The 51,122-nt window shown below is 43.0% G+C and overlaps 1 protein-coding gene across 1 annotated transcript; it reads right to left on the reverse strand.

Annotated features, from left to right (window-relative positions):
• Positions 1–6,668: 6,668 nt before the first annotated feature.
• Positions 6,669–46,275, reverse strand: ELOVL5 (ELOVL fatty acid elongase 5). Its single transcript, XM_034061063.1, has 8 exons — positions 46,202–46,275; positions 23,396–23,461; positions 21,336–21,523; positions 14,404–14,481; positions 13,626–13,797; positions 12,032–12,156; positions 10,044–10,178; positions 6,669–8,595 (listed from the first exon to the last, which is right to left on the reverse strand). Exons 2-8 carry the CDS (start codon positions 23,451–23,453, stop codon positions 8,464–8,466), a joined length of 888 nt encoding a protein of 295 aa, XP_033916954.1. The 5' UTR covers positions 23,454–23,461; positions 46,202–46,275; the 3' UTR covers positions 6,669–8,463.
• Between the last annotated feature and the right edge of the window lie 4,847 nt (positions 46,276–51,122).

Raw genomic sequence — 51,122 nt, forward strand, 5'->3', positions numbered from 1 at the left:
GCCCCCAGACTCCATTGTATTTCAATTTTGCCCCAGGATGGGTCTCAGCTGGTGCTGAGCTCCCATTGCCCAGGACAGAGGCCGGGTGCCAGGAGAGAGATGATCCCCACAGCCCACAGCTAGCCAACTGCTCTGTTTGAAAGGTTTCAGGGGTTACCACTACCACCAAGAGGTGTGGCACTTGTTTCAGCATCAGTATTGGGATGCTGTTCTCTCTCTATGGATGTTTTAAATTATTCTACACAGCATGAGACATCAAGAATAGAGACAAGAATTGTAAGATGAGTTTTCAGTAAGCAAAACATTACCAGGTAATCTACTCCAGAAGGTGCTACCAGCAAACAGCACCATCAGTATACGAGATTGAAGTCTTCCATGAGGTTAGACTTCTACAGACAAAAGGAAGAGAGGCAGCATGATTGCCAGCTGATTGCCAGCATAATTTCCAGCATGATGCAGCATGATTGCCAGCTGAACTGGTAATCATTTGAGCCAGATGAACATCCCAGGAAGCAAAATTGTGCCTAGATGGTGAATGCAGCCATTTGACATAAGGCCAAAGGAAGAAAGGAGTAAAGACAGAGAACATGTGTCTTAGTGCTACTTGAAGGAAACTTGCCCTTGCATGAACCCTGAGCTGCAGCTGCTCTGCAGAGAGCAGGGATGGTTTTGGATGTTCATTAAGCACCTAAAGCTGAGACAGCCAGTAAACGCAGTCAATCAGAATACTGATCTGGTGTTATATCCATATCTATGCAGAGTCTCCTTTGCCTTGCTGAAAATGAGAGCAACTCAGTTCATATTCTCCACTTTCTCTTCCTGTTCCTCTTCTCAAAACTGACACCAGGACATCCTTCTTTCTTGCCTGCAGTGTAGTTGTCTTCTGCATCCTCCGAATGTTTTCCACTAACCACGTTCCCTCATTTTTCTCCTAAATAGCCTCCTGCTTTGATCAACAGAAGGGGCCAGCAGTGGTCTTTCCAGTGCTCCAGCTGTAATCTTGAGACATGTGCAGGACCTTGATTACCATTAACATCGATTGTCTAATTAGCATAACCAGATCCCTCTGTCCCTGACTCACCACTTGGATTTAGAAGCTCACTCTTTCTGTATTGCCATAATTCTGTGCATTATCGTGTCTTCTCACAGGTGAGTCTGTCTGATCCACACAACTCCGAGATACCAGAGCAGGGAGGATGCTTTATTCTGTAATACAGAGGAGCTGCTGTCCTAGCACCATGCTTCCTGATGCTCTTCCAAGGCCAGATATTTGGGGGCTTGCTCACCCACCTTAATCTAGTATAAAGCATGATAAATAACCAGCCGTTTGTATGTGCTGGGCAGCTGGTGATATATTATGTTAATAGCCATTACAGGTTAAGCGTTAATGAAAAAACACATTTGATTAGAGATTTGGGATGAGTTTAATGGGTTTGTTCATTTTCTCTTCTTCGCTTAAATGCATTCATTCATATCTCTCTATACAATGCTCTGACACAGGCCTGGGCAGCAGGATACAGAGATCTGCATTCTGATCGTTTTAATCAAAACAGCTCCTACTTTTCCCTGAAAGGCAGACCTCCCAAGGTTATTTGTATAGACAAGGTCAGAGGCATGGTAAAAGCCGTTGTGCAGGATACACTTGCTTTTAATCTCCTCTTCCTTTATGACTCCTGTTTCCACGCTAGGAAAAGCTCTTGATTACAAAGCCTTTGCAGTGGTGAAATAAAGGACAACATGCTATTTTATTCTCCTCTCCGTTATGCAAAATTAATTACTCTCTGATCATCTGTACTACTAGGAACTACTGTTCAGATGTTTCCAACACAGGACAGGAGCTCTGTTTGCCCAGTACTCACCTTTTTGTCCTCCCCTGAAAAGGGCCTAAGCATGGTCTTTGAAGAACAGACTACAGTGCAGTTGCAAGGGAAAAGCCTCTGGTTGTGAAAGCTGCGTCACAGTGTAAATATTTATATGCCATTCTCTCTTGTACTAAATGCTGCGGTATTTGTCACTGGTGTCAGCCCTCCTGGTCCCGCCGTGCAGGCAGTCACCAGCCTGTCCCCAGCTGTCACCTCGCGGGTGCCACCAGGAGAGGGCACCGGTTTATAGCGGGTGCGCGGCCCCAGCTGTCCCCCGCATCCGCTATTGAATACCCGCGGTGCTCCCGCTGTTACCGGGGCTCACAGCCGCCGCCTCTGCTTCTCCTCAGCCAGCACAGCCGGGCTGACACCAGACCTGCACTTAACCAGGCCTGACCCTTGGAGGACCTGGGTTAAAACCCCACTGCTTGATTACGTCGTTCTTAAACCTCCTTAAAACCATCTGCGTTAGACACAAACCACCCCTACAGCTGCTGCTTAGGGCTGCTCTCTCCACTTCTGAGGCCAGAAGGCAAAATTTATCACAGTTGTGGTTTGGGGTTGTGTTTGTTTTAGCATTGTTTTGACAGGGTGGGATGAATGCGTTTTGATTCAGAGATGTTTGTGTGTTATTTATTTGATTGCTTTGGAGGCTTTTAAAAATATATTTCATACAGTAAAATCTCACCCTGACTCTCAGTTTTTGAAGTGCTCTGGGCAGCTGGCCCCACACTTTTGGAGATTGCTGAGAACATTGTATCTAGCTCCTTTCTGACCAAAGGTTAGTTATTTAACTATTAATTATCCTGATTTCCCTCTGTTGCAAAGGAACTTTTGTTGTATACTGCATACTGAAAACACGCTAACAAACCATACGGAGCATCCATCACCAAATCAGCTTGTCTGGTTTCAGGAGTTCCCTCTCATTTCAAAATCTGCTTGTACAGCTTTGTAATAGTGGGAATATGCAGCAATTCTTCCCACTTACTTAGTGCAGAAACCAGGGTCAGATGTAAAGACAACTTCTTAGCTCTTTATTTAAACTTCTGAGGACAGAAGGGTCTTTTTCATGATGATTTGCAAAAATCTATACAAACAGCTTTAAAAGGAAACAAAGCTGGTGATAGTTAGCCGATAAGTTACACCATCTGTATGCATGGGAGGTATTTCCTGGTCTTTTTGGCAAACTCATCACTATTCTACTGAGCAGAAGTGCATTTGCATCAGAGATGTCTCATGTCCATAATAGCTCAGCACACCAAGAGCCCCCCTTGCTCTCTTTCCCAACCACAGGTGCTGTGGGAAGCAAAGCAAATCTATAGATTAACAGAAGATCTATGAGAGAGGTAATCTTTACTGAAGGTATAGAAATATGTTAGGAACTTCGACCTAGAAAGGTTCTGAAGCACAGAGCTCCTATTGATTCTAAAGGAAGCAAGGTACTTAGGTAGCTGCATAGGCGACAGATCTTTTGTCTTCCTTTTCAAAAGCTCCTATTTCTGCTATGTGAGCTGAGAGTCTGATTTCCTACAACAGCTGGTAACATTGAATTAGTAGCAGTTAGTAAATTTCTGGCTTCTAGCGGCAGACAGAACCATTCATGTAGTCGTGCTTCCCGCTTGCTAAATGGGATGAGACACCATATGTCTGATCAACTACACAAACAGCACGGTGCCTTGCTTTCCTATGCGTGGAAGAAATTTCACTGGGTTTCACTTTAAATACTTTTACCAGGTAATTTACCACCACACAGCATTACTGCTGGTGCTAATCCCAGAGGAAATGCTGTGAGTATCCAATTAGACAAGTCTAAGGCTGTAATAGAGCAATTGTGCCGTACGCAATTGTGCACTCCCCATTATATAGCTGAGGAGCAGCAAATGCGCAGGTGGAGACAGCTCGTACAGGATTGTTGGCAGTTCCTTTGGCATTTTACCTGTTCCCAAATGAAATGCGACCAGAATGATTTCGCATTGCTTGCTGTCACACACATGGGCACCGTCCCTGTTCAGCTGTCCCTGAAGGGTGTGAGCCAGTTCCCCTGACCAGGAAATTCAGGACCTTTCTGCTGACCACAGGCTTTTTCTACACTCGGTGCCACTGCATTACCTTCCCTCAGCGAACAGAGGGTTTCTCCTCTGTCTTTAAAAGCTTTCCAAGGATTACAGGCCAGATTCCTGGGAAAGGTGTTGCTTTAACACGAATTAGACTTGCAAGAAACAAGGTGAAAAAATCCCCAACCAGAACAATTGCTTCAGCCCAGGGAGCATGTTTGCCCAGGTTATGGAGCTCCCGCTGCACCAGGATGGCTGATTTCCTCTAGGCTATGCTTTCTGGTGCCGTGGCACCTCGCGGATGCTGATGGATCTTCCTTACATCGAGGAAGCTGCTTCCTGCCAAAACTGCTGAGTTTGTCATGAGAAAGACTGCTGAAGTGGGTTGGAGTGACCTCAGATACCTGCTGGCTGCCCACCAAGCTGCTCACACCCTCTCCTCAACAGGAGTGGCAGGGAAGTAAGATAAAAGAGCTTGTGGGTTGAGATAACAACAGGGAGGGCACTCACCAATAGTCTGCATGGGTGAAATAGACTTGGGGAAAAAGAAGTTAATTTATTAACAATTGAGTTAAATGGTGAGAAACAAAGACAAAAACTAAAACACCTTTCCCTGCCACCCCTTTCTTCTAAAGCTTAGCTTCACTCCCTCATTCCTGATCCCTATACAACTTCCCTTCTCCAAGTGGTGATGGAGGGTTGTGGTCAGTCCATAGCATCTCCTCTGCTGCTCCTTCCTCCTTATGCTCCAGTGTATGTTCTTCCCATGGGCTGCAGTCCCTCAGGATAAACTTGCTCCAGCACAGGCTTTCCACAAGCTGCAGTTTCTTCAGGGCATGTCCACTTGCTCCACCATGGCTGCAGTGGGGATATCTGCTCTGCTGTGGTCACAGCCAAGGCTGAGCCTATCAGGAGGGATAGTGGTAGCATCTCTGGGATAATGTGTTTAAGAAGGGGGAAAAGTTACTGCAAAGGAGAAACTGCAGCTGGAGAGAGGCGCAAGAGTATGTGTCAGAAACAGCTCTGCAGACACCAAGGTCAGTGCAGAAGAAGTGAAGGACGTGCTCCAGGTGCCAGAGCAGAGGTTCCCCCTGCAGCCCATGGTGCAGACCATGCTGTGGCAGACTGTGCCCTGCAGCCCACAGAGGTCCATGATGGACCAGATACCCACCTGTAACCCAGGGAGGGCCCCACATCAGAGCAGAAGGATGCCTGAAGGATGCTGTGATCCCTTGGGAAACCAGCGGTGGAACAGGCTCCTGGTGGGAGCTGATTACCTGATTGATAATAAATTAAATTACTTATACCCAAGTGGAGTCTGTTTTGGCCATGATGGTCACTGATGAGGGATCTCGCCCTGCCCCAGTCTTGACCCACAAATCTTCTGATGTATTTTTTCTCCCCTGCCCAGCTGAGGAGGGCAACTTTGGTGGGCGCCTGGCATCCAGTCAGGGTCAACCCACCACGGTCCTATAGTATGTACATTATATATTCTTGAAACACAAACCCTACAGTTCTTTTTCCTCCTTCTCCACATCCCAGCCTCACTTAAACAAAACACAGTTTATTTTTTTTTATACCGGACCTTTGTTACTCATTTCCTCCTTTTCTGTTTGAGATTATTTTTGCATCTGACTTAAAATATGTTTCTGCTACTGTCATGTCATGGAAGCCCCATGGGACTATAGCTTCCTGTGCTCGTCCAGATATGCTCTACCAAAATTGAGAAACATATAGATCTTGTCTTGCATATCCATCTATTTAAGTAGATTGAAAGCTGAAAATTGAATTAAAGTTTGCTTTTTAAACCAGTCTTGCAACAGCCTGATGATTATAGCTAACCACCTTTGTTGGCTCAGTAATTCTTGGCAAGAAGGTGACAGTGACAATATAAATTAATCTTCTGTACCAATATGCAAGATCTCTAGCCCTATTTTAACCATCCCTGCACTGTTTTGAGTGCTTTTCTGAATGCATATATTTAACAACATATATTCCAGTCTCACACAAAACACACACACACATTTCTATCGACTTACACCTCAAGACAGAAACCACACATATCAAGCGTAGAGGCAATCTCCAGAACAGATTTGGAACTTTGTGGGGTTCGTTGCCCCAGTTTTGGTGGCAGAAGTCCTATCTGAAGCTCCAGCACTTACTTAATACCTGCCTTGCAATAAGTAAAACACAATCACAGAGACCTTCTGGATTTCTGGAATTGTTCTCTGCTTTTCCACTGCCCTCTGCCAACTCAGGAATCTCAGTGCCCAAGTGACCCGGCCCCATGGGTAGCTGGTATGTCCATGACACAGCACTTGGGATCTTCACAGTTTTATACAGTGCAACACACTGATTTAACACTCAAATTGGAGAGGGCTCAGAAACAATCACTTAAGGTCAACGGGAGATACCAGGAAATAGCAAAAATGCTCCCATTCTGGAAGGAGGTATTATTGCCATTTTACAGACAGGACATCTGAGGCAGAAAGCTCTTGTATGCCACATTAAGCTTTGCTCCTGGCACTCACAGTCTCGGAGCTATTTGTGCTGCTCTGCATTCAGCAAGTCAGTAATCACAGTGAGAGGTTTAATCCATCACACGGAGAAGTACTTCTGCAGCCAGGCAAAGGAACAGCATTTAGCAACAGCAAAAGCTTCCTGTAAGGAATTTATTACCAAGTCTCTGGTACACTGAATTTCTCTGACACAGGATGGGGTGATGCATTAAATCTGTACAAACCCACCAGAATTCAGGCAGAGATCATCAAAAGTGTTTTAATGATTAAACCATGTCAAACATTAACAATGTAGGTATATTCAGATGAGCCAAAGGTTTATTTCTAGCACATTTAGACAGCCTATTTTGAACATTATAGCTGCTGTACTGAGCTATGTAAAGACTCTGCAAACCAGTACCTAGAAATGAAGACACACGCACAGGCTTTGATAATGTAAACATAACAGACACTGTGTCCTTCAAAACAAGGAATGAAACCCCACAAGGCTAGTAGGAGAACTTAGTAATTCCCTAAGAGATGTGCAAAATTTTTAAAAAAGATTTAAAAAAAATTAAACATGTTAGAACTGGCATTTATATAAATATCAAAGCCCAAGTAGTTAAACTTGAGCAATGACCAGCAGTACGTCTTGCACAATTCAATGTTTCAGAGCTTAATGAATAAAATATTCATAAGCAGAACTCCACCACGGCAGATACCAGAATACCAGCAACAGATATCGGCTTTGCAACTGACTCCTCATATGTGCAAGGCAAGATTTTACAAGGAGTAACTTTAATAAGCACTCAAACCAAATCCTCAGATAACAAGCCAAAACATTACCAGTGATATACACAACTCACATTACAGAAACAGACATTCCAGCACATTTCAGTAACATTTAAAAAACATCAGACTGTTTAATTTTGCTTGTTTGGGAAAAAAACCCCACCATATTTGTGTTAGGCACATTTTATAAATGAACATATGCTACATGAAGAACAGTACAAACACCAACTTAAATACAAACGATTCCATCAGAAAAGCATCTTTCTGTCTTCGTTTTTAAATACACTTCCAGATATGTCACAGTCTCAAACAGTAGCTCCTAAAATGTGGATATGGCTATGGTAGTAACACTTGAAACTCTGCCAGCTTCCATATTAAAAACCAGTCTTCATTTAGCATTTAAGAATTCTCAGAAATAAGGAAAAAAAGGAAGAAAAAAGTGAAAAGAGAAGATGGGTCCACCCTGTGTACACTCTAAACCTTAGAGACCAATATTGAAGTCTTACTGGACTGTGTGAGCGCCAATTAATTTTACATTAGTGACATTACTTGAAATAAAAAAATAAGATCTTTTAAAAAGGTAAAATAACTTTTCCATCTGGTTGGTGACTGTTTAGTCAGTTAAAGCCAAATATACAAAGCTAAATGAGCCATTTCCAATTTCACTGTATCGTTCAGGAGATACTTAATGTCGTGTATCACACAGAGAACAGTAAAATGATCAATGGATTCTTCTAAATGACTTTTTACTAAAAAGTCAGTCAACTGAAAAGTTGAAACATACCCTAATTTTTAAATCAGTAATAAGCTTTGGGCCCTGCTTTTTAATTTAAGGCATGTGTGTTTATCTACTGAAACCAGCATCGTACAAATTACCTCTACAATCACATGCATGATCTACAGTAAAAAAAAAATGGAGGTTTAGGTTACAGTGTTTTCAAATTGTGAATTATAATTCAGCACCTATCATATTGACTAGTAAGGCAACAGCAGTGTTGGATACTATGATAATACTCCCTTCCACAGTCTATAGCGGGGTCAGTGACAGCCCAGAATTACTTTTAAACTTGAACCTACTTTTATGTTCTGTATACAGTTTCTAGGGTGTTTGCACTGGTTAAGTCCTACATAAATCAACACTATTCTAGGCAGGAATAGTTACAGTAGCTGTTAGAGTATTAGTGCACAACTCTTATTGTGCTTACAATCAGATGATTTTGTTGTTGGGGTTATCAAAATGGTTTTTCAGTTTGGTCTTCAATCCTTCCTTTGTTTCCTTTGTTTCACATTGTTCTCAAGGGAAGAAAAGCTGTTTGTGTACCCGTTCACAGTGGCTGTAGAGCCGTTCTGATACTCTTTCCTCCTCGAGGATGCCTTCTTGTTGTAAGTCTAGAATATATGGAAAGACACATAGTTTTGCTTAAATAAATAACTTCTTTCTCACAGTCACTCTAGAAACACAAAAGTAAACTTGCATCCATCATTATTAAAGACCTTGTGCTGGAGGTAGAGTCTAACAAGCTCTACCATTTTTTTGTGTATGAGGCTATACTACTCCTTTCATTCATCACAGCAAGAGAACTGGTTCACTTGAAAAGGCTTGGCAGGAAGATGGCAGCATTGGTAGTGTTAAGAGTAAATCAGAAGCAAGGGAAATGATTTTATGAGCAGACTATGGCATAAGAATACTCAAAATGACAAGTGAGGAAGAAGATTTGATGTGCTGCAGGTGCCTACCTTGAACAAAGCCAGAACAAGAAGTGGATAAACAAGAACAGTGAGGGAAATTCAGAGACAGAAATGTGAAAGAAATTTGCACTGCCAAAATGAGAAGCAAAAGCAAACAGGATCAGGGGGCTCAGAACACCAACAAAAAATACAGTGGCAAGAACATGCATTAATTAATCTCAGTCAAAGGGCTCAGCTGCCTGACAAGAGCATGTTTCCCAAAATGTGTGTGGGAAAGAAAGTTAAATGGTCAGATGTTAAAGTATGAGTAAAACAGATGAAGAAAGCTGAATAATATTTGGAATATGCTATTACGTTTAATTAGCAAGTTCATATGCAGCAAGTGATATGAACCACAAGACTGACTGAAGAAGTACAAGATCAGACAGGGAAGCCTGCTATCTTTTCCCCCCATGAGTCATTTTTACCAGATCCAAAATGCTCAAATCTTTCAAGAGACATTTAAAACATGTAACAGGGTTTGCCTCTTTAGGGGCAGGAGGTTGTGTTGGCTTGGCTTTCTGAAGATAGGTACATCTTTGCACAGAGCATGAATATGAACTGCTCAGAACCACAAATCCAAGTCTAGATCTGTTCGGACATGAAATCAATCCTGTACAAACAACTCAACCCCCTGATCTCCCATAAAGAAATACAAACGAATATCTGTAAGGGCGATCCAAGACCAGAATTATGCATGTTGGGAGTTTGGGAAGTTTCTCTGGATATAAAACAAGCATTTTCCCTTGTAAGAGCAGTAATGAACAATTCCTTTGGGTCTCTGACAGGTTCACAGGCTGCTGTTTTATTTCAGACTGGAAAGCTGCTTCTTACATAAAGATCTTCCCTCTCCCTTATCTGCAGTTAAAACTGCATTAGTAAAATATTTTTGTGTGCCACTTTGCTTACAGAAATTACTGATTGTTCTGAACTACACATACAAAACATCAGAAGATTTGAAACTGGAGGGCAGACCGAGTACCTTAAGAATGTATGCCTGTTACTGGAAGACAGCAAAAGGCTATTTCAAGCACATTTTCCTGTAAGCAGCTTTCCAATGAGATAGAGCCAGCAGAATACTACAAACAGCCAATGAATATTACTTTTACCTGGATGTAGAAATTTGTGAAGAGGATAATCAAAGAAATCATATAAAAAATCTGGAAATACAGCCACCCCTGAGGAAATGCACATGGCCAAACAACACCACAGCTGGTCTGGAAGATTGTCAGGACAAACTGAGTCTGGGGAGAGAAAACAAAAAAAGAGAAATGGAGCACATTAATACAAGGAGGAAAAATGCCATGAGTGACCCAAATCTTGTTAGTTATTTCTAAAACTACTCTAAAATATGTATGACTGTGTGTTTGACAAGTTTATCTTCTCTGTCTTACTAACAGTATAAACCTCAGTTAGCAGACATGCTGGTTGTGGTATTTTGCTGTTTAAGTGTTTTTATTTGATTATTATTGTTCCATTTTAGATCATTAGATTAACTCATGTAGAATTGATTTATAAATATATTAGGTAACAAAGATCATCTTCTTCCTAGTGAGACCTCACTGGTGTTTGACTCTCCCATCCTAACAGAGTAGATCTGCATCTCACTACTTCAGTTGCAAAAGATTTGGGGTCACTGGGTCTACACACAGATCCTCTTCCATGGACCAGAACTGCCTGGTATATGGCTCCAGTGGAAGGATCTTTGGAGTGAAGGCTGCATGGAAGCTGGGGAGGCAGGAGGAGAGGGGTGGTTTGACTATCTTCAATTTTCTTTTCTGGAAAAACAGAGTCTGGTCTTAAGTGCTGTTGAGAGCATTAGGTAAAAATCATCCCTATGTGAAGGCTACCAGATTAGGAAATGTTTATTTAAAAAGGGAAAGTCTGTTGTGTTCTGCTCTGCTATATTGCTGCCTTAACAGCTATGCATACAGAGCAGGCAGGGAAGTGACAGCAACTGTGACAACAGCCAGGGAGAGAAACTGAAGTACCCAGACACTTGCACTCTGTAACACCCAAATAACCAGATGAAGAACAGCACCTAAATCTGGAAGGAAAAAGACACAACAAAAACCCCAAACGAAAAACCATACCACAAAGTAAGCTCCCCCCCAACCAATGATCCCCACTCTTGCAATACTCTGCCATCCTTTGGGAGTGCTAAAAAAGTATAAATAAGTAAAACTTGAGAATCAACACTCTGAACTGCTGGCAGCAAATGTTGTTAAATCCATTCACAGCTCTGACAGGGTGCTAAGGGGTGGGTGAGGGTGTTGTGTTTAACAAAAATGTCTATCTTTAGGCTTCAGTCTCCCCACCCTACAAAATGGGGAAGACAGAACACCCATGCATGTTTTCTTGTGGTGTGCTGACATGTTACACACATTGAAACCTGTGTCTCATGCAGGATCACTACCACATGTGCCATATTGCTTAAGTTCCCTGCTCTTTTCACCTCTAGTACACAGCATTTGGGCTTCATCACTGTACATACAGGAAACAACACAAACGGATACAAGGAGCCCAACACAGAATTACAAGAGAAAAAAAATCTGCCCATTTAAAGTGCACAGACCAGAAATATTGAACAGTTTTTAATAAATCATTTGCAACTGCATGCAAAAGTGAGATAGAAAAGCCATTGTCCTGCAGGACTAGAATGAAGGGTCTTGTTAGCTGGGGACTGTGCTGCACTCAGCTTCTGGTCTGTCATCTCAACATCAGCCTGAGTAACCAAGCAGAGAAGAGCACGCCAAGCTCAAGCAGGCTTGGAAGAAAAGCTTCTCCCACCTCATTTCCTAGCAAGTCCCGTAGACCTAGCACTGTGACTCCCAAATACATCTAGCCATACAACACGGTGAGCTGGAGAAAGGTCCCACTGATCTCAGCACTGATTAGTGTACACCCTCAGTCCCAGCTCCCCACTGTCCTGAAAACAGAGCAAACAGATGTGCAGAAAGCTTGAGTTCAAAGGCACTTAAAGATGTAGAAGCCTTCGTTCTTTCTTCTTCTACAGCCTGCCAAAATTTTCTAACTCAGTAAAGACAAGAGGATTTCACCATGAGTACAAGAGCCTGCTGAAGAGCAAATCACTCACCAGCTGCCCCTGAGTGATGTACTTCTTCCACCACAGATAAGGACGCATTGCTGGAACAGCAGACAATCCATAGTAGGAGTACATGAGAACATGGATAAAGCTATTCAGTGTGGCACCAAAGTAAGCTAAAGAAGGGAAAAGGAAAAAGAAAGTGCATGACTTTATGAGGAATAGACTGTTTTACAGAAGCTACAAAAATAACCAGTTCAAAATGTTACTATTTAAAACACTATTTATTTAAAAAGGAACACCACAGATTTATTCCCCCTGATTTTTCTTCTGCTCATTCAAGACAGTGGCTGAGCTGCTTTGCAGCTGTGTGCTTTATACCAGCCTTCTGGTTTTGTTTCCTCAAATTATTCTTTTTCACATTTACATGATGGCTTCTCAAGGGAAAGGAACAGGCCCAACAGTCAATACCTTCACTCATCGACTTTTAGGCTCATTTCACTTCATTCCAGGCAGGAGCCCATTTTGTCATTTATAACCAAAGCAACAGATACATTCAGAAACTGCAAGTTAGTCATTTTATTTGTCCTTTTTATAGTAACTTTACCCATTAAAGGAACTCCTAGCTTAACACTATACTGCATAGAACTGTGATGACGAAGCAAATCATAAAGCTTGGAAAGGAAGGATTAAAACACATCACTAGAAATAGCACAAAAGTATTTTCAAGACCACACAAGCACAAGATGGACTTTAAGTATCTGCACTTCTGACTGTTGTATAAACAGGGTTTGACTTCCCTGGAGGAGAATGTGGTTCCAGAAACACACTTTCTGTAAGTTCAGCATTACTCACTTACACGAAACAAATACGAGTTTCTATGTTGTTTGGCTCAGAAAGCAGACTCCTGAGCAATCCAGCCTCTTGGTCTGCACTGCCCATAGTTCACATCCACTGGACTTGAAAAGGTTTCCCTTGGATTAGGGTTCAACAAAGCCAGTATCTATAACCTGCACACATGAACCACAACTAAGCTACACTAATGCAGTTAGGAAACTAAATGCTGGCTAAAAGCAACAAAATCAAAGCAAGATTGTCAGAGGGTAGCAGGATTTGGACAAGAAAGACAGAGATCTTCCACTTAAGATGCATTTGGTCATATTCATTAGTGCTCAGGAGACAAGATTTTATTGAAATCATTTGTTATGGCTAGTGGTATAATGAGATTAAATCAAGAAAGCAGTATCTCAAGTGAACTTGACAGATACAAGGGCAAGAGTCACCATTAGCCGTCTTGCAGCTGAAACAGGTTTCTGGTTCTGACTTGGAAAAGAGTATTGTTTCATTAGAGAATCTGTGACTACCACAAAAAAGTAAGGGTGACAGGTGTCAGACCTGGTCTGCTGCAGCTGATCAATGTCACACTGCCATACAAATTCTGCAGACTACACAGGCATGCCTTTTCTAGAGGCTCTGCAGGCAACTTAATTCTTGCAACTGCCTTCAATAGCTGCAATTCAGCAAAGCAGCTTAATATGGGACAGAACAAATCCTGCAGTTGAAGGTACCAGAGGTGTTTGGTTTGAACAAAAGAAATCCACAAGGCCCTTGTTGCAGATGTTCCCCACTATAAGCCAGTACTTACAGTGACCACAAGGCACCCAGTTCATAACAAACCACCAAATGTTCAGCATTGTTGCATGGTGGTAGACGTGCAGAACAGTTATCTGATGATTATTTTTCCGCAAAATGAAAAAGAAGGTATCCATGAACTCAATGAGTTTGGAGAAATAGTACCACCAGAGGACACGTATGATCTAGAAAGGAGGAAAGAAGTTTTAGAAGCACTGCACACTGTGGGGGCTTTCAACCCTTTTGTTATCCAAGTTGTCAAAATTCAGATTCTGTCCGGCACTATTTGGACTGAAGACACTGCTGAGATCTTCTGTAATGCTTCTGCCTCAGCTCTCTCTGTAGGAGATCTGGGTACAAGGCCATAGCCACAGCTGAAAACAAGGTGACAGACTTTTATGAGGCTGTTGCTGTGCACCTGGGGTGTCCTGGAAAAAAAAAGTCAATATTTAACCAGAGTGGGTCTCACACTGTTCTCTAAAGGGCAGGTCTGAACAGTGACCGGGCAGAAATCATCGCATTGCAGAAAGAAAAGGGGAATCACAACACACAGTGGTTGAACACAAGTCCTTGTTTTTTGACCTGGGAACACTTGAAAATTACTCACCAAAATACTAACCATTAATATATTGTAGATGAACTATTGACAATGCACTGTCCCTTATATTGTAAAAGGAGGAAAAAAATACACAGTTTGAACAAAATCCACATAATCAATACTGTTCTGCTCTCCACTTATGCACAAGCGGACAACTTGAAATGTTACTAACTGTAAGTCTCAATTACATTACCTTCATATCAGCTTCTCCTCCACTGTGAGTATCCTGACAGAAGAAATTGTATCCTCCTTCCCATACTCCTGTCACCAGCTGAGAAGATCAAAGAACAAAGTGTTATTTGGGGAGAAGGCTGCACCCCACAGCACATGTAATTCTCCACAGCATCTCTGTCAAGACATCTGATGTCAAGGGACTCATGGGCACTTGAGTGTGGCATTATGTTGAATTCAAGCTCCAAGCAGTGACTGAATCATAGTGGAGGGTGAATTAACAAGTTCTTCCATTTGGGGTATACCAGAATAAAACCAGGAGGTAGCATCTTATTTCTACTTATCTCCCATAGTGTGTGTTTTGCACAGTCACATTCCAGACAGATTCTCAAGAAATGTATTTTCTTCTTGGCCGATCTCATTGTTGGAGGAAGTGAATGGCCAGGGTAAAGCAAATATGTTTTTATTCTGATTATTCAATTTTTGGAAATAAAAATACATTTTTAAGGAAGTTTTATACACAGAGATCTGACTACATCTTTTTCAGCCATGTAACAGGGCAGATCTTCAGCTTTTCTACCCTTAACAGCTAACAAGAGATGTTTCACCATATGTGATTCTTCCAGATCTTAAATAATTCACTCTTCCCGAGTACATTACATCTGTCCCAGTACAAGTGACTTCCTTTGCAGGATATGCCATTGCCTGCCTGACTTCCTGGCATAACAAATAACACCTCAGACATGATGGAGTTACTTTTAAGGGTAATGACCAGCTATTAGTCACTAGAGGATGATGGGGAGCCAAGTGGCTGGCTGAAACCTCCCCAGAAGCAGGAGGGAAGCTGGATGTCTGCATCCCACACTTTCACAGGTGGGAGACATATGGACATGTTGAGGTGGGTTGGGAGATGCCAGGACTCCCAACCTCAGTATCACAACAGAAGGCTCACTGGATGTTGCATATAAAGATGTTTTCCCTTGTGGGAATAGGATGAGGAGAGCAGTAACAAATTTAGATGATTCCCAAGTGAAAAGTATTCTAAAGGCAGAGACAGATATCCTGCACAAGCAAGTTGTCCATTTTTGGCCTTATCTAAGCTTGTGCAGAATAAAAATAAAAGCTTTGCAAGGCTACAGTGGAAAACTCTTTGTACCATAAGTCATTTAAATGATTGCTTGATTAAAGGACTACAATAACTGTCATGATTAAATGCTGCTAAAAACTGAATGAGAAGCTAATTCTAAAAGGTACAATAAAGATTATCACTTCAATGATCTACCTTTTCCTGATGTTATTTCTTTCACGCCTCATTTTCTCCCTAAATTAGCTTTTAAAATACCCAGTCAGCTTAGGTCACTATTTTTTGACCTTCTAAGATAGAATTATTGCCACTATTTAGGAAGGGGAAAAAAAACCTCTCAAACCATCTAGTTATAACATACAGACCTGGAATTACCTCATGCATTAGAGATAAGTCAATACCACCCTGCCACAGTGAGGGCATGGCAGCCGCATACATCAGTGGCTGACCCAAGCAATTTCTCTATCGAAGTAGAAAGGTCATGCAGCCATGGGAGCATTTATCTCCCGGCTGTAGAGCAGGCAGGGCTGTGCAAAGCACACTGGTTTAAAAGCAGTACCCTTCTAGCGGACCAGCTACATCCTGGAGCAAGCCCTGCACCAAGCTTCTCTCAGGGCACTGAGAGATAGCCTGCACGGCTCTGCGGGTGCCTGCCAGTCCCGCAGACAGAAGACCACATTGTGCTGTGATCGTGTTGTTAAGAGCTTACAGATGTTTTCATACAGTTCTCTTAGCTCAAGGAAGCGTTAGAAGGATAATCACAACATTTATATTGCAATTAATCCAGATAGCATCCATCACTAATACTGCAGTCCATAAACCTCTCCCCAGTAATGGCTAGCGTAGTGAAACACGAAGAGCTTTCCCTGAAAGCAGTGTAGGTTCATTACATAAAGCATAACACAACCGAAGGTCGACAGCAAAGGTCTGGATGGATCCTACCTCTCTGAGGGCAAAGATATCAGTGCAGCAATAAGTAGCTTCAGCTAAACCTGAATACTTCTTTTGTTCCCAGAAGCACATATAATAATATGCTACAAGCTGTGATATTCTCACAGCCACAGGGGTTTAAATGATAGAAGCAAAGCAACATTTGTAGGAAATGGTAACATCTTTTAACATCATATAAATAGTATAGTTACAAAAATAACTTAATCCCTCCCTTTCTAGAAGGAACTAAATGGCGAAAAGCTGCTACTGCTATCCATGAACTGCTGCTGCTGCCCACAACCTTGCTTGGTGCAACATGCAACACATCAATAACTTTTCCAGAGTTACCCAGCTGCTCCTTTGCCTGACACCACTATTTCTTGCACCCACAATACTTTCAGCACATGCCAGAAGGCTCCCAAAAACAAAGCAGTTGGCCGCAAACAGTTCCCAAATGGCTCTGTTATGCACAAGGCTGGTCATACAGCACCAGGAAGCTGCTTATGTGCACCCAGAAAGCAATAGATGGAGGTGTCATAAACTGCAAGTTAGTGCATTTAAGTCATTGGTCATGCTTAATGTGGTCTGCCCCAGGACAATCAGAGTTATTTACTTCTCCTTACAGCTTCTGTATAGCAGGTCTCAACTTGCCCAGCAACAGGCTGAGCAACTCCTCGGCCACTCCAAGCTTGAGACAACCTTTCCCTGCCCACTGTCCCTAGGAAGCCTTCATCTCCAGGTTGGCAGGAGCCCAGGATTGCTTAACAGCATTGCTGATGCACAACCATAGGCATATCTTCTCTCGAGAAGTTAACCTGTCCAGAAAAGGCTGACTGTAATCACTTTCACCAGAGTACGTGATTTTCAAACTACACAAAAAGAGACAGCTCCTTCATAAGTCAATTAAAATGGTGCTCAGTCATTTTTAAGTTTCTCGGCTCAGGGGAAAGCCCTGCGGCTCAAAGTCGCTTTTGTGATCAAACACCTTGTAGTTCCTTCCCCTGCATTTAGTTTTTTTGTCTTCTATATTGCTCTCATTTTGTAATTCTGTTGTCAAATTCTTTAAAATGCTGTGGTATGTGCAGCTCTTATCAACTCTGGTACCAAAATAAACCAGCACACTAACACTAGTCCACTGGGCTGTGGGAGAGGTGTTACTGGGGAGAATTTTGTTTTCTTGTGATAAAACCAAAGCCTGAAACACACTGGAGAGGGCAGATAAGGGACACAGCACTGCATCACACTGTGATGAGTTTACAAGCTTCAAAACAGGGCTAGATTAGAGTGAAAAGAAACAGAACTTCACATCTCTGATCAAAGAAGGCAAATGCCTGCAGAGATAAGAAACTTTATCTTTACATGAACACAGTCACCTCAGGAGAGAGATAAAGGCTTTGGGACCTGAAGAGAAAGAAAGGGGAGAGGAAAGAACAGCCTTGGCAGTGAGCTGTCACCTGGGGCTCACATGCCAGGCAGCTCTTCACTGAGTCTCTTCCTTCCTAAGCAGAGTGCACATCATTTTTCAGATGAAGGAAAAGGACAGTAAAGAGATCACACAAAGTGAGCATCACTGAGCAGTTCTCTCAAATGTAAGTGCACATGGTCCACATCAACTGCCTACACTATAAATAAAAAATATCCTCAAAATAAAATAGTTCTGCATCCCATAAAACTGGGTACCTGGCATCTCCCTGCTTTGCCAAATTACCCAGCTGAGACTCAGGTAGAGAGGCATGCACCCTACTCACTACAAGACAACTTGACTCATGATGCTGGTGCAGAGCAGTGACATAGGGGGAAGCACTGCTACCTCTGCTGCTGCAACTGCTCCTGCAGCTCCTTCCGATACAGCTGTGCCAGCCAGCGGGAGATTAACCCACATCCTATAACCCCTTTACCAGCACCACCCCTATGCACCTTCTCACCGTGCAGGAGGCAACCCCTTGCTGTCCGTGCCCCAGACTGGAGTGTTATTTCCCCTCAAAGTCCTAGCACTGTAGATTTATACAGAACAAAATGTTACTTGACACATGATGATGAGCACCCTCTCTTCCTGAAGCACGGAAGTGGCAGATCTGCCTGGAGAAATCTCTCCTGCTCTCCTAGGCCTGCCTTGCCTTTTATATTGTCTGGAACAAGCACAGTCCACTACTCTGTCCTGCTGGTACCAGAACACAGCCCAGTTAGTAAATGCACAAATAATTCACAGCAAGTACCAACTGCAAATATCTTAGGAATTCCACATAAGATATATGATTTCTAGTGATTTTAAAATAGTATGTTATATCAGTAGATCAAATGGTACAAATATACAATAACTGGAATTATACAAATCCTACAATGCAAATTTCCTCCCTTCCTCCCCCCCCCCCCCCCCCCCCCCCCCCAATTGCTTACAAGCATTCAGATGTAAAGACCAGAAAACCAAACAGGTAATTTTTCTCGTCCTAGTTTGGAGGACGCCTCACTTTAACATCTTATTTTGGTCATAAAATACTTAAACTGAGCTGTGATGCTATGAATCATGACCAGAACCACCACAGCTGTAACTCAGGAAAAACTCCAAAGCAGGTTTTCAGGTCTAACATATACAAGCTATTAAAGCAGCCTATTTTCAGACAGGCTACTAACCAAGCTCGTAAGTGGTGATGTATAATGACTTTTCCTCAGTGTAGGACTGAAAAGAATTTAATCCAGCTGAAACTCAAAGTGACAATGAGGAAGAGAACAGTGAGTTAAATCTATTTTTTGAATGCTGCTCTTCACCATTTTATCTTAAGAGTGAGTACATGTACTATAAAGTGCTGCTGATGCATGCCTACCCCTTCAAAGCCAAATTCCACTACATAGGTGATCTGAGTGCAGGTATCACCTCTTTGCACAGACACAGGTAACTGTGGAGACACTACAGCTAGAGAACATACCAGGAGGTGCAGGAACCCAATTTTTTTCCCTATCACCTGGCCCTCCAGCTCTCTTGCTGCAAGCATCAAGCAGCGCAGTTATGTCAGCACGGCTCTCTGCTTGGCACCATTTTTATGGGTCAGTTCCTTGTTGCAGAGCATTGCTCACCCTCATGTCTAGCTTGTATGTGCTGTCAAACACATTTTGTTGCAAATACCACGGGTTTAATAATCTTCATAATGCTGTGGCTTTGTGTATTCCCGTTATAAGAGAGAAGGTTTGTTTACAACAGCAATGAACACTTCCACATAGATAACATCACATTAAGAGGGATATTCCCTTTGATGTAATGTGTTTTACTCTATCAGAAGGAGAAGCCTTAATGTTCACTGTATTTTAGTCTCATTCCTTCACAAAATAAAAGCTATTCAGTAGCTTACAAGTATGAGGACTTCTTCAGCATACAATAAATAGTCCTTTCTTGGTAACCAGTTCATTGTTAGCAATAAAAAGGCATTTATAAGATCAGCAGTTCAGATCTTTTTTATTGTTTAAATTTATCAGCAGGTTTTGTAACATGGCAGAATGCTACAGTAATTTTCATTTGGAAGCAATGAGTATTATACCAGGTATTCAAGGGAAAAAGACTGTCAACCTGAGAGTTTTAGCCATTCTTAGTGCAACCGGAGACTGCACTTGTAAATCCTCAATAACATAATTGGAGGTTAAACCAACAGATTATATAATTATAAATAATATCTCCATAAAATAGTGCACATGTTGTACATGAAGTCCTCAGCAACACTACTTTTAGACAAATTAAATAGGTCTACACACAAATTTTTCTAGATTATAACATCCTGACAGGGCGGTTAGAAATTTATAAGCACATCAAGAACACAATTCTTCCAAGTACCTACTGAATCCAAAACTCCTGTCCCCCCAAGAACTGAATATCAAAGTTCTTAATAACCCAACTCAGTAATTTTTGACTAAACAATTCACAAGAGAATTAAATTTAAACTTAAATCACTCAGAATCTAAACAGTCCCCTTGTAAAACACTACAGCATTAACTACAAACTTAAAGGAGAATTACAGCTTGCTCATACTTCTAAGCAAATGCCAAAAAAATAATGAAACATTCATAGCTTTACCTCTAGCTTGTAATTACATGTTGAAAGTGAAATCTCTCCTTACAGAAAGGAGAAATATTTTTGGTTAAAAGCGAGCCAGAGTATTCTGTACATTAAAGCCACACACTCAGTCACTTTCTGACCACATTCTTATATTCATTGCCGCAGTTCTTCGTTTTCGCTTCAATAAAAACCATACAATTCTGAGCAAAAGCAAGTAAAGTGCTCTATGAGAAGCAGAAAACTTCATACTGTCTAAATCTTTGCTTTGTCAAGAAAGAAAATAAGTCCACAGAAAGTCCAATTCAGTTTGAAATATATCTGCATGTTCAGATTTTAACTTCCAAGAAAAAGAGATGAATCACAATGGCATTGATGCAATTGTTTCAGCAAAACTAAGAGGACACAAAAGAAGCTATTGCAAGCCTACAGAAACAGATGTGAGGAGTGCGTGCATAATTAAACACATTTAAATAAAACATGTTTTGCACCTCAAATCAAGCTGTACTTTTGCTATGAAGTACTTTGCATAACCCATCAGTACAATCACATTGAACACGACTTCTAGGCAAGGAGGAGTTATTGAAGGAGTAGCCAGGTTCAAGCTGAGAGATCAGTGATGCTTTTACTTGCACACTGAGTGAGAGAAGTGCATTTAAAACACTGCTAACCAAGGTCAGCATAGATGTTTAAGTCAAGGTAGCATTACAAGGTACCTTAGAGGTAGCATTAAAACTATGGCTTTCTTCCCTGAGAAATGACATTGAAGAACAGTTGCAACATTTCTGCAGATGTTTCCTCAGGTTCAGGAAGACTGTCCTCATATATAATTTTCAACATAAACCAATATAAATGAAACAGATACTTCAAAATAACCCTGACCCAGCCCATTTTTTCCTACCTCATAAAACATATACAGAGAAAGCAGCGTAAGTCCAAGGTTGTAGACCACTAGAATACCCCTGCACGAGAAGGGTTGCTTATTCCGCATGTACTTTGGTCCTAGCCATACGATTAGTAAGTAGAAGACTGAGAAGATGAAGGTAGGTGTATAGTTCTCCAGAAGAAGCCATCCTTTTACTCTGGGGTCTGAAACAAAGAAAGACATACGAACACTTCGATTTTGTAAGGGGAAGAGTTCAACTCATTGAGAAGAAGCTGTACCCAAAATGCTTCTAGAAGGAGAGCAGCAAGCCCTTTTAAGGGCCACACTGCCAACTACAGCAAACTGTCACAAACAAGATTTTAGTTATACAGTTGTTAAAGCAGGAAGAATTCTCTTCTTAAAGCAAAAATATTCTTAAATTATTACTGCTATTCCTTTTAAATACTCATTAGCATTCAGCATTGTCATCTATCTTGAACACTACAGGTAGGCTTAAATTCTAAAGAAAAGCTTTAATGAACCTCTCCCCCTTATTCTCTCAAACCAACTTCTCCCAACAGTACACACCTCATTTTCCTCACAGAGCCAGCAAAGCTGACAGTGCAGATACCTTTGTGTTTATCAGTGGGCGATCCTGATAATTATTTCCTAATCAATACTAACACAATTAGACTTACGTATGTGCTACTCAAAAGGATTAAGTTTTGGAGTCCTTGTATGAGCAATGAAACAGAGCAGTCAGTCCGGTCTGACAAACCAGTCTGTTTGGCAGTGTGTCGGCCGCTCAGGAAAAGCACATAACCCACCCCAAATGAGAGGGTTTCAGGGGAACACTAGGGACAAGTGCATGATCCTCTTGAACAACAGCTGTGCTGTCCACACTGAGCAACAGCACAGTATACAACTCCTCTCACTGAAGTTGGCCCAAAGGACTGAAACCAAGTTTACCAAATTATAATTGAACAATTCAAATATTGCTGGCATTCACAGCCCTGATTTAATTTTAAAGGAGTCATATGTGGATTCTGAATATATGAAATGAGGCCTTAAATGTAGGTTGGGAAGTAGTTAAGAAAGCTGAGGAATTGCTTGGATTTGTCACCTTTATGGTTCATTATTTTTAAGACATGGCAAATACAGACCATATGCCATCTCATGCAGTAAGTAATATCAGAACATCCAGACTAATTTAAACTGTCTTAGCATGAAGAAGCGGGAAGGAACAAGGGCACTGAGCTACTAAAAGCAAACAGAAAACACATTTTGAAGGATCAGAGGCTTATTCTACCTCCTGTGGACTATGTCGTGTGAGGAAGTGGCACTACCATCAGAGTTCCACTGGGACAAAAAAAAAAGGGTAGAAAAGATGCTACTGCAGCCATCAGAGGAAGTAAACACATCCCAGTGAGCAGCATTGCTATGCACAGTCTGTGTGGGATGCTGACATTTAATCCCCCCTGTTCAGGGCAGTGTGGAACAGGGCCACCCCTACCCTAGCTGGAAGCCCACTGCCTGTTTCTCATGCTGATCAGGATTGCTGTTCTCCATCTGCAGACTTCTTCCCAGTGAAAAACCCTCCAAAACCATTGTTTCTTTAAAAAAAATGGTTTCAAAGAAGCAACGCTTAAAAAAACTCATATTTTTTTGAATGAAAAATTCCTTAGCAACTCTATTTCTGAGGGCAAGAGTATTTTTATTCCATTGAATGCAAATTAAAAAGATTTTTTTTTTAAAATAAAGCTATTATTAAAATCTAAATTAAAAAAAAGGTGGTAAAGATCCCAGTGAGATAAGTCATTCATTAAGACTAACAACATGAACTTAACTGACAGTAAGAACAGTAGCACTTATGATTGTCATACCTGAAAAATTAACAATTCTTCAGGTCAAAAGATCAGAGGGACTGAGCAGAATCATACACTCTTTATACAGAATCATACATTTTGTTGCTTTGCAGATATTAAAAGAAGTAGTCACCTGTCAACATCAGGATGTTAGAAGGCAGCTGTTTCTTACATTCTAGTATCTGGATTTTATTGGTTTTATTTATGCCTTAAATTTTTGTCAAATCTTACCTCTGGGTCCAAGCCAAACATCAAGGTAGCTATTGATTGTTCTATCTACAAAATCCATTTTTCAACCTATTGAAATGAAAAGAAGAAAGTTAGCTCTTCAGCTCACAAAAATAACCATCTAAACACTATCTGCTAGGGTTAACAAAGAAAATACTAATCTGCAAAAACTGCAGCAGACATACTGGACATTACCAGCACATATAAAGTACATAAAGCTTATTCTAATCTCAGAGAACCCCTAGTGAAAGAGCAGGATTTCACACTGAAGTAGTCATGGATCTAGATACATAGAAGCTTAAAATAACAAGTTCAGATTAACCTGAAGTTCTTTTTAACTCTGTATCTTGTAAGTGCAAATACAGGATGGCATCTTGCAAGAGATCCTTCTGCAGTGAGAAAGAGGAGGAGGAGGAAGACAGCTGGACCTTGAGAAAGCCAGCAACATTGACATTTTCAAATAAATCCTAAGCTCCTTTAACAAAGATATAGCTGGTGAGGAGAAGAGAAGGGAAAAAAGTGAAAACTGGTTCTGCTGTCACTTTTGCAGAGGTGACTGATCACAGCTTTTGGTTAACGGCCATAAAACCAGGAGATCAACAGTTACTGAATGACAGAGCGGGCTGCAGAGGCAAGGGAGAAAACAATGGATAGCAGTCTGTGGCATAAGCATCTCCACCTAGTTCCAGAAAGTGCTTGCGGGTAAGACATCACCAGATAAGACTTATCTAACATAAGTACAGCAAAGTGATTAAAATGTCATCTGTCAGCACCTCACATGGCCAGTAATTAGTGGCAGCACCTGGTATATATAACTGTGGTACATAAGTTGCTGTACCTCCCTAAGGTTAAAGCAGAAAAGTAGCAGCCACACTTTCCATGAGCAGGGACAGTTGTCCATGAGGCTGTTCAAGAGAAGAAGCAATTTTCTTCTTGATTAAGAAAAATAACAACAAACACTCCCAAAACAAACCAAAACCCAAAACCTCCAAATCCGTTCCCCCCAAAAGTACTAATATTAACAGCAATTTTTAGTTACCAGGAAAAAAAAACCCAAGTAACACATAAGCTATCGACATACCCACAGCACAAACTGAAACAATGACAAGAGTTTACACGTAGTTGCTAACAACAGAAAATGTCATGTCTTTTTTTTTTTCCAGTTCTAGCCAGCGACATCTCTTCACGTGTGAAAACCTTGTCTCTAGGAGAGTTCTGATTTATACAACTAAGACTAGATTTATTTTATTTAATGTTAAAGATCCAATTTAGACTGGATATAAGGAAGAAGTTCTTTACTGTGAGGGTGGTGAGGCACTGGAATGGGTTGCCCAGAGAAGCTGTGAATGCTCCATCCCTGGCAGTGTTCAAGGCCAGGCTGGACAGAGCCTTAGGTGACATAGTTTAGTGTGAGGTGTCCCTGCCCATGGCAGGGGGTTGGAACTAGATGATCTTAAGGTCCTTTCCAACCCTAACTATTCTATGATTAAGATTAAGAGTAGGTCCTCTGGTTTTAGTCAGCTGAAACTAACACTTCCACTTCCTTTGAGGCCAGTGAGAAAAGCCAAGCAGGATGCAAACAATGTCCTGGTTCAAAGCGGGACTGAAGCTGCCTGGCTCCCATAGAGGCTTTGACTACCCGTGGGACAAAGAAAATGCAACAGGCTTGGCTGTGTCTTCTATGTAATACACATCCCTTCTACTACAGGGCTGCAGGCTTGCTCACCAAGGATTTCTGGCTGCACCCCCAACCCACCATTTCCCATGGGGGCTCTTAGGGACACACACTAAAGAGGACTTCCCCCTCTGTGTGCATAAGTCTTTGTACTGCTTTGGACTACAAACTGGCACAGAAACCTCCCTGGATTCTGGTTACCAGGCACAAACAAAATAACTTGATTAAAATAACCAGGAGTGCTAAAAGACTTCTTCAGTCCTGATTCATGCCACTTTTATTTTCCAACTGAAGAAGCCCAGCCCAAATAAGCACACACTTGACAAGAAGGTGCATTTTTGGGATTACGTCACCTCACCAGTTCTGACACACAGAGACTACTGCAAGCACTTGCATGAATGGCCATAGCCCTGGCACACCACTGTTGTAGGAATAAGGAAATTTAACTGAGGAGATTATGCTGTGCTACCAGAAGCATGAACATCAGAAAGACTGAGAAATGAGCATGTAATTTCAAAGGAGATGAAAGGAAGATATCCAAAGCAAGCTTGTTTCCCCTTCTCCTCCTTTTTTAAATCTGATAGCTATTAAACATTGCCAGGAAAAGCACTCCCCAGCAGATAGTTCATTTTGTTGCCTAAAATCCCCACACTCAATTTGTCTGTCGCTCCTTTGATCCCATACTGATTGAATTGGTTACACAGCACTGCACCATACAATCACCCAGCATCTGTGCCAGACTTCAACTCCCCTTTTTGCAGAGGAATACTTCAGAGGGGAGAGTTTGTTTCAAAAAAACTAAAGGTTTCTTATATAAAACTATTGTAAGAAAAAGCTCAATTCAGACCTGACTCGCTTTATACTGCTGTTTGCTGGCCACTGAAAATTTAGATATGTAAGTGAAACAACTAAAAAAGCAGAAACAAATCCAGCATAGCTATAGCGAAAACAACAAGAAACGAAACTGTGTGTTCAACCCTCCCATAAAATTGGAAGAAACTCTTATTCCTCAAGAGGAGGAGGCTTTCTGCAGAGGTCTCATCTTTTTCATGCTGTGACCCCAAGACAGCTTTTTGTGACAGCATTATCAGACAGCAGACTGTAAAAGGCACAGCAAAGGAGGAACTACTCCTGGTGTCGATTTCCAGAATCTGCAGAAAAAGAAATTGTTTCAAAAGGAACTCATTTGTGTAACAGAAAAACAGAGGGAAACAATATGCTTTTGTTCCAGAGGGGGTCATGTGAAAATGTATCAAGTCTCCTGCCAACAGCCACACAACATTAAACACTGCTTCAATGGCAGGAACTACAAGGGTTCTTTTTTAATTAGAATAGTTTCCCAATTCAGAGGAACATCGACTCACAGAAAAATTAAACTAGTGGCCATTTGAAACACTGTAATCTGCATGTTTCCTAATTCTGCAACTGACCACATACACAAGCAGATAACCAGCAATGCTCCTTTACCTAGAAGCCATCTCACAGAGAGGCACATTATTCATACAGTAGTTTGGACTGGAAGGGACCTTTAACTGGTCATCTAGTCCAGTCCCCCCTGCAATGAACAGACATCTTAAAACAGACGAGGTTGTTCAGAGCCCCATCCAACCTGACCTTGAATGTTTCTAGGGATGGGACATCTACCACCTCTCTGGGCAACCTGGTTCCATTGCCTTACCACCCTCATTGTAAAAAATGTTTTCCTTCTATCTAGTCTAAATCTACCTTCTTTTAGTTTAAAGCCGTTCCCCCCTCGCCCTAACACAATATGGTCTACTAAAAAGTCTGTTCCCATATTCCTTATCAGGCCCCTTTAGGTACTGGAAGGCTGCAATAAGGTCCCCCTTATTAAGAGAGCCTTCCCTTCTCCAAGCTGAACAACCCCAACTCTCTCAGCCTGCCTTCACAGGACAGGTGCTCCAGCCCTCTGATCATTTTTATAGCCCTCCTCTGGACCTGCTCCAGCAGGTCCATGTCTCTCCTGCACTGAGGAACCTAGAGCTGAACGCAGACTCTAGTGGGATCTCACCAGAGTGGAGGAGAGGGGCAAAATCACCTCCCTTGGCCTCCTGGCCACACTCCTTTTGATGTAACCCAGGATACGGTTGGCTTTCTGAGCTGGGAATGCCCACTGCTAGGTCATGTCCAGGTTCTCATCCACCAGCACCCCCAAGCCTTTCTCTGAAGGGCTGTATTGATTCTGGGGATTGCTCCAGCCCATGTGCAGGACCTTGCACTTGGCCTTGTTAAACGTGAGGTTTGCATGGTCTACTCCTTGAGCTTGTCCAGGTCCCTGCAGATGGTATCCCATCCCTCAGGTGTGTCAGCTCTTCACTCAGCCTGGTGTCATCAGCAAACCTGCTGAGGGTGCACTTGATTCTGCCTTTCTACAGTGGACAGGAAAGAAATCATCCTTTCTGCTACCACATTTTACCAGTGCAGTAAGGCTCCTGAACACCAGGGCAAGCTGGATCTGAGTCTGAAAGCACTCAGGCTTAGAACCTGAAAGATGCTTTACTCCTTCAAATCCAAGTATTTCATCCAGGAAAAGGCATATCTGATGTCTTAAACAAAACAAAAGTAAGTGGACTTCCAATTCTGCAGCAAAAACATAATGAAGGCTAAATTTATAACTTGCTCCAACAAGACTGAGCCACATCATTAAAATATTACTTTTCCAAAAACCCTCTGGATTTAGACAGGGTCATTTTGGGCATCCACAGAACATGCTGCATCCTTGGTCCACTTCTGGCACTGTGAGCTGGGACATGCACTGTGCTCCAGCAGCCACCCCTGTGTCTGGGCTGAAGAGGTGAACTCTGCCCTGCCACTCAGTCTATGCACGGATGACCCTGGTGCTCCTTCATGTGGGGATCAAAAATACAGGCCAAAGGCTACACAGAAATGTGCTTTTCTTGGTTTTTTTTTTTGTTGAAATTATTTATTAAGTTTTTTCCTACAGGTTACAGGTTACAGTTTCCTACAGTGACAACCTGCTCTTCCAACATGAAGCACTACTCTCCTGAGGAAAGGGCTGCTAAATACTTAAGTATTTTAGCAGCTCCTGCCCTTCAAAGGAGATTCTCTCCTAGGCTTTCCACAGAAAACACATTCTGGAAGTTTATGCCAAAAAGTGATTTCAAAATTCTTGGTCACGTTTTAATGTTGTTTCTTGAGTTTCTTCTTGGAGTAACTTGAGTTGCAGATACTTTCACATAGAAAGATAAAGCACAAAACCACAAAGGTTTGCTCCCTCTCCCATGCCACCCTTTTCAAGCAAACCAGACAACAGCAACAAAACATTTTGGCCTGAAAGCTCAAAGCACTGGGAGCCTGCTTGTTTTCAACAGGATCCTCCAGCTCTCACCCCACTGCTCAAGAACTCCCCAAAACAACAGACCCCAGTTTTCACATGTAAGTGCCTGAACTTGAGTTCCAAAAAAGTCTCCGGAATAGATATCTAAATAATCTTGCTGTCTTCTGACAGGAATGCACTGCCAGGCCTGGCTGCTGAGCCTTCTTGGAAAAACGCCACTTTCTCTGGTCTTAAATTAGGACTTTGCAGCCTAATTTTAGGCATTTGATTTTGGAAATCTTGACCTGTGTTTTCTCATCGAAGCAATGTTTCCCAGTCCCTGCCACTGCAGAGGTGACTCCTCTTTTCCCTCCTCCAAAAGTACAAACTATCCCTTCTCCAAAAACACAACGATCACGCTGGCGTTGGCTTTTGTAAAAGTACTGGAATTGAAAGCACTCGGCTGCTCAAGAACTGGGAGACAGAACTGATAATCAAAGCTGTCAACCATTTTCTGTCCACTTTCCAAAGCTGCCCAATTTCTCCTTTCTATTCTTAAAGCCTTAACTGCCCTTTTTGAACATCCTCTTAGGTCCCAAGCATGCTCAGCATTAGCAATAAAAGAAGTTTAGAATAAACCACAGTCCATATTGATCTGAAAGCGCAGGTACATTTATTTTATGGGAAGCAGGTGAAGCACGATTTTGCACTTCAGTTTTGTTAAAATGAAGGAAACTATTTTTAATCTTTCTTTTGCAAGTGTATCTCTAGCAAAGCAATGCAGATTTTGGGCCCACCATGCACCAGGGGCAAATCCTCCAGCCTGCTGTTGATTCATGGGGACCCACAGTGCTGAGCTTTCATGCTCATCAGCAGCGCCAGCACAAGGAAGTTTAGAAAGAAATGATTTGTATAAAACGCAGGGAAGTGTAAAAAGTGCAGGACAAAGGAGAGAAGCCAGTCTCAAACAGTTTAACCTCAATGGTATTTCAAAGCATGCTAAAGTGCAGGGGATAGAAGAAGACTTTGGCCAGTTAACAAGGGGTGTGATTTCATGCCATTACTTTTCCTGTCATCTCACTCCCTCCAAATGATTACTTTCATGTATAAACCTAGTTGTGGTAATTAAAGTATTTTACAGAACAGAAACAAATACAATAAAGGATACTGCAAAATGGAATGACTGAACGTGTTCAATACCCAATACCTCATTAAACCAGAATCTAATAATCTACAGATTCCTGTATCACAGATCCCTGCAGTTTTATTCACATTTTCAGCAGATCTGAACTAGCTTAAATTAGGATCTGAGAGTTCTAGGATTTGGATATTCACATGCATTTCATCCCCCTCACTGTCAACAGCTCTTGCTGCACCACAAAATAACTTCAGCCAGAGGGAAAACACTGAAGGATATGGCCAAGCACTAAGAACAAGCTGAAAGCAACCACATAAACGTACTAAGAATCAGGAGGAAAATGGTACATCACGACCTCTTCATCCCAGAGGGATGCATCCAGCTACAAATAAAGATCTCTTATGCCGCAGAGCTCCCCTTAGCAGCAGCAGATCTGGCATCCTTCAGCACTACAGTAAGATGCTTTTTGCAACAGCATGCATTTTCCCAGAATAAAATGTTGGAGGGGGTACCCTGTGCCCATGCCTCAGCACTGTGATACTGGAAACTTCCTTGCCACTGGCAGCTTAGAGCACACTGCTGTTAGAGTAATAAAGTGCAGACTGCAAAAGTATTTACAGAAGTAAAACAGGGAGGAAGAAAAGGCAAAGCACGCAGGTTTATTCAACTGCTACCTGGTAACAGCACACAACTATAAACGTGCAAGGGCACTGCACAGGCAACTCCAGGCTAGGGGGTTAAATAATTGGTTTGTTTGTTTGTTTAAAATGGGACAGAAACAGAAGAGAGGTTCTGTAGCAAACTAGGTGGAAACAGGGAGAATACATACATGGCACAAGAGCTACTAGTTGACCTTTTTGGAAGGAAAGCCAAAGCACAGTATTTGCTGTACAGCTGTGCTCCAAAGCCCTCCTCCCCAGGCAGCATGTGAATGTTTATCAAAAGCTATAAACAGATGCTTATTAATCTGAAGCTCCCTCTTTTTTCAAAAGCCGCGCTGGTATTGCAGTTGGGAAAGCACTGGTAGCTGTAGCTCACAATGGCTAGTTAGCCGGAGGAAGCCTGGGAAGCTCAAGAGAGAGAAGATCAAGGAGCCAAACCTAAGTCCAGAGGACCATAAGGACTTCAGTGTTCATTATGGGGCTCCTTTCTCTCATTAAAGTGCCACCTCCAAGCAAGTCTGAAAAAATGCTCTCCTCCCCTTCAATAAATGGACTCTTACGATCTCTCTGCACTTCACTCAAACCAACTTTTTACCTGCGCAAGAGAAAAATGAAGATTCAGACTCCAAAGCCTATTTTAATGAGTCTTCTTGGTCAAAAGGTTGCATTTTCTAACAACACAGCTCATGACACCACAGCCAACAGGTCCAAAGGACAGAGAAGCCCAGTCTTGCATGACTGTTATTAGTAGCAGGGTTCAAGAGTACTGTGCAGCGTCAAGACAGTAAGCCTCAATTTATATTTTTTTTATATGCCACCATCTCATAATTAAAATTTTAAAACCAAGAAGTATGAAAAAACCGCAAGATTTACAAATGGGGCTCCCCCCCCCCCCCAACCCCTCATTTCCTTCAACAGCCACAGCACTGAGTCTGAGCACTGAGAGAGGATCTGGCACCAGCCTGTCCCCTTCCTCCTGCTGAGGTCTGAACCCACAGCACATCTCAAGAATAAAACTTCAAGTATAGGGCAGATCTATAATTCTTGGTTATCTTCTTTGCATTTACTAGCTTGCTATCTGACCCATAAAAGTATCTGCAATTCTCTTGCACATGTGAAAGCAAGAAATGGCTGAGTGCAGCTATCCAGTAAATCAGGTTTAGCTATAACGAGGTTGTCTGGGGCTCACATGCTGACTAGATAAAGCAATCCAATAAACAGCTGAGAAATTAGAGGAAGATCATAAAAGCTGAGGGTGACAGTCACGAAGGCAATGCTACACCATGCAAGCTGACTAGTACAGGGGTAACAGTACACATAAAACCTGAATTAAGATGTCCTGGTAAGATGTGTAACTACAGCCTCTGTGTTCAGATGGGTAAATGAAACCTTTTGGGGACCACTTGTGTCTGGGAAACTAGACCACACTGAAAAAGCACACAAACAAATTACCCTTAGGCAAGTATGTTAAGTATTTGAGTGCTTACTTTCATTTCCAGTGAGCACAGAGTAGTACCTGGAGTGCTATGGGAAAAGCCAAATTCCCTGGTGGGCCCTAATGCACAAAAAAAAAACAACCCACATGTAATACATGGAATTAGTTACATTCCTCAATAAAAGTTGATTTCTACAATTTTACCCTAAAGGAAGAAAAGATGCATCCTGACATTGCAAATGCACGGCACATCTTTCCTTGCTGTTTCGTCGTCTGATCAGCTCACTATGAGAAGTCAATCTTAAAACCTTTCTATATTCCTGCTGTACTGCCATGAGACATCAGTTAATCCTGTACGGCTGCAGCTGCACCTGTACTTGGTGCCTTCATTTTAAGATGCTAAGCATCATGCCAGATTGTACAACCACAGAAAGTGAACAGTACTAACAAAACAAAGTCAGTCTATCTTTAAATAGAAGATAGTACCAAAAATGTTCCTTTTCCCATCATTCTGAGAATTAAGAGAAAAGAAGAAAAAAAACACAAAAAGTGACTCCAGGTACAACTGTTATGTCACAGCATCGTTCTGCTCAGGACAAAACCCTGTCAAACTCCTTGCATTTAAAACAGCACAAAAATTGTAGCCTCATCATTCAGAAAAGCAACTGCCTTTGAACATCTAAACTCCTCTCCAAATAATAAAGAAGCTGACACTATGCAAGGCAAGATGTTGTCACTGTTTACTTCCTGCCCAGAACTGACAAAGAATATTGGAAGTGAAAATTACATGTCTTGTATAGAGGTAGAAGTTGATGAGACTGGAGATGTCTAACAGATTCATCAGTCAGATCATTCCTCCCCTTTCCCTTCTTGCACAACACTTAGCACATCTCTAAATTAAGTGCTCCCAGAACTGTGCAGGCAGCTGATGTCAGTTCTGTTACAGAAGCTCAGGGCTGCAAAAGCCTGGTAGGTCCCGAGGAGCTGAACATCCTTGCCTGCACTAGACCTGTGCCAAACCAACCCCTGAGGAGAACCAGCAAGTTTCAGGGTACAGACTCACTGCTGTAACAAGGGCCCCTGTAAAACCTGTACATTTCTACCTGTACATTTTCTTAGTTTAATGTTGGTAGCACTTTCCGAACTATTACTTCATCAGAAGCCCCTGCTCCATGCAGCAAGTACTGCAGTTTCTTACATTTTATTGTTTTAAGGAGAGAAAGCCCAAGCAGCCAATTAAAAGGAAATACTGAAATGGTAAAGCTTAGTGTGATCTTACCACTACTCTATGAATGAATCTATAGACTAATGAAGGAAAAAAAAGCCATACTGTCCACATGTCTGGCAACTACCAAGCTGTTTTCTACAAGATCATATTATAAAAAATTCAGGTACCTGCAGAAGTCAGGCAGGGAACTCCAGCAAAATAAGTCAGTTTCTTCCAGAATTTAACCACTTTCTTCTGTTAGTAAGATGCAACAAACTCCAGGTGCAGTGGAAACCCCACTGCCATTAAAATCTGTTCCAATGAAGAATACACCAGACTGAACTTCCAGCTCTAGTGTTAAGGTGCAAAAGATTTACTGAATTCACTTCATGCTTTCAAAAGCACTAGAGCAAAGGCCGGGTTGGTATTGTAATTTCCTATATCTGCCTTAAATATAGGGACAAACTAACACCCACATAAGCGGCAGGCAGTAAGTATCCTCCCCTACCCTGCAGCTATCCCATCCTCTGCAGGGCAGCAGTCCCCTAGAGAAGTGGGTACCAAATTCACCTCGTCTGCCTCACAACTTGTGCAAAGTCTCTCTCAAACAATGTCTGCAGAAACTTACACATTCCTAAAGATAAGCTCCCTCCACACAGGCATTTTTTCTGCTCATGCCTGCTATGGTGCTGGCTCATGCCCACGGTAACCATCACATCACCTCATCCTTGCTTGACTGCTCCATTCAGCCAGGTCCATAGCTATAAAACCTTTACCTAAGGCACGTGGGGTTAGCAGGAGCAACCAAGAACAGATTTGACACTGCAGCAAGAGGTGCTTTCATTCCTTTCTTACCCTCAAGTGGAGTGAAGCAAGGAAAAACTGAGGTAGCCCCCCAAAAAATCAACCTAGTAAGATGTCTGTTTCACCACCTGATTTACTGCAGAAGAAGCACCAGCACGAGGCAGGCACATGTGTGACAATGAGGTCTTACCTGACTGCAGATGAGAAAAGCCATCGTACTGCACCCAGCAAGAAAATGGAACCACAGCAAAAAGAAAGGCAAATAAAACAGGTAGACAAAAAGACACTGAATTTTTAAAGCTGAATTCTAAAAGGTGATTAAGAGGCAGCCAAAATAAAAGGCACTGCACACTCATCGTTTTACACATAGAATGATTCTAGTGAAAACTACAGAAAAAAGAAAATGTGAAATAACAAAAGACTGTACAGGATATGTCATGTAGAGCTAACTTACAGACACAATACTGCACTATAAAAAGCAAACAACAGCCTTCCTTCCCTCCTTTATTGTTCAAAATACGGAGACCAATTTTAAGACACTTTACTATGTTTTTGTCTTGGAAACTGCAGGACTAATGATGGTCTCAAGGTAGGCCAGACGTGAGAGGGCTCAAGGAGAAGGGGGAGAATGCTAACCAATGAGAGAGCAGTGACAGATTTCTGGGAAAAAAAAAAAAAAAGGCAACTTGAATGTTTTATTCAACCTAAATACAGAAAAATATTCCAACAGAAACAGTGCCAATGAAAACAAATACACAGAAAAGATTAAAATAGAAAGCTAAAGAGACAGTGAATATAACAAAACATTTACTACATGGTGGTCAGCTGAGAACCTTGAAGACAGAAGGGAAGTATCCCTTTTAATTCTCAGGCTTAGAGGAGCATGTTATACTGTAAGAAATGATTACTGACAACCTGTGATTTGAGTCACAACTTTGAGTGTAGTAGCCTAAGACTAAATTTCAATGGGAAGTTTGATTTTCCTGATAACAACAAACATTTTTTACTTGATGCCCAAAGCTTATAATTAAATTCATCCTGTGAGCGAAACACTTTGCTGGATAATTAGAAAGTGATTTCTACATGGGAAACAAAACTTTCTCCTTTACTATGCTGCTTGCCACAAAGTGAAAACCTAACTTACAGAGTATTTTATGAGCTCTCATACTCTGCCAGGAGTGAAAGGAAAGAATTAAGTTGTGTTTCATATGCCATACATGTAAAGCAACTCTTTGAACTCTGGACAAAAGACAAGCTCTATTTAGCCTCTGTTGTAAAACTCTGTGCACACCTATTACATGGATGGCAATATATTAAATCTTGCTCGAGCAGGTAAACCCAAACTTTTACATTCTTAGTGCTCCTATTCCGTATGTATTTTGTACCGAATGTGTAGGATACAGAATGATACTTCAGGCAATGAAATTGCTTATTCATGTTTAGCAGCTCTCTGAAAGTTTTCCCCTCTGGAATCTCGCCACCACCACAGCTCTATTTTTACTGCATGCTAGGAGCAAACCATGCTTTTGTGCAAGAAACTGCTTTCATGAAACAATTTTGCAAATATCAAAAGACAATTACTGTGGTTGGAGGTTATTTTTCACAGTTTTCATCTCCCTGGAATACAAGTTCCCCACACAGATGTGTCATCTCTAAAACAAACAGCAGTGAAGCTACTCTTCATTTAAACAGACCTGCTATTCTGGACCAGGGAAGCTAAATACTCAAGTTCACAGCCTCACACACGAACTGGTACTTGGTGGAGGAAAAGAGGAAGGAAAAACAAAACAAAACCCCACAAACCACACATGAAAAAACAGATTTGTTTAACATTCTGCTCTAACGTTAATGACTGACAGCTTAGGTGGGGATTTGCTAGAGGTATCAGCAGAGTGATGCTGTTATAAGGAGGGAGGTGTCAGAGCCAGTGGCTTATTAGGGCTCCTTCATTGATTCAGCCCAAACCCCAGCCCTGCTCCTGTGTTCTGCAAAACAACCTCCCAAGGCATTGGGTGGGTAAGCTTTTGAAAGACAAAGCCTTTAAAATAGATAGAGAGAGAATTATGGAAATCAGAAAAGGAGCAGCAAGGAAAAACAGAGTGGGGAGAGTCATGGAAAACCCCTTAACTTCATTGCTAAGCTCCTTCACACCTGCAATTGGCAACTAAGTCTCTGTCACTGTAGGCTCAAAGACAGTCATCTCCTCCCAAGGCTATCCATCTCTCCTTCAAAGGCAACACAGCACTAAAGGAGCATTCACTCCAAGATGATCATCTTCGTATGCTGTAAAAGACTGTTAAAACCTGACATCTCTATGTTCTCACCAAGTGACTCAACACAGCTTCTTAAATGTATATTTTAAGACACAAAGTCAATCCCCGCAAACGCTTAGAAAATGGAACCGAACATACCACATGCAACAGACACTTGTGTTGGTGCATTGTTTGAACCTCCTGTTTTGTGAAACCAAGAAGTATCCAAGTCTGCATAACTGGAAATTCATGATAGCTCAGTAACTGCTCAGCTAGAGTTTAGATCTAAGTATCTTATCTAAACGAGCTCTAACGAATTCAAAGGAACGAACCAATTGGACAGATTTAAAGAAATGAAAGAAAAAATGTCTGAAAACAGCATTAGTGGCCCCTTCCTGTACCTTAATGCAACCACTTAGCAGTGGTGATAGAACAAGAAATCAATATAAAGAAGTAACAAAGGATGTTATTTTTGTTCTGGAAGGCGTGGCCAGACTTGCAGCCTGCTTTTGCTTGCTTCAAAGGAAGATGACCATAGTTTTGAAAGGGCAGAAGAAAGGGTAAGAAAGTCAAGAGGTTCCAGGAATCTGTGAAGTAAAAGCAGAGAATTAGTTGGGAATCTGATGAAGGCTGCAAGACCAGAGGACAGTGTTGAGGTTTAAATCCAGCTGGCAACTAAGTACCATGCAACTGCTCGCTTGCTGCCCCAACCTACAGTGGGATGGGGAAGAGAATCAGAAAAAGATAAAAGTCCATTGATTGAGATAAGAACAGTTTAATAATGGAAACAAAGTGAAATATAATAGTAACAACAAAGAAAACTAACAAAGAGAGAAATAAAACCTAAGAGACAAGTAATGCACAACACAATTGCTCATCACCTGCTGACTGATGCCCAGCCCGACCCCAGCAATGATCAGCCTCTCCCAGCCAACTGCCCCCAATTTATAATACTGGGCATGACATTCTATGGTGTGGAATATCATACAATCACAGAATGGTTTGGGTTGGAAGGGACCTTAAAGATCATCTAATTTCAAGCCTCCTTGTGGGATACTAGGATCCATGTGTCCTAGTATAGTTTCCAGAAGGATGTGCTCTATGATCTTGCCAAGCAATGAGGTGACACTGACTAGACTGTTGCTCCCCAGGTATTCCTTCCCTTCCCCCCCGCTTTTATAAATGGGGGTTATATTTCCCCTTGTCCAGTCAGCAGGAACTTCACCAGACTGCCACAACTTCTCAAATATGATAGATAAGGCCTTGGCAGCTACATCCATCAGTTCCCTCAGGACCTGTGGATGCATCTTCTCAGGTCTCACAGACTCGTACACTTGATGGTCTCAAACCTGATCTTCCCCTGCAGTAGGCAGTTCCTCATTCTCTCAGTCGCTGCCTTTGCCTTCTGCAACTGGGGCAGTGATGCTGGAGCTCTTAACAGTGAAGACCAAGGCAAAAAAGTAATTGAGTACCTCAGCCTTCTCCATGTGCCTGTTAGCCAGGTCTCCCATTTTCTTCCAAAGGGGGCCCACATTTTCCCTTGTCTTCCTTTTATCCCCACTGTACCCTCTGGATAGTTTGGATCAACTGTCCTGGCTGTGCTCCCATCTGTCTTCTTGTGCCCCTCCTCACCAGCAGAGCATGAAAGACTGAAAAGTCCTTTATCAGGGTAAACACTGCTCAGCAACAGCTAAAACATCAGCGTGTTATGAGCATTATTCTCATACTAAATCAAAACCACAGCACTGTACCAGCTAATGGAAAGCAAGCTAAACCTATCCCAGCTGAAACTGGGACACAGAGCTACAACCATTTAAATTCTCATGACAAGAGGTCCAACACCATCATTAGCTTTTAAAATAGCTTATGCCTGTGCACAATTTCTACCTATAGGCAAGTAGAGGCAGCAGCAGCAGCTCATGCATTAGTAGGGTAACAATCTACATTAAAACACAATGGCCTTTCTACGACTACCTGCAGTATTATTATTTTTAATCCTCATTTTTAATCAAGCAGACAAGGCTTGCCAAATGCAGTGTCATGGTTTGAGCATGTTTTGAGGGTGTTTTTGTTCAAGGTTTTTTTTTCCAGCCAGGTGGGAGGGGAGTCCGGGAGGAAGGAGAGACAGGACACCTGACCCAGGCTAGTCAATGAGGTATTCCATACCATAGCACGTGATGCCCAGGATGCATACTGGGAAGGAGAAGGCTGGAGGGGTAGAGCTGTGGAGGAAAATGGAGGAGGGAGCACATGGTGCTCGGCCAGGCAGGGTGGAGCGAGTTATGGGTCGGTGGCTGGTGGGGTGTTGTATTTTTTTCACTTGCTGTTTGCTGTATCATTATTATTTGTAGTAGTGAATGGCAGTAGGGGTTTTGTGTTATGCCTTAGCAATTAAACCGTTCTTATCTCAATCCGTGGGGGCTACATTCTTTGGATTCTCCTTCCTAACTCTCCGGGAGTTGGGGGACTTGGTTTAAACCACGACATGCAGTAACTCCTTACTGACGTGCTTAGTGCTGTCTCTCTCTATCTGTATGTAATATAGGTCTGCCACCCTATATTGCTCCCTCACACTTGTAATTTCCTCTAGCTCTTACACTGTGTTTTAACCTCTTGCAGAGGTTATTTCCCAGTATGCAGCTTAGTCTGGTGGCTGGGGCCGGGCAAGCACAGCCACCTCTGCTGTAGCTGGAGCAAATGAGAGGCTGCAGAGGTAACCGCTGTGTAAGCTGTGCTTTCTGAGTGGCACATAAGTCAGAATTCAGTAACGTATTAAAAAACCTGCCCAAATCTTTCTCAAAGGCTTTTCTGCTTAGACCTGCTAAGGAGGCAGAGAAAAACCAGTATAAAACCAGGCCTGCTGGACTAGCAGCTTATTTTCCATCACTGTTATCACATGCCAGTGAAAAAAGAAAGTTACAAACTGTGCTGCAAGCAAAGGTATTTTCCCCATCAATGAGGCTTTATGCATGGAGTAAATTCACAAGGCTAGTGCAAAGCTTAACAATACATGAAAAGGGAACTGAGTGACAAAGTGAACTGAGGGACAAATACATGATGCAAGCATGACCCTAACTTAGGACAAAGAGCTGAGAGCTTCCACCAGTTCACAGGGTCTGTGACCAGCTAAGAGCACCCTATCCATGCCAGTACTGCAGAAGAGAAATGAGCCACCAAACTGTAAACAGACATTCACCCTAACATCTGCAATCCTGCAAGTCACATAAGCATACACATAAAAATGCAAGCACAACTATCACAGTGTTCTTCAAAGCTAAATCCAAATTCCTGTGCCTCTACCAACATTTTCCTGCAGCTACCACATGAGGTCTTGCTCAAAAGCATGCGAGCAGCCACGTGAATGAACTGAACATGTAGATGCTTTTTGGTAAGCACACATGCCATGCACCCAAACTAGCATGCTAATTGAACTTCAGCATGCAAAAAGGTTTCTCGAGTTTCTTTTTCCAAAGGGCAGGGCAATGGTAAGCACTGGAGAATGTCAACCTCCTAACAGGTTAAAGGTTTAATTATTGTTATTTAAGTCAAAGGTTCTCCCTACTGTTTGGCTAGGAGATAATTCTAAAAATAACAATGCAAAACAGCAGCATTTTTAAAAGCCACCCAGGAGCAGGAGATAATCCTTCAGGAAAAGGTTAACAGAAGTTTTCTGATTAAAATATGTGCATAGAAATATCACATCTAAGGGGAAGCCTATAAAAATTGGTCTGTAGTTTCCCAAGTCTATATAATTACGAATGAAACCAAATGCGAGGACACAGGACCTGCTCAAGAACTATACCTTTATGTTTGGACCCCTGTGTTGACAATTGATAAAGTAGAGGCAAATGTACAAGTAAATTTCTTTTCCTTACTTCTAAGAGCTTCAAGACTTGATTAGATCTTCGAGACCTAAAGCTGAATACGGATACTGTGTTTTTACCTCAGCAGGGGCAGAGGAGCTCCTCCACCAAGCTGCAGTCTGCTCCAAGCCCACAACCATATGGCATCTAAGGGAAGAAGGTGTTTTACTGCAATTAGCACTTGCTAGGGACTCCTGAGCCAACAAGAGCACATCAGAAATGCTGCCTTAATCTGAAATGTTTCCCAGCAAGTCTGTAACAGCATAAAGGAAAGGAGCTAAAATAAAAAAGGAAAAGAAAAAAGAAGTGCTTATGCACTTAATTAGCTAAACATATGGCCTAAAACCATAAGATGCTTTGAGGTATATTTGGGTTAGTAGGCTAAACCACATTATTTGGCAAATTATTATGTGTTTGTTTTCATCTAACATCCTTAAGAACCATAACACCAACAGAAAGCTCCATCAGCATGCATATGCCTTAAAAGCTGGAGCATTACCTTAAATCAGCCTTTTTGATACCAAGCCTAAGTTTTACAGCAGACAACCTAAACTTGGGTGTGGGAAGAAAGCAACAACCCTTGAGTCACAGCAGAGACAGACAGCAAGAAGAAAAAGTTTTCTATGGGTCACAGAGGGAGAGGAGCACTTCCAAGGGACAACAGAAGAGGAACAGTCAGTATTCAAAATGCTGACCCAGTGTCTCAAGGGTATAGGCTCAAAGAGCAGAGCAGAAAGTGATAATGCAGGAAAAAAAGGTTTATTCCACGTTTGTTACACATCTGCACAAGCAAGTTGTGTTCGTGCAACTCAGCGTATACAGTCATCACCCAAAGCACCTCACTTGGCAGGCAAATGTTCAGTACAAAGCTTTGACATGGAGATCAATTAAATACAAACAAGTTCAGCATAAATACAAGTTCATGGAAAGTGTTTATATTTCTACCTGCTTGGTATACTGCTGGTCATCCACAAAGCTGTCATTAATGAAGCACAACCTCTACTGCTGGTAATGCTTTAATAAGGACATGCAAAATACCCAGATAAAAAGGGATGCTGAGACCAACTCTTAATTCACAGCACCGTGTTCAGCATAAGCAGTATGATTCATTTGTTCTTGGAGAAGTAACAACTACACTTAGCAGCATGCATCTGTAAAATCTCTACACCTGGTAAGGGAATTTATTAGTCTGCCATTGTGCTTTCTAAATGCTTGATGCTTTGTGTTTCACATGAGTCAACCATTTCATCGAGGAAATGAAATAATTCTCCAACGCACTGAACACACCAGGAAAGCATTTACCGACCACATACTTTGGACAAGTTTGCTCTTGTGCTCTTATTTACCCTGTCAGATGATATGTCCTAAATGCCAAAACACAAATAGAGAAACCAAGGCAATAAATTGTAGGAGATTAATTTCATTAAACGGGTCTAGGGAAAGCAAGTGCATAGAGTCTGTGGCAATTCAGTTGTCTCCATAGCAGGATTAGAAGCAACATTTATTTGTCAATAAAAAAAATCAATCCAGATGGTTGTTTGCAGTACCTTTATCAAACAGAAATGTAACTGCTGTCCTGTCAGATGTAGGGAACAGGCTATGTTGCCCTCAGGAACCCAGATAAAAAACACTCCTATCAATCAGCACTCAGGACCTCCACAGATGTCAGCCTAACCAATGCCCTCTTAACCATATTGGTGCAATACCAAATTTAAACAGCCTTAGGAAAGGCCAGAGCAAAGCAATTAGAACTGCAGATAAGTTTTTAAACACACTAACTTCTGTGTAATTCACTGATTATCCTTTTCATTTTTCCTTGTGTGTAATCTTCCATACAAGGGAAAAAGTGTTTCCAATGCTAGCACACATAAACCCTTCGTATTTGAGCTATCTTCTGCATTTTTAATATCTTTTAAGAATCACAAAACAAATTGGCAACTATACTGCATATGACAAGGCAGCCACAGATTACAAGGATTACTGTCATTTTTGTAAATGTATGGATGCATACAGAGAAAGTGTGCTCTGACTAGCACGCAGTAAGCATCAATTTCTTAAGTCTGTTATAGTCAAACAGCTTTCAAAAGCATATGCTGCATCCTGGAAGAACATCATTTCCTACGTTGCAAAACCAGGACAACAAAAGCATTACTGAGAAAAGCTGAGTCTAATAGCCCCCAAAGTATTCCTATGTTTAAACAGTTTTATAGATCTCACCCTACACAACTAAATTCAGACATGGCAGTGAAAGGAGGTTATGAAAGATTAAGATGACAAAATGAGCAAGTTGTTCAGTTTTATGCAGGGGAGGTTACAGCAAACAGTATCACCACCTATACATCCCCTCACAACCTATATGAGTTGCTGCTAAATCTAAGTGGAGCTTTAATAGCTTTGAACAGGCAACAGAGTTTGCTTGTGACCCATCTCAAGGCAGTATGCCACTCATGGGAGTAAAAGCAAGCCAAGAAATAATAGGTAGAGGTATCTGTGGCTCTGCTTCTCAGCAGTTAAAGAGCATCCCATCCCTGCCTCTGAAGTCAGAGAACAAACCCTCCCCTTCACATCTGGAATAAAATAAACTAACAAACATGCCTCCAAGAGCACGTTTGCTCCCAAATTCCTTCCAAGTCTGAAGGAATCTCTACGGCATGACCCATCCCAGGAAATGACTGTGCATGGCAGCTCTAGCTGCTTGCTGCCACAGCAGGAACCCCTGGTCAGTCAGTGAGCAGAGCACTGCCTAAGCCACCTCCTGTGCTTGTAGCAAGGCAACACCCAAAATATCACTGAGCACACCCTTGCACCCAACTCCTGCCCTGCTCCACCACATCACCCCTGCCCTGCCTGTTGGGCAGCAGCAGGCAGGAGCAAGGATGAATGCTAAAGGTGACATTTTTTCAGTGCTAGCTTCAGGAGGGACAAAGAGGCAACAAGACACAGAGACATGATGCTGTTCTAACATGAGACCACATAGAATTTCTGTTTGTCTCCCCAGTATTTGTCTCAGATGGTATTAACTGGGAGACTTGATTTGTCTGCGCCAAGGAGTGAGGACTGCTGAGACCACTCGAAGGCAGGCAGAGATGAGCACTGTAACCTTGTAAGCACCACCACCTTGCTCTGTATGGGTGTTTTTTTTCCTGATCTCAGCAGAACAGAAGCTTTTGATGTTGCAATGTTTGCTGCCCAAAAATATGGGAGGCAAAGGAACAGGTCAGCTCAGGACTTGAGAGTATTTAACCAATTACCAACTGAATGTCACTTAAATTCTCTTTGGGAATATGCTTCCCAAGGGGTAGCTCTGGATTGCTCTCACTGCCAGCCTTTCCGCTTGTGGCTGCCAGACTTGAGTGCTCCATCCACCCGAAATCCTGTAACATTGTTAGCTCCACCATCATTCCAAACACCTGAATCCTCAAATACACTTAAAAAATCTGCTCCCACCAAGTCACAAAAGAATGGGCAATTACAGGTGCTACCTAGAGAGGCCTAATGGATTTGGGGCACTTTTTCCAACCTAGGTTTTTGTTTTGATCATTAATCTTACTGTCTCTGAGTTAATTCCTCTTGTAAACAGCACAAAATGAAGGTCAGCAGGGAAAGAGGAGATTAGACTTTAGAATTCAAAATATTTTAACTCTGAGTGCACTAAAAGCAAGGAATGCAACAGGAGGGAATTCTTGCTGAGAAAGTAAAGACAACATCAACTTACTAAAAATACTGCAGTAAGTATACCCACAGACTGGTTAGACAGTACACAGAATCATGGAATGGTTTAGGTTGGAAGGGACCTTAAAGATCATCTAATTCCAGCCTCCCTGCCACGGGCAGGGACACCTTCGACTAGACCAAGTTGCTCCAAGCCCCATCCAACCTGGCCTTGAACACTGCAAGGGATGAGGCAGCCACAGCTTCTCTGGGCAACCTGTGCCAGCACCTCTCCATCCTCTAGTAAACAGGACAGTAAAGAATTTCCTAATATCTAATCTAAATCTCCCCTCTGTCAGTTTTAAGCTGTTCCTCCTTGTCTTATTTCTACATGCCCTCATAAAAAGTCTAAATAGACTAAGTATCCTTGATGTTGCTTATTTATATACCAAATATGCATCAGTTTTAGTCAAAGCCACTCCATTTGATCAGCTGCTGGTATGAAAAGGTTACTAAACCACCCAAAGTGCAGTTGCTTTTTAGAAAGCACAGTGAGGCAAACAGACTGAAGCTAGACCCTTTCCCACCTTGCAAGACAAAGCTGCTAATTTCATTGCTGCTCTCTCTGGTTGCGTTTGAATGCTAAAATATGGGAGGGTAACGATAAATTCACATAGCTACCTATGGATAAAAACCAGAAAGAAGTCCCTATGGGCTTCCACTGGGAATTACATATGTAATGTGTACCTTGTAAGAAATTCAGTAAAATCCAGCAAAATTCTGGCATGTCTTTTAGCATCCCTGACGCATGTCAGCTGGCACGAGTGTAAACCCACTCTTCACTTCAGCAAACTCAGCACAGTAGTCCTTTTCATCTGGTCTTTAGCTCACGTAAAGCTGGAAAGAGATCTCCACTCAGTTGATCCCAGCCATCTCCAGGCACCATAAGTTTCCAAGGGAAAGCCTCACTCTGTGCATGCAAGTGCAGCTCCTCCCAAGCCAGAGTAAATGCCTTGGCTACTTGCTGCTCTGAAAACATACTAGTCTACTGCACTTGAAATACTTGAATGTTTCCAAAAGGAACTCCAGGTTTTGTTGCTAAACAGCATCAGACAATCATGAGTGCATGGGCTTACTCTCCCTGACACAGCTTCAACTTCCGCTAGCAGCAGTGAGGACAGTGCCTTTACCTCTAGCTATCGAGGCTTCTAACAGCAAAGAAAAGGTCACACCGTTAGCCCACATCTATAAAACTTCACAGCTGCAAAACCCTCCACCCAGCCGGAGCCAGCACCGATAACTTTCAGCCAACCGCTTATGGTGGATCCGCGGCTGTGCCAGGTCCTGGCAGAGCAACCTGGCCCAAAACTGCAGCTAAAGGCTGTGCCACCACGCGAGACGCCTGCACACTTACCCTCCTCTGGCTTCAGCTGCAGGGCGTGTTTCCATTTACACAGAGCGGTTTCAGAGACTTCCTGACAGGAAGGAAGCATCCTAACTGCAGCTATGCCCCTGCCTTGTTTTCCCTGGCCATCGCTAGCAGCCGACTGAGCGCTTTGCTCCCATTTGTCGCCGTGGTACTGAATCCCAGATCACCCGAGATCACCCAGAGCACTGTGAGAATACAGATCAGCAGTTCGGGGCACTGCCGTTCAACCATGGCTGGGACACTGAGCAGGCAGCACAGCCAGATGCTAGATGCCTTTTGCTGCCTGCCAGGAGCCTTTCTTTCTGAGCAAGCTAAGGTGTTAACTATTCCTCCCCAGATCTGGCAAACTGCCCTTTGGTCTGCAGGTTCAGAGCACGGATCGGTGCCGGAAAGCTCTCTCCAGAGTCGGATCCTTAGCTGCTGCATCCCTGGGAAGCGGGAGGGAAGGGATGAGGGCCGAAAAGCAGCCAGCGTAGGCAGGGAAGGAGAAAACACTTAAACTGCCCATGACGATACTCTGCATATCATTGCCAGCTTCTAATGCTGCGGATGCCCAAGGGTTTCCAGGAGACGGAAGAGATAAAAGCAAAGTCATAAAGTTTTAAGAAAGTCCATGCACACACATCTGACATAGTGAGACATTTCTACCACATGCCCTTTCTTTCCTACTTCTTGTCAAACGCTCGTACCCTTTAGACATTTAGATTTTAAAACGGCAGGGCACCTTTTAGATGCGCTGCCTGTCGAGGCACTAGTTTAACGTGGCGTCCGCCCTGTCCCACAGACCAACCCGGGAATTAACCCTTTCAGCGGCTCCATTTCCAACCCGGTAACGTTGTCAGGGGCGGTCACCAAAGAGCAAGAGCAGACGGGCCGGGGGAGACGGAGCAGCAGCCACCACCGTCTTCGCCCCGGGCCCTCCCGCTGCCGCCCAGCCCCATTCCCGGGGTCCACATGGGATGGGGGATAAACCGGGTCAGGGCTGTGTTGTCTGGAGCCGTAGCAGCACTCAGCCCTCTCCGGGGAGGCAGCGTAAAGCTGTTTCCTCGCCGTCAAACGCAGCCGGTGTGGGGGGAGGGAGGACGGGTTATCCCCCTTCCAGGGCGTATTATTCCTCCCGACTCCGTTCCCCGCCACGGCGGAAGGAACCGCGGCCGCGCAGAGATGCAGTAGCCATGGCAATGCGGGATTGCATCATGCTCTTAACTAACTGCACCGCGGAAAGACGCTACCCGAGGAACCCCCGGCCCTCCCACTGCCCCGGCTCTCCCTCCCTCCCCCAGACCGGCCGAACCGGGGACGGAGCACCGCTACTGCGCGCCCCGCGGCCCCCATCCGGCACCCTCCCGCCTCCATCTCCTCCTTACCCTCCGTCCCACCCGGGGACCACAGCCCTACCTGCGGCTGCAGCGGCGGCTCTGAGGGCGGCGTGAGGCGGGAGGGCGCCGGCCGGCTCTGTCACGCTGCGGCGCCGCGGGGCCGGGGCGGGGCAGGGGCCGGGAGGAGGCTCCGCCCCCGAGCTGGCCGTGGGCTGACCGTGACGTCACAGTGGTGCGGGGGGCTAACGGGCGGCGGCTGAGGGGGACGCTGTGACGTCACGGCCTCTCAGGGCCAATCGGGGAGAGGGGACGGGGCCGCGAGGGGTTCCGGGCGCGGGGTCGCAGTCCCATCTCGAAGGAGCGGGGTCGCTTAGACACGTGGAGGGACAGTTGGGCTGCTCTTGGTTGTGGGGGGTGCCCATCCCTGCCCAGGAGATGGGAGCTGGAGGCTCCAGTGAAAAACAATATGGGATCGTGTAATTAAAGACTGTCTTAATGAGATGAGCCACAGGACTAAATTAACGGTCACAGGGATATGTGGTTTTTCTCTTTCCCACTGTGTTTTGAGTAATGGGCTTCACGACATCATAGCGTTTTGAATATAAACTCTGGTTGCAGGAAATACGTAGGATTTTCACTCTGATACAGAATAAACCCCCTGATTTTGTTGTGTAATTTAGATGCATATGCTGAGCCCATCCCCACAGTGTTGGATGTCCAAGGAAGGAATCTTAAGGCATTCTTTTTGGCTCCTCTCCAGTGGCCAAGATGCTCAATAAAGGAGGAAAAGTCCCCTCTAAATGCTCCAGGCCCTTCATTACCTCTTTGAGGTCCTAAAAAAGCAATAGTGAGGGTGCTTTGGTGTTGGTATGGCCAATGGGGAGAAAGCAGTTTGTTTCTTTCCCTCTCTCACATACTCTCTCATGATGGAAGATGACCTTTTAATTTTTTTTCCCCTAAGAGTTTGTTCCATCTCTTTGCTAATTAAATGAAAATGTTACGTAAAGAGCAGCTTTGCTTGGCAAAGGAGAGAAGGCAAGCGGCAATTTGCATGGGGTTTGCTCAAGATCAAGTGTCTTCACTCCATAGGAAGCAATTTTAGAAAGGTCAGGTTAAGAGAGTCTCCCAGAGCCTCCTCTGTGACTGTAGAAGGTGAAGCCATCAAGGCTAACCATGCCAACTCAGCATCCAGTGGCTTGTGATAGGAACACGCTAGTCCCATGTCCATGGCCATTTAGCTGAACCAGTGTGTTGCAACCTCACCTCACCTGATTGAGGCTCAGTGTGCAAACAGTCCCCAGAGGTGATGCTGGGCCATACATGGGCTACACGATACTGCAGTGTGTTTGCACAATCGGGTCAGAAACAATCTCACATAAGCTCTTACTGGGACAAGAAAAAAAAATCTCCAAAGCAGACATCAACGCTATTCCATAGTTTTTTGTTTAATATTACTTCTTTATTGGAGTAAGATGTTAATAGGAATGCTTTTTGGTTTGGGTTGTGGGTGTTTTCATTTTAAAGCTTGAGCCTCCATTTCCCTTTCTCTTTGAAGGACCAAAACCTGTATGACTTTTGAGCATGCAGTTTGAGGCTTTGTAGCAGTTTTCAGTAAGGCATGAGCATTCACAGCTGTCCTTGCCTATGGGCATGAACACTTTGGATAAAAAAGCCTCTGAAAGCCAGCACAACTCTTCTTCCTGAAGGCCCTTTGCCCAAGTTTGTGTTTTGGATGTTTCTGAGGCATCCCCTCTTGTCTGGGGGTAGTAAGGCAACCTTGCTCTTAGCAAAATTAATGGAGCAAGGCACGAGTCCTGTTTTTTCTCACTTGAGCTAAAATGTCATGAGCTCACTGAAACGTGACCAGTGTTAGGCTTTTCACATCTGTAAATCTGAACGTGACATTTCAATGTGCTTTAAATAAAGTTGCTTTTCCAATGGGTGTACACATTTGTTTCCATGGTTTATTGATGAGAGATGATTGCACTGAGTGTTACTTTCACAGCCAAAACAGCTTTCTAAATCTGGAAGATGCTTAAATAATTAAGACTCAATCTGGTGGTTTAAAAATAAAAATAAGAACTGTTTGCAACTTTAGATGCAAAAAGGGATGGAGTGGGGTATAGGGAGTGTATGTGGGGAGGCAGGTGGTAGCAGGGAAGTGAGCAGCATCCAGAGTAGGAGAGGGAGGTGCTACTGCCTGGTACCCACGCTGTGTCCCAAGCCTGCCAGAGGTTGGCACGTACCCATTTTGGCTCCCTCCACTTGATCTTCTTGCTTGATGGTGGGCTTTAATAAGGCTCTGTATGTGCAGAGGGTTGAGCAGCTGGCACTGAAGAAGGGGGAAACAGCTGCCGATGGGGAAAGGATGAAGCTGGGGGGAGTGGGGGTGGCACTTGGCCTTTGCCAGTCCAGCTCCAGCTGAGACTTCCTGCCTGTCTACTGAGTTGCTGGTACTTCCCTCCCATGGCCTCTCTGAAGTGCTCATGCTGCTATCAGTCACAGAAGAAGAACAAGGTCATGCTGTGGGAACTGTAATTTCAGAATTAACCATTTGGGAGAACTAAGCAAATGATGCCAGATGTTCTAGCACTAAAGTTTTGGTGTTTGACGAGGGGTAGGGGCTGGCCAGTGTCATTCTGGGGTGCCTATGTACTGAGCCCCAGCATTGTACCTGCCCTCTTGGAGCATCTGCAAGTTTACCAGGAGTGAAGACATTGCCACTAATCTCTCCACCAAACCATGATGAAATTGCTGTGAGTATATTTGCTCAGGATGGGATTCAGAGACCTTGTTATCAGAGCAGGATCGATGAGGCTGGAGCTCAGAGAAGAGCCAATTAAATAGAATTAGGGATTTAGACAGAAAGACTGCTAGGGAAGATTTAAGGTAAATTACACCTTGCATTTGATTTTTACGTGTGTCTCATAACTACTGTAATCCTGCATTAAGAGAGAGAAGATGCAGAATCTGAGCACTGTAGAAAGCAGAGTCCTAAGTGACCCAGGCCAGACAGCAGCAGTAGAGGCAGCAAGAGGCCTCAGTAGATAACATTATCCTCACTAAATCAAGCAAACTAAATAAAGCAAAAGAAAGAGGTTAAATAGATGCTAGTGTTTGAGAGTACAGATAGGAGAACAGCTGGAACTACTGAAAATAGAGTGAAAAGTCAGTGAGGGCTACACCACTGGGGAGGCAAAAGAGTTCAGAGTAGAAGGTCCATCAGGGCGCTGTTTGAAGTTATCCTGGATAAAGTGGTAGAAGTGTGTGTTGCAGGGAAATGAGTCTTCTTCTGAATGGTCTTCTTTTGAGGGGGTAAGTTACCAAGTCTGTCTTCTTTTTCAGACATCTATTAGAAATCCTAGCTATGCCTATTTAGTAGTGGCTCATTACAGACACAGTAATGAATAGGTTCTTGTTTTGATTAGAAATAAATTAGTCCAGTTTTTCCTGAAGTAAATTAACAAATTGATTAGAATAAATAGCCCTCATTTGCCACTCAGTCATCTTAACGGGAATTTTCAGTTCTGCCTGGGTTTGCCTTGGCTTCTCTCCAGGCTGACTGCAGCAGCTCCATGTTCTTTATCAGAGGGATAAGTAGGATGTGATTACTGTTTAAATCAAACACTGGACTAAGATGCTGAAACTTCAAGCCTGATACTTATCTCTTCAGAATACGGTGTTTTCTTCTGTTGTGCAAACCACGAATGCTTCATGCTGTTTGTACAACTTTGTTTAACTTTGAAGAACTTGATCTTCATAGAAAAAGCTTCCAGCTGACGTTTTCTTCACAATTTTGTACTTGGCAGGTCTCAGAAGCAAGTGGCTGGATGAACCTGCAACTCTGAGATTCCAGCATAAAACTGGTGTGAACACACTACCTGACTCTTCTGAGGTATGATTGCCTTGCAGACTGGCATTAACTTCTGAGGGTGCTTTTTGCTCTCTGCCACTCAAGGCAAAATTCTCACAGGCTGGAATGGAGGCAGGTTTTTGTCCCTAGCTATGTTTCCAGTCCAATTTTGTGCTTTTTGCGTTAACAGCAGTTACTTTTCTGCATTTCCTCTTCCTCTTCTTACATCTCCCTGCAGTGTACAGTGTTGGAGGCAGATGGTTAAATACGGCTGAGGACCTACACCAGCTCACCAAAATTGCTGTATATTTTAAGAGCAAGGTTTACCCCAAGTGGTGTCCTCCAAGGGCAAAATATTTTGTTTCTTGCCAAATAGGTCAAATAATGAGGAAGTTTTCTCTGCCATTGGTGTTAGTATGGTTTGTTTTTCTCACCATGCTGCTCGTCATCTCAGAGAAAAAGTTTGATTTAAGTCCACCCTTGTCAATGCTGCTTACCTCAGTTACTTGAGATATGTGTTATTTTCTTTGGCTGCTAAAGCTGTAATTGCCCTGAACTGAGAAAATAACAAGCCCCATGAATCTTGCCACTATATACTCACTGGTTGGCCCCTATGGCACTGCTGGACAGCTGTCATTGGAGCTGCTGGGGCTGCTAATAGGAGACACATTGCAAATTCAAAGATGTTTCTGATGAGCAAGTATTGAAGGAGCAGGTAGTTTCAAACTGGGCATGAAGAAAGTGATCACTTAACCCAAAGGAAGAGATATTCAGCTAACACATGTGGGTGGTGCCCATGTGTCTCCCTCACTGTCTCTTCTTTGTCAGGGTCTATAGTATAAGTGGCAATCAGGAGTGTCTTGTTTACAGCCCTGTACTCAAAGAATACCTTTCTCTCTGGGGCAATCCCAGTCCCTGCTAAGGCATGACCCACCTTAGCCCATATGGGGCTTTTGAGATGGTTGCAGTGTGCAAGGGAGGGAGCAGGATGTAAGGATCTCCTTGGTACTCCTCTGTTCCCCTGGCTCTGCTGCCACCCCAGAATGCTCCCAGAGGCTGGCCTTGCTCACTCTTTCCCTGCCTGCTTTTGGGTATTCCCCTCACACCGTGAGCACATCTGCAGTTAAGAGTAGAAGCTCTTCAAGGG

Source organism: Melopsittacus undulatus, chromosome 3 (assembly GCF_012275295.1).
Source record: "Melopsittacus undulatus isolate bMelUnd1 chromosome 3, bMelUnd1.mat.Z, whole genome shotgun sequence".
Lineage (NCBI taxonomy): Eukaryota > Metazoa > Chordata > Aves > Psittaciformes > Psittaculidae > Melopsittacus > Melopsittacus undulatus.

Bases quoted from the DNA above. Each gene is read 5' to 3' on its own strand.
- ELOVL5 (XM_034061063.1), bottom strand. From the start codon at position 23,453: ATGGATTTTGTAGATAGAACAATCAATAGCTACCTTGATGTTTGGCTT. The intron at 12,157-13,625 runs GTAAGTACTGGC...TCCCTTCTTTAG, and splicing joins CTGGGTGCCTTGTGGTCACT to CTTACTTTGGTGCCACACTG. The intron at 10,179-12,031 runs GTGAGTGATTTG...TTCTCTCCCCAG, and splicing joins ACATCACTCAGGGGCAGCTG to ACTCAGTTTGTCCTGACAAT.